This window comes from Panthera tigris, chromosome A1 (genome assembly GCF_018350195.1).
Source record: "Panthera tigris isolate Pti1 chromosome A1, P.tigris_Pti1_mat1.1, whole genome shotgun sequence".
Classification (NCBI taxonomy): domain Eukaryota; kingdom Metazoa; phylum Chordata; class Mammalia; order Carnivora; family Felidae; genus Panthera; species Panthera tigris.
In genome coordinates, this window is record NC_056660.1 from 39,614,681 (window position 1) to 39,686,769 (window position 72,089).

Here is a 72,089-nt window from a genome sequence, read left to right on the forward strand (position 1 = left end):
TCTCTCTCTCTCTCTCTCTCTCTCTCTCTCTCTCTCTCTGTCTTTCTCTCTGCCCCTCCCCACTTGTGAGCTTCCTCACTCTCTCTTGCCCTCTCTCTCTTACTTTAAATAAGTAAACATTAAATACATTCTAGTTCATGTTTATAGCCTACCAACTTGTTCAGACATTAACCAGATGATCATAAAACATACATAGAAAGAATTGGCCCTTTAAATCTCAATGAAACTTGAATCATCTTTGTTCCCCACTGGGAAATTTTGAGGGATAGAAAGAAGTTGGGGGAAAAAATGATTCCTTCCCCTCCATATCTAAAATCAAGAATTCATTAAAATATATGAAGTATTTATTTTATGGCTCTTTTTGCACAAAACATCACATTTTTACAAGATGCAAGGAATATAAAGATGAAACAAAGATAAGGCCCATGCCCTTCAGCTGAATCACTTAGCAAGCAGGATTAGAAGAAAGAATCTTCAATAGTGGGGTTTTTCTTACCGTAAAGGTGGCAATGACAGTAGGAGAGAATCCCAAGCAGCTGTTGAAGGATAAGGTGAAATAGAGAAGCCACAGGCATTTGGGCAGAAGGTACTCTTAGCACAACACAAAACAATTTCACATAGTCACGGATGTTTGGAAAGTGAAAGCAGCAGACAGACCACCCTGTGTGTGATCATCTGAGATGCATTGGCTCAATTTCAGCAAAACTGTCATGTAGCCTCAGGGACAGATCCATAAAAGAGAAAGCTGAAATTGGGTGGTAGCTTATAGCTTCTCAAATCCTGTTTGGGGAGAAAGGGAAAAAGGCTTGGAAAAAGGCCATAAATCAGCATGTATGAAAGGTCATCCAATATGTTTTCATCAAATTCCTAATAAAAATGATAGTGTCAACACCTGCTAAGAAAAGCAAAGACTAAATCAGTTCTCTACACAAACAGTGTCGAACATTGTCCTTTTCACTTTCCTCAGTTTGTCAAGCAGGTTGTGCTACTGACCACAGCCTGGTTTATGAATATTGAGGACTGAATTCACCACATTGGTCTAGAATGGTCATAAATCACCTCTTCAGTTTTCTTAAAACAAATCGTTCCCTTTCTTCCAACACAACCCGGAGAGAAAGAACAAAACACTTGTATTTCTACATTATGGGTATTTTTAAAAACTCTCTTTCCCAGGTCATTTTTACTAGGGTTTATTTAGTGATTGTCTTATGCTGTGTTCTGAATCCATAGTGCAATTTCTTATTTCAATATTTGACATTGAGACAGAGAATGACTAAAATCCGAAATTATGCATTTCATGAAATATGTATATATGTATATATACACACATAGATATAATTATTACTTGTCACACAAATAAAGGGAATTGACTTTCAAAATGTAAGTTTTGAACCCCACGAAATTTAAAATATCTTCTTTTGAAATCTTCTGTTTCCAGATGATAGATATTCTATTAAATCTTATTTAGAGAAAAAAATAGAAAATAAACAGAAAGAAGACAGAAGAAGGAGGGAGGTAAGGAAGGAGGAAAGAAAGAAAAAGAAAGAAAGAAGGAAAGAAAGAAAGAAAGAAAGAAAGAAAGAAAGAAAGAAAGAAAGAAAAGGGATGTAAAGTGACATATGTTATTAAATACATTATTAAAATATAGAAATACATTACAATTCCCTGAGATATAGTCCAAATTCCTAAAACTGCACTGGGAGCTGGAAAGCAATTCCATCTCAAGGCAGATGTGACCTGGTCCTCTTTGCAGTGCTGAATGACATCCTATTACAGGCCTCCTCTGATAATATCCTCTCTTCTCTTTCACTTCAGACTCGTTTTCTCTAATTCTCTGTGTGCATAGCTATATATGGGAACCCCACAATTCAAGCATTAAGAGAGAACCACAAATATGTCACAATCCCAGATACAATTTTAGATGACAGAGCTTCTCTTCGGCCCCATTTGGATCAGGTGTCTAACCCTCTTACCTACAGGTATGGCTAACGATAAAGGGTCATGGTTGTTGGGGGGGGGGGTCACATCTCAGGGTGGGAAAAGTTGTCAGTAAAATGCAAGTGGATTATGCTCCTAATAAACCATTTAAACTACCATTTAAAAATAAATAAATAGAAGTGAATTGCCATTTAAATGATTCTATTCTCACATATGAAATTAGTGAGATCTCACATGTCTATACAAATGGTGTACAATAGTGAGAAGTATTCTTTGAGAGCATTGTTCCAAATATAATAACCTAACATCGATTAAGCTATGACATTTTTGAATCCTTTATTGAATAATTCATATGTGATTAAACTACACATAGTTAAAAGTGAACAAAGTCATAAGTTTTGACATAGATTCACCCATGAAGACACATTAAAATCAAAGACAATGAACATATGTACTCCAACTCTTTCCTCATGCCTCTTTATAATTTTTCCAAACTGTTCTCTACCAAGCATTCCCCATCCCTAGGCAGCCACTGATACACTTTCTGTTGTTAAAAACAAAATTTTATTTGTAGAAATGTATATAAATGTAGAATAATAAGCATCTATTGTTTTGTCTCTCCTTTTACTCAGCATACTTTTTCTGAGATATATTCATATTGGTGCATATATTCAATAATTCTTTTTTAATGTTTATTTATTAGTTTCTGAGAGAGAGTGCGAGAGAGAGCACAAATGGGGGAGAGACAGAGATAGAGAGAGGGAGAGAGAAAATCTCAAGCAGGCTGCATACTCAGCAAGGAGCCTGACGCGTGCTTAATCTCATTACCATAAGATCATGACCGTTAGATCATGAGTACGTGAGATCATTTGTACCACTTTTTTTGCGTGGGCATATGTTCTTTTTTTAATGTTTACTTTTGAGAGAGAGAGAGAGAGAAAGAGAGAGAGAGAGTGCAGGGAAGGGGGAAAGAGAGGGAGACACAGAATCTGAAGCAGGTTCCAGGCTCTGAGCTTTCAGCACAGAGACTGACATTGGGCTTGAACCCACAAACCGAGAGATCATGACCAGAGCTGAAGTCAGACACTTTACCAACTGAGCCACCCAGGTGCCCCATGTGGGCATATGTTCTTATTTATCTTGAGTAAATACCTAGGCATGAAATGCCAGGATATATTTTCCAAACCAGTCTTATCAGTTTGTATCCTCACCAGCAGTGTATGAAAATGCTATTATTCCTCAGCTTTGCCTACAGTTGGTATGATCAGTCATTCTAAGTTTAGTCATTCAAATACTTGTGTAGTGGAATCTAATTGTGTTGGCTAATGATGTTGACACCTTCATAGGTGATTATTTGCAATCAGTATATTTTCCTTTGTAATTCAATATTTTGTCCATTTAAAAAAGTTGGTTGTTAGCTTTCTGTTCATTGAGTTATAATAATTCTCTATATATTCTACATACATTTTTTTGTTAACAAATATGTTTCATAAAAGGGGATACAGTCTGTCTCTTACCTTCTCATTTTTTGATGAAACCCAATATATTGATGTTTTTCTTTCATCATTCACATGTTTTAAATCACATTTTAAGATTATTTACCAAAACTAACATCATCACAACTTTCTCCTAATTTTTGCCTAGATACTTAATTTTTTATTCTCTCATTTATATCTATGACACATTTATATTTATTTTTTCCTGAATTAAGTTTCATTTATTTTAGGGCAAACTCAAAAGGAATTTTTTCTTTTTTGCCAAATCTTAGCATATTATTAATGAAAATATCTGTACACTTACCATGATACACTTGAAAGTGAGACAAATAAAATATAAACACAGATATGGATGTAACATGAAAAGCCCAAATTAAATTTTGAATATGGTGTAAGGTAAGTACCTAGATTTCTTTTTTCAATATTGCATAAGAATATCCAATTGTTCCAGTGCCATCTGTTGACCAATTAATCATTTTTAAATTGAATTGCCTTGGCATGTGTGTTAAAAATCAATTGGCCATATGTATGTGGGACTATTGTTTTCCACTGATTTATGCGTCTATTTTCAGTACAATATCACATAGACTTTATAACTGTAGCTATATAAGAAGTGTCGAAATCGGGTGCTTTAAGTTCTAAAACTGTATTAATCTTTTCAACATTGCCTTGGCCATTTTAAGTAGATGGTATTTCCACATACATTTTAGCTTTTCAACGTTTATAAATAAGCCTATTTGTATTTTGACTGGATTGACTTGAATCTATGGGTCAATTTTGAAAGAATTAATGTTTTAACTATTTTGAGTGTTCTGACCCATTACCCATTAACATAATATGCCGCTCCATTTACTTAGGTCTTCTTTCATTTGTCAGCCATATTTGTTTTATAGTAGTCAATGTAAAACTTAAGACTTTTGTCAAATATGTACCTATATATTAAATGTATCCCTAAGAATTTTATTTTTATACTATTGTAAATAGTAACTTTTATTTCAATTTTCAGCTTTTCTTTGTCTGATGCACTCCAATTTTCTTTTAATAAGAATATAGATACTCTATCTTGCTTTTGATAAGAGCATGATTCATCTTTTTCCATATTTTAAATTATAACCTATCCATGTCTTTACATTTAAATGTTTTGGGTTTTTTGTTTGTTTGTTTGTTTGTTTTTGTAAGCAATACATAATCTCCTGGCATTTTTATTTAATCAGATAGTTTCTGCCTTTTAGTTGGGGATTGAGACTAGTTATATTTAAGGTAATTATTCATATATTTAGACTTAAATCTAATGTCTTGTCATTTATTGTTTATTTGACCTATCTTTTTCCTTTTCTTCTTTACCAATTTTCTTTAGATTAGGTGAATATTGTTTTCATGATGTCATTTTCACTCATTTGTTCACTCACTAGTTTGCAGGAATTGTTTCGCCCTTTTAGTGATTACTTAAATTTTATGGTATATATCTTGAAATTAATGCATTCTAACTTCAATATATATTACACTACTTCACTAATAGTATTAAAAATTTAGAACAGAATATTTCCACCCTCTCTTGGCTTTTTTGCCATTTGCTCTCTAATACTTTATCTCTGTGTTTTTATTAGTCCCACAAAAATTATATGTATGTATGTATGTATGTATGTATTTTGCTGTAAGAAGTCACTTATTTTTTAAAAGATTTGAAAACATACTCTTTTGCATTTATCCACACAAGTTAGTTATTTCATGTGGAGAAATCTGTTCCCTGTTACTTCCTACTTTCCAAGATATGTCCAGGACTATCTTTTACTTTAGATTTTATGCTTTCTTCTTCATAGTTTCATAGTCTATACAAAGATAAATATTATTTATTATTCATATAAATAACAAGCAAAAAGATAAAAAGAGTCCAGATTTAATCATTCATGATTCTTTAACCCAAATATCATAGGATTTATAGATTCTGCAACAGTAAACATTTAAACTTAAGAATCATTCTGACTATAATTATGAATCTGAAATATTTTCTACTTCATATTTTCCAATTGAAAATTTTCAATTTCAAATTTTCTCTTGGGAAAGTAACAAATGTGTGATATTGAATTGCCACAAATCGATAGATGCTTATATAATACAGCAAACAAGATTCTGTGGGGATACATGTATCCATAGGATACATAGGATATGTATGTCAGCACATAGGAAAATAAATAAAGCTCAGATTTCTGAGATCAGGTTGTCTGTGAAGCACGTATACAAATAATTTAGTGAATGTTTATGTGTTTGTCTGGAGTTCATTGGAGGAGGTTATACATTTTTGGCAGTATTAATAAATAGCTAGCCAAGTTCTTGAGTATGATGAAACTGTCAAAGAGAGTTAAAAAGAGGATAAAGATTAAATTTGATGATGTGATCCTGGAAAACTCAAGTACACAGCCAGAAATTAAAAACAGGAAGCATGTAAGAGACAGAATGAGACAGAGATTCTAAAACTTTATTGAACTGTTGAATTAAATAAAGAGAATGTTCTTCTCTCTTTTTTCTTTAAATATTTATTTGTTTGTTTGTTTGTTTGTTTGTTTGAGACACAGGGAGCACAAGCAAGGGAGGGACAAAGAGAGTGGGGGAGAAAGAATCCCAAACAGGCTCTGCGCTGTCAGCATGGAGCCCAAAACAAGGTTCGAACCCACAAACCATGAGATCATGACCTGAGCCAAAATCGAGAGTCAGAGGCTTAACAAACTGAGCCACTTCCCTTAATAAGGTACCCCTCTCTTCCCTTAATAAGAAGACAGCCTGTAGTTTTAACTCTATAACTCAAAATACTTCATTTTTCATTTCTAGATTTTAATATGCAAGGCAATTTCATTTGTTTCAAAAATATTATATTAATCTACCCCTCTCTTTATTTTGAGGAAAAGAAAGTCATATTATTAAAATAGGCCTAAGAATGGAGAGGGTGCAGTTGGAGACATTTATGTGAGCCTGAAGTACATGGTTTAATTTAATCATTATTTACTAAATGCCTACCTATAATCAGTTACTGTTTTAGGAACCAAGATACATGAGTGAAAAAAGATAAACATCTCTGAACTGATGGACTCAGGATAGATTACGTAATTCGCAGGGTTCAGTGCCAAATGAAATTATACAGTCTCTTGTTTAAAAAAAAAAAAGATTTTCAAGGTGGTGAAAACAGAGAATTAGCTAAACACAAAGCATAAGTTTCTATAATTTCACAGGTCACTGATCCATAAAGCCAGTCCGGTGTGAAGTTAAATCCTGTGGGAAGAAATAAATCATGTATAGAGCTTTAAGGTATTCCCAATCGTGCCTTAAAATCTCTTCCCTTACACTCTAGATTAAAGAGAAGAATTAAAGAAAGAAAAGATATTTTCCCTTAATATTCCTTGAAAATCTACTCTTTTGGAACATTAATTTGAATATTTCAATAAAATTTGCCTAACACTAATGAAGAATAAATATTCCTATAAATATTTAAAATAAATTGTGAAAGGTCCCATATGGGGTACATAGTCAATAAAAATCCAGTTTAAAATTCTTCAGAGCAGCTGGGTGGCTTAGTCAGTTAAGCGTCCGACTTCAACTCAGGTCATGATCTCATGGTTCGTGAGTTTGAACCTCAAGTGGGCTCTGTGCTGATAGCTCAGCTCCTGGAGTCTGCTTTGGATTCTGTGTCTCACTCTTGCTCTTGTGCGCACGCTCTCTCTCTCTCTCAAAAATAAATAAATGAACTCTATAAAAAAATAAAATAATACGATAAAATTCTTGAACGGCTCACTACCACTTTTCTTATTATACTTGTCTTCCCAACATTTAGCTTTTTATTAGCTACTAGATATAATATATATGGATACACATTTTTAGAAGACATTATCTGACAACATACAATAAAATTTCAATTTCAACAGCTAATTCACCTGAATGTCCCAGCCTCAAACATAGTTAATAAATACCAACTTTCCACTTTAGGGTCTGCATCTTGTGAATTGGTTATCTAATGCCTAGGTCAGTGATCAATCTGAATATGCAGTGTCATTGCATAAAATATGTGCAAACATTCTAACTATAGATTCCGGAAACCTGTCATATTGTCCTTTTACTGTTTCTGTGCAATAATTGTATAATGGGTTGGAATTTATTTTAGTGAATTTTATTTCCTCTGATATCCTAAAGGATTCATCTTTGTTCAAATCCTTATTCAAATTCTTTATTACATGTGAAAGTTATGATCTGATATTCATGTTACCACTTATTCTTATAGGGTTACCATCAAATTGTGATTCCAATATTGATATTAATTTTTCTGCAACCATGACATCAGAATATGTATATATTTTAGATTATCTTCCCCATCCACATAGGAAGATATAGTCTCAATTTATTCTTATCATACAATTTGTTGTTATTTTATATGTTTTCCTATAAAAGATTCCAGAAGATTCCAGTTATATGCAGTAGAGATGTGTCATTTGAAGATTCAGAATGACATTTAATTACATTTTTAATTCAATTTTCCTCCTTTGAAATACTCAACTTCACAGATGTTATCTCAATTCATATACAACTTAAATTTAATATTATTCTAGTTGTTGCTGTCTGCGATGTAAATTGTTTTTACTAGACACATAACTCTGAAGATGATTTTCTTGATGAGGGCCTATATATAAAGCATACCAAATACTGATTTTTAATATATTTTACAACCATGTTATTTTATAATAAATTGGCTAAATTTTCTGAGGTTAATCCCTATTCCTAAAAATATGATGAAAAAAATCATATAGATGTAGTTATTTTCCATAAATAAATATTTAATCAAGGTATCCTGTATGCCTGGAGTTTTTCATTTCATCTCTAAACTTTATTTTAGCAGACAGAAAGAGGAAAATTTGGAGGAATTATTTAGAAGGTGATGTCAGCATACTACTAATAGACATTATAGTTAGTCCTTTTCCTTATGATAAATTTACAAATATCAAAAATTGACAAAACTTACATATTTCTACTGTATATAATTTGTGATCTTTTTAAATTCTTGGAGACATTCATATCTCTGATTCCCAAATTTGTGTGTGTTTTTGCCATATACTACTCTAAGGATTAATATCTCAATATTTTAGTGGCTACTTTAATTTTCAAATTCCAGCTACATTGTATAGATGTTCAGTGCCTGCATAGGGTTCTAACCTCTCTCATTTTCTCAGAGACAAGAAAAGTCTATAGAAATTTTGATTCAGAACTGAAAATACCAAGATCTAGTTGCTTGCAACTTCACAAAGTATAGGTGTTATAGCCAATATTCTCTGCCAGAGTTAGCCCAAAGCAATGGAGAAGCTTGAAGCATACTAGAACTCAAAGAGTTCTGAAGACATTCTAATGACATCCCAATTTCTGGATCTAGTGTTCTTGAGGTCATGCTGAATTTCTATCCTTGTGGAAACAAATAATTTATCATTCAATTGTTGGCACATCCTTTAATTCTATATGTGCGTGTCGCTACTGTACCACCTTGGATCTCAGCAAGAAAAAGCACACTTGAAAGAGAAAATTGAAAAAAAAAATTCAAAAAGAATATATACAAAGTTATGTGCAGGGTATAGAGAAATAGCTAGAGATGGCACGGTATGTGGGGAACTAGCAAGATTGGGACATTTTTATCTACGTCCAGATTTAAAAAAAAAAAAAAAAAAAGGCAAAGGCAGAGAGTGATTATCTGAGCCTGAAGAGAGTATTTGTGAGTTTTGCGCTTCCCACTGGAACTTTGTCCTTTGGTGGAGGGAGGCAACCAACTCAGGAAATACAGGACAGGGAAAGCGGGGAGCGTAAATAAATATTCAGTTCTCATTGTCTTAAAGGCTTTTTTGCCAGTGCTTTTGGCCAGGAGCCAAACTCAGCTAGAGACATAAAGAAATAATGTAATTATTAAGATAAAATGGAGGGACTAGGTTTTAAAGAGGATTTGAGCACCTCAGGTTGAAAACAAAGCTATCCAGAATTTGAAAGGTATTTTATTCAACCACTAGGAGTATGTTACGCCTCTAAAACACACACACACACACACACACACACACACACACACACACACAGTGTATGCCCTAGTGCAGAGTCTAAATCAAACATAATTACTAATATGTACTTTGTGAGAATGTGAAAGAAAAAAATTTCTTTCACAAAATGAAAGAAATTACAAAATTTCATATTCATCTTCAATTTTTATTTTTTTGTATACACACACACACGAATCATATATTCAGTATTGTATCACAGATAAACACACATACATGAAATACATCACTCATAACATTTCATTGTAAAAAAGAGGAATACATTTTATGAAATATTATTTTATTATTATAAAAATGCTTTTAAAAGTGGAATGAAAATTCAATTTTCTCAAGGAGTTGGAAGTTTTGGCTTATCTTTTAGAGCATATATCGCTGGGAAGTCTATTGCCCTGTTTGTCATTTCACTTTTCCCTACAGGCTCTGCCCTTACGTGAGATATATTGCTTGTCCAACATAAAGAGTTGGAATATTTAAAGTATGGATTGGTTTTGGTCATATAGTGTGAATCACCTAATATATGAGGGATTTTGCTACTTACATGTTTTTTATAATTTAATAGAGCTATCTTTTTTGATAACATCACAATCTCAAAGTTGCATAGCTTTTATGAACTATTATATTTATCAATAAATAGAAACTGATATCCAATATTTTTTGTTTATTTATTTATTTTGAGAGAGACAGAGACAGAGCTAGTGGGGAGGGGCAGAGAGAGAGGGAGACAGAGAATCTCAAGCCAGCTCCATACTGCCAGCACAGAGCCCAACCCAGGGTTCAAACTCATGAAACTGTGAGATCATGACCTGAGCTGAAATCAAGAGTCAGATGCTTACCTGACTGAACCACCAGGTGTCCCCGACCTCAAATATTTTTAAGTTATGAAAAATTAAAAGATCAAGAAGATGTCACAATATTATATAAAACACCTCTTCCTTAATTTTATGTGTTGAATGAGAGTATTGTGAGAGGATATGGTCATTAGCAATCAAAAATATCTATTTTTTTTTCAAGAGAGAGAGAGCGTGGAAGCGGTGGGGAAAGGGCAGAGGGCAAGGGAGAGAGAATCTTATGCAGGCTCTGTGCCAACCGTGGAGCACAATGCAGGGCTGGATCTCATGATTGGGAGATCATGAGCTGAGCTGAGATCAAGAGTGGGATGCTTAACCGACTGAGCCATCTAGGCCACCCAGCATCAACAAATATCTTAATGCTGTTATTCTAAGATGTCAAAAAGTAAACAAAAACTATAGAATAATAGGTATAAAAGTTTCTGTTCTTAAAATATTGGGGAAGAGATAGAACATTATATAGCAAATATATTTTATATCTTGAACTTATGATAATTAATGTTGATAGTTTTTTCAGAAAAAGATGAGATCTCTTTCAGCTGTGTAGATAAGGAATGTATTATACAAAAAGCAACACTGAGCTACATTTTGTAGAATAGGTAGGTATTTGACAGGCAAAGAAGATGGGCATGTCATTTATCACTCATGCATGACTCTGGAATGAAAAATCATAAAGCATGTTTAACATACACTGATTTATGCCTTCACCGAGGTATCTTGATTTGTATCAGTTTCCTTGGAATAGTTTCTGTAAGGAAACAAACCTGAAGAAACAAGACTGCAACTAGATTGTAAATGCTTTGAAAATCATGTTTCTTTCATTCTATTAAAAATGCCTTTGCTGAGGTCAAATATCAATAAATTCTATGCTCCTCAGTCCTTCAGACTTAGAGTCATGGCATCACTTGAAATGGTTGATTGGTCCACATTCTGTTTTGCCTTCTGTCTTAGTCTGATTGGGCAGCTATAACAGAATACAATAGACTGGATGGCTTATAAACAACAGAAATTTACTTTCTCAAATTCTAGAGGCTGGGAAATCCCAAATGAAGGTGCCAGCAGATTGGATGTCTGCAGAGGACCTACGTCCTGGTTTGCAAACGGCCATCTTCTCCTCTTACCTTCACATAGAAGAGAGTTGAAAGAACTTTAAGTCTCTTTTATGAGAGCATTAATCCCATTCATAAGGATTCCACCCTCATGACCTACTCACCTACCAAAGGCCCTACTTTCTAATATCATCACATTGAGAATTAGGATTTAAACATATGAATTATGGGTAAAAAGGCGGTGGGGGAGGAGGGAGACATAAACATTTAGTTTATGGAAGCTTCCAAGGCACTCCATCTCTTGTTTTGTTTTCTCCCCCAAATTTTATCTCTTCTCTCCTAGTTTCTTTTTAGGTTTACTTTTCTTTCTGAGCCTCAACTCAGAATATATATATTCTATATACTGTCTTATTATTTCTTTTTCTCCTTCTACAGAAATCTCTTAGATAACAACAATCTGTCCCAAAATTTTATTTTTTAATGTTAATCAGTAAAATGTTTTGTCAATATTACTTATAGTGAATAAATTTATAATTCAATGTGACTAAAACTCAATTAATACTATTGATACCAAATGTTATATCCTTGAGTTCTAACTCTGACTGCCTCTTCACCTGTTCGATTACTCAAGTCAAAGACACAAGTCATTATTGACATCTACCTCATGCCTCACAGCCATATCCAATGCATCATAATTATAGAATGAGATTCATACATTATTTTTAACTATTGATGATTTGATTGGCTGCTCCCTATTGGCTCTATTCTCCTCATGTTCTGACTGAACAAATTCGATAGTTGTTATTTTCTTAGAGATGAGGTTTCAAGCTTGTCTACATCTTTTTCATCAACTTCTTCAAACCCATATTTATTTTTAAGAACATTTTTCCCCTGTACTTAAAATCTTTTTAGTCTTGGGAAAGGGGACAGTATATAGGGATAGTTTCATGTATACAACATTCATTATTTATGGAGAAAATCTTTACTGAGTTTTCCCAATTAACTCTAGAGATTTATTTACAAGCCAAGAGTCTTGGAGAGACCTCCAAGTGAAGCTTCTTGTTGGAATGCATGTACTGGAATATAGTATATAAGCAATAAGCAGACATGCCTTGAAAGCTGTAATAACCCTATGGCCCATGGACTTTAATAGCATATTCAGAGTAGTGAAAATTTTTGAAATTTGTAACTATGCTGAACAAAATAGGTCATATGTGTAAGATAACTGTCATTGCCACACAAAGCTTCCTTTATGATATGTTTGCTGTGTAATGCCTTGTTCTGGGGAAAATATTTCACTTAGACCAGAATATCCTTTTTCCTCATCCCAACTTTGTAATTTAACCTCCAGATAATTAGCTATTTTCTTTTGATCATTTCCTTGACTACCTGGAGGTTTTTGTACCATTGCATTTATAAGATTTTTAACTTAGTATCTTACAATTTACCCTGAATATTAAAGTTAGCATTATCCTTTAATTCTTTGAGACTGGGCATTTCTTCTGCTATGAGGTAAATATGCAGAATGGACAGTGCTTTTCAAACAGACTTACTTCATATACCTAGAAAATATTTATTGGTACAGTCTCATTCATCAACAAGGTTTTATAAATCAGACATTTGTACACAATCTCTTCAATGTAAACTATGTTCCCACTTTGCCATTTTTATTATGGAGCATGACACAACTCTTGAATCTATCCAACTGTATAAGGCTTGTTTTTAATATCAACTTCTTTGCTGACTCATGACTCTTTTCCACAAACTCCATCATCAGCTGCTCAAGCAAGGTCATTACCTTCAGCTGGATCAACAAGTGAAGAAAGGGATGTCACTATCACTAGACTCTTCGTCCATTTTACTAGTTATTGCACAAGTTTTTCTATCACAAAATTAGGTGTTCCTTTTGTACAATGCATTTTACTATCAAATACTATCTACACAACTTCTTGTTCACTCTTTATGTTAGCATGCACTGTGGTAACTGGCATATGCAGCATGCATATTACTGTTTTGCAATGTGCTCCTTTATCAAAGACTATTATATTCTCATTTGCATTTATTCAACACATCTCAGTTTTTGAGTTCAAATACAGTTCAAGAGAGATTAAAAACAAAGGCTAAATAAAAAAAAGCATTGAACAAACACATTGAGAACAAATACAAAATGTCAGACAACTCTCACTGAGTGTGACCCTGAGTTGCCTCAGAGCTAACAATATCTCAGATGCTCTTGTTGAAACTCTGCATGTTTTTCAGAGAATAATAGATATGAAGTTCTGCAATTTTATTTTCAATGTTGTTCAAAGATATTTCTGTGTACATATTGCTGTTTTTATTTGGTTCAGGGAGTCTAAATTTTTTTTTTCATTTAGAAATATTAAGCTAAAATCATTGAATTAAAAGAATATATAATGAAATGCATTTATTCCATAAAAATGATACTAAGAAACAAGGAGAACTCTAACATTTTGAAGAAGATGGCAGGGTTGACAGGGTATGTCTATTGTTAAAATTTGTACCTTCTCGCTTGGACATGTCCAAAGGACAAAAACCCCAAATCATTTAAAATTGAATTTATTAATCTTATTGGTACAAGTGATAGTAAATTATTATAGGTATAGGGGCACCTGAATGGCTCAGTCAGTTAAGCGCCCAAGTTCAGCTCAGGTCATGATCTCACGGCTTGTGAGTTCAAGCCCTAAGTCGGGCTCTGTGCTGACAGCTCAGAGCCTGGAACCTATTTCAGATTCTGTGTCTCCCTCTCTCCCTCTCTGCCCCTCCCCTGCTTGTGCTCTGTCTCTCTCTCAAAAATAAACATTAAAAAAATAAATTATTATATGTATAAACATGATAAAGAAAATAAGTATACTCAAGTCATTAGGAATCAAGATTTTCAGTATTAAACAGTTCAAAATATAAAATCTACGAAGTTAATTAAAATCCAATAGTCTCTAATTTGAATTGTAATAGTATTATGAACATATGATTTATTTTTGCTTTTTAAAAGCTATGTAATTCTTAACTGTCCCCTGAGAAATCTTAAAAACTATAACAACCCAAAATAAGTGGGAATCTCTAGGGTCCCAAGTACTTGTAAGTACCACTTTCCACTAGAAAAAAAAAAAAGCTAATTCTAGGTTTGGAACATAAATTTGAAAGATGAGACATGAACAAGGATTCTATCAGTAGAATTTAGGAATTAGCCTAAAGTGGCTCAAATGGGGTAAAAGATGAGATATTTTGGACATTAAAACAATTAAGATGTAGTGGTTTGAAGTACATTAAGTACTTCAAAAATTGAAGTATCCATAATGAAAATCAGCTAAAACAAAATAATGCCTCATGGGCCATCATTGAGTTTACTAAAACACCAAATAATTATTCTGAAATTGTTAAATAAAGGTTAAGAAAATTCAATGAAAAATGAGGTTACTTTTCATTAGAATTTAAGTAGGAGGGGCGCCTGGGTGGCTCAACTGGTTAAGCATCCAACTTTAGCTCAGGTCATGATCTCATGCTTTATGGGTTGGAGCCCCACATTGGGCTCTGTGCTGACAGCTCAAAGCCTGGAGCCTGCTTCGGATTCTGTGTCTCCCTCTCTCTCTGCCCCTCCCCAGCTTGCACTCTGTCTCTTTCCCTCTCTCTCTCTCTCTCAAAAATAAATAAGCATTAAAAAAAGTTTTTTAAAAATAAAAACTAAAGTAGAATCAGGAAAATGAGAAAGAAATATTTATTCTCTTCTCAGTTTTCCAATGCCCACATACATATCATATCTTATGTATCACCTTTATGCTTTTTTTAAGGACAATATAAAGATTTCACATTTTCAAATTTATTAGCCATTCTCCACTCTTATCTCTATCTCTATAATTGTGGTAAGTAACATTTAAATTTAGGTGTAGTCTATCAAGCAGTATAACTCACTATTTTCTAAGTCCCTGTTTTCAAAGTAAAAGAATATTTTATGGAATAGGACCAATGTTATATAATTACATCATAAAGACATATCTTTAATATTTTTATTAAGAGATCCCAAAGTGAAATGCAGGAGGCCTCTTGGATCCCATGATTTTTGATTTTCTGAAATCCAAGATACTTTATGCAATTTTAACCAGAGTTTAGTCTTCATTTTATAAATGTGGGTTGCATCAAACTCTGTCTACCTACATGAAGGAAATGGTGTGCTTTCTCTGGTGTATAAGGTTTAGAATCTACATTTAGTTATTTAAAATAATTTAAAATTAATCCCTTTCTCTTGGCCTCATAGAATGAATGTTTCAGATCAAATGGTATTTATGGCAAAAGCTTTAGAATGGGACACTGGAAAAAGAAAAATAAGTAAAGTGGTATAGATCTTAGGTATTTGTAATTAACATAGAATCTAATAGGCTAGTCTGAATCAAGTGCCTAAATATAGCACAAAGTGGAATAAGATATATATTCTCTTCTCATATTAATAAGAGCAGAATGTATACAATATTGATTCAAAAAATAATGTTCAAATATTGTATTTGTCACTTGGACTACAGTAGTTCATGAGATATATATGTATGATCCTTGCCCTTGGAAGACCATCACACATATTTCAATGTGGAAAGTCCAAGGGCAACCACCACCATTTTACTCTGTTTCCATGAGTTAAAATTTTCATTTTCATTTTAGATTCCACTCATGAGTGAGATATACAATGGTGGCTACTATGGCAAGGGGATAGGGAAAATGTATAAATGCTGGTCAAAGGGTACAAACTTCCAGTTATAAGATGAATAAATTCTGGGAATCCAATGTACAGCTTGGTGACTATAGTGAATAATGCCGCATAGTATACTTGAAATTTGCTAAGTAAATGGACCTTAAGCATTCTTATCACACACACAAAAAGGTAACTATGTGAGATGATGGATGTGTTAATTAATTCAGTGGTAAAAATTATTTCACAGTGTATACGTTTATCAAATCATCATGCTGTACACTTTAAATATATATAATTTTATATTTCAACTATACCTCAAAAGCTGAGGAAAAATCATAAATTGAAAAAAGAGAAAGAGACAGAGAGGGACAGAGAGAAAGCCCAGGGGCATTATTGTGAAACATTATGCAGCAGTAGGACAAAAGTTATTATATCAACAATGTGAAATCACTGAGGATAATATCCCAAGAGGGATAGGTATCTGAAGGAAAAAGAAGGTCTCATAATTTGGTGAATAAAAACAGAACAGGAAAGGGTTCTCTTGCGTCTTAACGTGAATTTGTTTTACTAATCCAAGTATCCTCAAGGCTTGGAGAAACTTGGCTTTATCACTAAGCAGATCCTTAAAAAGTTCTCTTGACAGCACATAGGATGAAACACAAACCGTATCTCACTACACACTTCCATATTCATTATACCTTCTAATGATACTGTGGATATATCCTTAGCTCAGGCCACGGTCAGGAATAAAATAACCTCAGGAGCTAGTGTCCTTTATTCATAATAAAGTACTAAATGTTTACTTCAGCTGATTTGCTCCAAAATATGTGCTATCAGATACAAGAAAGATAAGAGGAGAATGTAGAGGTAGAACTGAAAAGCCAGCGTAGTAGAAGGTGAGTCAGTCCTTCATCATTAAATTTGAAGGACTGCACAGTATTTCTGATATGCTTACTTGATGTATTTACTTCAAGTCACCATACACTTGATCTTTACAAGCCGACTGACCATTTGTGCCTTCACTTTGAGAACTGAACTGAGCCATTACCACACAGGTGTGGCATCTGATGGACTCTAATGAATGTAATTACTCCAGTTTATTGGGTCAGTAATCTGTGAACAAAAAATTATCTACAAAGATTTTGACAATATAGATCCAGTGAATAATTTTCTTTTAAAAATATTTTTTTCTTTGGAAGATAAAGAATTGAAAACAGCTAAATTTTAAAAGTCTGGCCAACACTATAATCACTGGGTAAGCAGTATGAAATAAACAATTACTTTGCTGAATGCCAGTAGGTAATAATTGTCTGATGATACCCAAATTAATTTCAGATCTTGGAGCATACAAAACTGTTAATTTCCTAGATTTTAAGAAGGGAAAATAATATAACATGTCTGCCTACAAGTACATAAAAGAATGTTGTTCAAGGATTGAGGAAATACATATGAAATCAGTGCTTTTGTTAATTATAGAGTTTTACTTGGGCTTTGCCTTTTTACCAAAACAGAATACTTTATAACAATGTATTTTTCAAGGACTTCAAGAATATGTTTGGCAGTTTTCTTTTTCTCCAAAAGGTCATCAGTGTTGTTGATTTGATAGAAAGACAAAAGTCAATTAACTGCTGATCAATAAAAGGTCATTTTTCTGATCTAGATGAGATGTTTAATCAGAAGGTCTGAAATGTATTTTCACCTAATCATAAATATATCTGGCACTGAAGGTAATGTGATTAAGGTGTATTAAAAACACCAAATTATATACAATTTTTAAAATTATTGTTCCAATTTCAATTGAGAGGTATTTACATTTTAAAGAACAATTAATGAAATGGGTGGGCTTATGAGTAAAAACTAACAACGCAAATATTTTTACTTTAAGCCTAATGTTACTGTAAATATTGATACCATACTGGCTAAACAAACAAATTCTAATTGAATAACAATAGAAATCATCCTTCAAGGATATAAACAGCCTAAATGTTTTTTTCTGTGAATTATTCTAAACTCTTACTCCTGATTCAAAGTATTGATGCATAATTGACATGTCTGTTTAAGAAATTTAGCCTATAGACTGGTTTTATATTATATTAGACGCATCCTATCATAGGCTGATTGTAGAATGCACTATTTGTGGTCTTTTGCAGTCTATAATATTTTTCAATCATTATCTTTTTTAGTTTTCCAGACAATGCTGCCTTAGATAAATTTTCTTGCTCTATTTAAAGATTTGAGTACTGACTACATATGTGTAAGAGGTCATCCTGCCTTCATGTATGTACTGTCTTGAGGTAGATAGAAGGTAGAGTATGATGGCCCAGGAGTGCTGTGGTGAGTCAGAAGAGAGGATGGAAAGTGGTTAGTGGTGAGGGTTTGCATATAGACATACTTCTGGACACTTACAAATAGAAGGACGTGGGATTATACTCTGGAGCAGTGAGACAAAAGTGAAGGAGTGGGAAATCAGGGCATATTCTGTGGTGGGAGCATTAGAACCCAGTAGGGCAGTAGTGTGCAGACCAAGACTGCCCCACCTGGAGAACTGTACAGAAGGTGAACTTAGGTTGATGACTTACTATGAGCTCAGGGGTGAGGAGCAGATGTGCTTGGACAAGGCCTGGGCTCTCAGGGCAGCTCTCAAATTACAGGGAGCCCAGTATATACTGGTCATAAATATAAATACTACTCTTGAGACCTGGCATGTTTTGGGTGACATAGCTCCTTCTTTTTTCTACTAAGATACTGTGAATCTGAGTTCTTTTATGCAAAAACAAATTAAGCTCATGCTTATTTAACTTCAGGGGGGCTATAAAAATCTGAATTGACTTTCATGGACCATTTTGGATATTTGGAAATGAAAAAAAATTCGTAAAACTATTATATGTCACACAATTATAAAAAGGGCAAGAGGAAATGATGTTAGCTGGGCTTTTGGGAATTTTTCCTCAAACAAAAAAAACTGTCCCATAAGCGGACCAATTACACACAGTTAACAATCTTGAATATTAGAAACCCACCAGTGAGACGGGTAATTTCAAAACACATCATTAGACTTCCAATGCCAATTAACATGGCATAAGCTAATCACAGCCTATCTTTTCCATTGATTACAATTAAAATCCCTAAACAATAGAGGACTGAGCATTTTGAAAGGTAAATAGAGAATAAATAAGCAGATTCTAGATATGGACCTAGGAGTTCAACATCTTCTGGAACAGATTTGAAGCTAAAGTTAAATAAGGAAACTACTGGGTCATAGTGGAATACATTAGAAACTCAGTATATGTAAAGTCCCTCTTTTCTACTTTTCTTTTAAAAATGTTAATAATGTTAACCGGAAGGTCATAAATTCCAACTTCTAGTCTCGTAAGAAAAAAAAAAAAAAGGAAGTGACATAGTTTGCTAGAGATCCATCTGGTCAGGTGCCTGAGAAAGACTGAGTCACTTGAAGCGTCCACAATTGTTCGCCTGATTTTTGTTATTGTTGCTGATGGTGGCTGTAGGGTATGTATTTGTTTGCTTGTTTTGTTTTGTTTCTCGCTCTACAAAGAACCTAAGATATTCTTGCCAGAGTTCTAAAGAAGTTTTGATGGATAAAAAGGCCTATGGAAACCAGAAAAGACTTGGAAGGAGAAAGAAGCTTTATTTAAAATTTATTTTAAAAAGTTCCTGTCAAATTGGGCCAAGAGTGATAATTTCGTAAGATATATATATACATGTATATACGTATCTATCCATCCAACTCCACAGGGATTAGTAGTTACTAATTACAGATGAGAACAATTTGTGTGATAACATAGATAATGATTAATTGGAATAATTGATCAGCACCATAGGAAAGTTATCTGAGTTGGATCAAAGCAAGGACAACAAATATTGCACTTTACTGTCTTAAACTTAACTACACTTTTTAAAGTGTTGCTAAACATGAGGCAAGCTGAGCTACTAAAACTATTCTACCCTAGAAACAATAGAGATCGAATCTACTACCACTTATATTTAAATAAGTTTAATAAGTTAAACAGGTTAAATATTAATTTATTTATAAGTGCTTGAGTTTTATTGTATATAGTATGCCCATTTGATTCCCATATACATTTTTCAAAAAGCAAGGCTATCAATGTAATTCTGTTCTTGGAAAAGAAAGGCTTAAAGTATTTCAATTAGCAATCTCCTAGATAACTACCATTATAGTAAAATAAATACTAATTAACATGCTAATTTTGGCAATTAATTGATATCCAATCAACTCACTATAGTTATTTTGTTAAACACCAGTTAAATGTTCAAATTCTCTGCAAGTTTAATGTATGAATTTGGGCAATAAAGCACATTTAATGTTTTCCTTGTTGAGATAATTATATGGCAACTAAATTAACTTACTCTTACTCATTTAAGTTTATTACAATATCATGTATTTAGTGTACAATAAATGTGTAATCTAATTTAAATACTGAGAAAGTGCTAAGGTTTATGTAGTTCTAGACTATTTAAGGACAGTTCTATAAACCTTTCCTAGGAAGAATGATATAAACTGTTTTTGTGGCTCTTATTCATTCTTTGCTTATTTAAGTTGTACTTATGAATGCATGTATATCTATACAGATACAGATATTTACAATAAATAAATTTGATACCCTGGCCTTAGAAATTTCTTAGAACTGTCTTATTCATAAAGGTAAAAATGTTTATCCATCTAATATATGTCAGTAATTTTAGAAAACCATCATCTAATAAATAGGTATCTTCAAATTATTCATGACAGTCTTTTATTTACAGAAAATATTGAGAAGTAAATTTGAATAAGCAACATATCTTTCTGGGATTGTTAACCATTGCAAACTTAACGAAGTTAAAAATTACTTAGGAATCAAATGCAAATGCTAAATGCAAATACTAAAAGTATTTTTTCTTTTAATTTCTAAACTTTCACAAACTAAATTTAAAATAACTAATAAATCCCTTTGCTGTTATGTTTTTCCCTGATTAGTCATGTAGACATCTGCCTGTTATTCACACTATAAATACTCCAGGAAAAATCAGGATTTATTATACAAAGTATGTATATTGGCCATCTATTTTTTTCTGAACACAGTGAAACTGCACAGTAAAATTCACTTTGACGACACAAGCTATTCACTTCTATCCTGCCCAGCCTCTACTCCAATTTGACTTACCTAAAGTCCTTCTCTTCCAGAGTGTATTGGGTGAGTAGGGAGCAAATGCCTCAGGGAGATTGAATATATCTGCCTTACAAACATTTGTACTTTTTCATTTTTATTTTTGATCAGTTGTGTAAAGTCTGTTTCATAAACTGTGTGTGTGTGTGTGTGTGTGTGTGAATAAAACTGTCTTTTATTTATTTCATAATAATACAGACCTGTACTGATGCCCTTTCTGCTATAGCATATGTCCTGCTGGTATTCCACATGATGTTGTTTTGAGCTTTGTAATAAAAATAAACAATTGACTCTTCTTATTCAAATTTTTCTTAACAATCTCAGAGTTTTCTCTCTGGGCAGAGGCCATCATTCCTACAGTGTTGACGTATTCAACCAGAAACATTTGTTGTATGTCTCCACGTGCATGAACTAAGTCTGGCAGATGGGGAACACAAGGATGTAGTAGGTACCATTCAACCCTCTGGTCAGCTCCTGGGAATAAGTAGGGGCCCACAAACATAAATTAGTGGTGAGTTACGGTCCCTGTGTGTTACCAGGAAGTATCTAAAATGTCAGAAAAGAGCATAGGAAGCCCTCATTCCTGATATTCAAAGTTTAAGCAAAGTCAAAGCAAGGGATTATTTTTCCAAGTTTCATGGTGAACTCAGGAATAATTCTGATTTTGACAGGCAGACAATGAAAAATTCAGTGAAAGAGAATCATACTGCAACGTAGTGATTCTGATTCTTAAAATTACAACATAAGAGACTGGTTTTGCATAAATTGCAATGAATTTTATTTTACAATGCCATTGTAATCATGGAGGATAACTTGGCAATACATACCAAAAACCAACTGTTAAGAAATGTTCCTAAAATAAGGTAAAGTATTATAAACATTTGCCATTTGCAAAAATTTAACTGCAAGGAGGAAATATATGTATTTGGAGTGGAATATAAAAAATAAAATTATGGTAGGTCTATAAGCAGATTTTATAAAAGCAGGTTTTTTTTTAACTGCAAGGTGTATTAAGATTCTCTCGAAAAACAGAACCAGTAGGAGAGAGAGAGAGAGGGAGGGAAAGAAAGAGAGAGAAAAAGAGATTTATTGTGAGGAATTGGCTTACATGATTATGGAGGCTGAGAAATCCCACAATCTGCCATCTGGAGACCTAGGAAGCCAGTGTTGTAATTTCAGTCCAAGTCCAGAAGCCTGAGAATGAGGGTAGCCAATGGTATAAATCCCAGTCCAAGGGCAGGTGAGGACCTGTGTCTCAGCTCTAGCAGACAGGCAGGAAGTCAAAGGAATGAATTTCTCCTTCCATTGCCTATTTGTCCTATTTAGGTCCTAAACAGATTGGACGATCTCCACTTGTGTTGGGAAGGGCAATTTACTGAGTTCACCTATTCAAATGCTAATCTCATCTGGATACACCCTGACAGACACAGCCACAAATAATATTTAATCTGGGCACCCTTCAGCTCAGTCAAGTTAACACATAAAACAACCTTCACACAAGACTATTAGCGACTAATAAAATGCAAATTATAAATAGTACGTATTAGATGATCACAGCTTTACATTACATGTGTAAATGTGTTTATGTGACACCATACCTGTATTTATTTATGTCTTGACCACATATACCAATTCTTAATAGTTTTTGTCTATGCATATTGAGATTACAAATAATTAAAAATTGTTTTTCTTTCTATAATTTTTTCTTCAATAAACATACATTATTTTGTAATTATAAGTGTTCAATGTTGTTTACTGTGTTTATCTTTCTCTACTCAGAAGGAAAAATTAAGCACAAATGTACATTTTTAAATTACCTTCACAACTGAAAGAGAAAGATGTCTCTAGTTCAATCAAGAGTAAAAGAAATCCTGCAAATGGAAGAGAGTGGAGTGCTTTGTACACTGTGGATATTCAATACAAGTGTATTTGTTTGAAATAAGCTTTTTTATCACTCACCAAATTTCTTAGCCTCTTCTGGTATATTTATTTACAGACAAATTATTTACAGACAAATGGCTTCATACTTAGCAACACATTTGACAGTCCTCAATTCACATGTCCAAACACATTTCATACAACGATTTGTAAGTTATTATAGGATTACTAAAAACAATAATGAATAAATAATCAATAGATTGTCATATATATATATATATGTGTGTGTGTATATATACACACATATATATAATGAATTGCTAATTTCATCCATTGTTAAATTCTGTTACACATCATTTTGAAGAAATCTAATTATGTATTAGGGTAAAGGAGCACATTTTCCTTTCTTGATTAATCTCATTTTACATGGTTTATGTCAGGTGATGGCCACACTTTCCATGTAAGATTAAAATACTCCTGGGCTAAATAGTCATACCTCTAACCAGAGCCTCAAAAATTATACACACAGACACACACATATGTGCAGATACATACATATAGCTTCTAAAAGTATCCAGATATACTCAGTCGTTTCCTTCAGTCGGGCCTAAAATCCATCCCTTTTTCCATAGTTATTTGCACTTCTTTACTTCATAATTTTTCTAATTTTGCCTTATGAGGACTAAGAAACGTGGCTGAAGACTGCCTGCAAAGTGACACAGGCAAGTGTCAAGTCTAAGACAATAGAGGACTCCAGATTCTATTCTGTACAATGACAGAGGTCAGATTTTAAGTAACTTAAAAAATTTTTCTTGATCTATGCTAAAAAAAATACGGATCCTTTCTGAATAACTTCAACCTTTCATTTCATAATTTAAGCTATGGTTGGAGGTCTACAGAACTGTGCATTTATGTCATTCAGTTCTTACTATAAGATATACTGATACTTGAATAAAGGTATATCATATACAGTACACTAAAAAATGTAGAAGTGAAAATAACTTTTCCAATTACCTTGTGAATGCAGCTTTGGTGCAAAAGAGATCATTCATTGTATGCTTAATACTTGAAAGAGCAGAAAAACAAAAGTATGTCATTAACTAACCCTGGTTTCTACTGCCCAAACCCAAATCAATTAACATCATGTTATTTTTTTTATTCATTTTATTTTTGACAGAGAGAGAGAGAGAGAGAGAGAGAGAGAGAGACAGAGCATGAATGGGGGAGGGGCAAAGAGAGAGGGAGACACAGAATCCGAAGCGGGCCTCAGGCTCTGAGCTGTCAGCACAGAGCCTGACGCGGGGCTCGAACTCATGGACCTGGAAATCGTGACCTGAGACGAAGTCGGATGCTCAACCGACTGAGCCAGCCAGGCGCCCCAATCATGTTATTTTTTAAGTGTTATTTTATTTTATTTGAGAGACACAGAGCTGGTGCGAGTGGGGGAGGGGCAGTGAGAGTGGAGAGAGGGAGAGAGAGACTCCCAAGCATGCCCTGTACCATAAGCTCAGAGCCCGATGCAGGACTCAAACTCACGAAACCATGAGATCATGGAACCCGACTGGAAGCCAAGAGTTGGACACTCAACTGACTGAACCATCCAGGTGCCCCGACATTATGTTACTTTTAACTGGAGTCTTTAAGTATGCATTTAGATAAGAAAGTAATTACCACACTATAAAATAGAAATCCAATGAAATTGCTTTACACTGTAAAATCTGGGAAAACTTATAGTGGCCACATCCAAGACAACTTCCCCTCCAGTACACTGACTGGTGCTATTTTAAAGCTGCAGAATATTTGAAGATTTTTTAAAAATCCTACCATCAAAAAAGGAAAGGAAATGAAATTGAATTCTATGAAAATTACTCATTTTATCCTAAAGTCATAAATAGGTTGGCATTGGAATTGGAACTGAAACTCAGACTTCCTGACTCAATACATATTAGATAAATCTTTTATGTAGCACATAAATTCCTGAGCATAAATTTTCAGAATTGTGTGTCATTTTTAACATAGACTTCAAGATTACATATGTTGATACATTTAAAAACTATATCACATTTTCCCAAAACTTACAGCTATTTTTGACAGTGAGAAAAAATCTGGGCAGTTATGAAACTATAATAAAGCATGACCTCTGCCATGAGGTAAAAAATAAAGATGTTATATAAAACAATAAATTAAAGAAACCAACTGTTACTCGACACTGACTAGTTGTCTGACTAGTGATTTTTTCAGGTTAATATTTTTAAATGATTCTGAAAGAACTTATAAAACTCCAAAGGAGGGGTTGCATTAAGGAATGGGAAAGGCAATTACTAAACTGTCATTCTAGCAAATCTATGTGAACTCTGTAGTCAAAACAATTTTTAACTCTTATGTTGATAGACAACTTAAAATTATAAAGGTAATATAGTATACTTTTACTTACCATTTTCTATCCTGTTTGCAACATTGGCACATTTCAATAGTAAACTTCCCCTCCTTCCAAAAAAAGAAATGAAACTAATAAAAAGATAAGAAAGCATAAAGAGATGTATCTTCTGGTACATGGGGAAACAATCTAATTTTACTTCTCTTGTATTTCTCAACATAAGGCAAGTAAAAAGGATAGCAAACATCATTATATTCTGAAAATCACACCTGGAATACGAATATAAATCGTGTCAATGTAATGCCACAAATACTTGCGTTCAATTTTGTCTTCTAAGTATTATCCTTCTCCCAATACTTTAAATGACATGAAGAAAATCAGGTTATATTAACTTGCTTTTAATGGTTTCTGCTTGGAACCAGGATAAACAAATGAATACAGAGAAGGCAGGCAATGAGTTGAAAGATTACTAAAATTCCTGAAAGTAAACGTTGTGAGCATGATGCACACGTTCACTTGTTGACATCCACTCCATGTCAGGTAGTTCAAAAGATAGTGAAAATATAGTGTAAATAAAATCTAGCCCCTGACCATAAGAAGATACACACTGGTAGGCAAGGCAGGCAAATGAACAAGATATTATGTATTGACGATGACTTGAATCATAGAGATGTGTATCAGATGCTGTGTAAGGATGGAATGAGGACACTAATCACAGAAGAGGACAAAAGTAACAGTTACAGTAAGCCATTTCAAGAAAGGTGGTGATTTAGCTGAATTTTCAATAATAGTCACAGATGATAAGAGAGGCTACATCCTTCAAAAGAAGCAGCAAAAAAAGTAGCAGGAATATGCAAAGGCTAAAAGTGCTCTGGAACAATATTTTCAGTCACTTAGTGCTCAAAACTGAGGGTTCAATTTAAGTGTGTAAATAATGGGACAGAATCTGTCAGTGTAGAAAAGTGTATTGTCTATGCTTGTAAGCCTGAATTTTTATGTCTACTACATTTGCCTTCAAATGCCATTTCATCTAAATATTAGTTACTGACATAAGGAAGTAACCCTTTGCCTCAGTATTCTGAACTGCAAAATGGAGAGAACACTGTATATCTTGCATGTTGTTGGAAACATCCATGATAATATTATTTAAAGCCCCAACTCTCCAACTAACCAAACTTGCTCATTGCAACCATGACATATGTATTCACAACATACATATATGGCATTCATACTATCCTTGATCTCTCGGCAACATGTCTCAAATTTGGCCCTCCTTCTTTCTGAGGAATAACTTAGAAAAGTTCTATGGTTCCACTTTCTGTTCCTCATACTTTCTGGCACCTTACACTTAACCTGTCTTTGTTAATTATTACTTTTTGTTGGGTCTTTTTAATTTTGAAATTTGTCTCTCTCTGTGCTCCTCACTTATAATTCTACATTTTTAGTTTTCTGAATGTCTTTTATTCTCATGACTCAAAAGCCTTATACATATCTTACAAATATATATTTAAGAGCTCAGCTGCCTTACTTTAGCTCTAGGCCTATATATCTAAATGTTCACTGACTATCCCCACTTGGTATCTTGCTGACGTCTCAATCATGGTAAAAAGTATCCTGATATTGACTGCAAAAATATATTTATTTCCTTTGTCTTTCATCTTGGTAAAAAATGTTACTATTCAACCAGTTAATTTCTCAATTCTGAAACCAATATTGACAACTTCGTCTTCTTCCTTTCTATTCATTGTCAAATCATGCTCATCATGAACACGGTATATGAATTAGATTCCTCAGTTTGTTACCATCTCTGCATCCATAACCTTGTATTGTTTGGGTTACGTAAATGATCTTTGAACTAACCTCTTTCTCTACTTCTCCCCAGCTCTAGACACCATGCCAATCCATTCCTTACATATTCAGAATAACCTTTTAAAAATATACATCATCAAGTTTTTCAAATACTCAATATTCTTTAGTGACTTTTCTTCACCTGGAAATGTTTTCATCCTAAATGTTCGCAACCATGATTATAATACTTTCTAACTCTACCTGAAAATATGCCCCCTGCCCATTTTTCCTAGCTAATTCCTACAAATCCTATAGATTTCAGTTAATTATTATTTATACAAAGAGGCATTTAATAACCTAATCAGATTTGACCCATCCCTCTTGCTCTTCACAATGTCTATTGCAGTCTTCAATGTTACATGCATTTGTATATTTTGTTTTATGTTTATCTCTGCCACTGAGCTTCAAGATGTCACAGATTTCATAGGGGGCAAAAACACTACAGGACCTAGCACATAGTGAGTGCTCAAAAATAGTCATGAATAAACATAAAATGAATAAATTAGTTATTTCTTGTAGATATGAGACAACATGATCACAAGCATGAAATAGCTGGGGTGTATGAAAAGTTACTTTTATGTTTTTCCTTTTTTGTAGCAAGGCAAAAAAAATCGTAAAATAAATCCTATTCACAGAGAACACTTTTGGTTAGACTATGCCATATAACAGTACATTTTTTAATTTTTTAAAATGTTTATTCATTTTTGAAAGAGGTGGGGGGAGGGGCAGAGAGAAGGGGGAGATAGAGGATCTGAAGCGGGCTTTGTGCTGACGGCAGAGAGCCCGATGCAGGGCTGGAACCCCAGGTACTGTGAGATAATGATGAAGTTGGATGCTTGACCAACTGATCCACCCAGGCACTGCAACAGTATATTTCTTAAATGAGTTCCTTTTTTGTTCATAAGAGGAAAAAGACTACATCATCAATTTGAGCATTGTGTTTCTTTATAGACAAGAGTAATAGTGTAAGAAGTAATTTTTCCATGGTTCCCTCACCTTCAGCCACTACTATGTAAAGCTAAAAACAATGTCATTCTATCTTTCAATTTTAGTAATCTAAGAAATCAATGTTGCTGGGCAGTTTACGTTTCATCAGCAAGAGCTTGAGATACTGCTCCATATAATATCAAATTGAAAGTGACAAGTTGCTGTTCTTAAGTCTTTTGGTCTTTGCAGGTTACCTAATGTCAATGCAGGTTTATGGCATCAGATCAAAAGGAATCTGTGTTGTCAAAATAATAATAATGAAAAAGATGTTGGTGGAATTGGTTTATTAAGGTAGTTAATCAGAGTTTCTCTAGACAAACAAAATACCTCTATAAAACCTGTTTGGCTTATTTTTAACAGATAAAAAATAATGTAATATATGATAGTTAAATAACTTGTTATGGTAAAGTTTTTGATTTTTTTTCTCAGAAGATAAGAATAAATAGATATAAATTCTAATGTGACCTATGCCACATAAAACAGTCTCAAATTTACATTATCTGTCTTGCTGAGTACACAGTTTCTTAAATCTATGTTGAAGAACCAAAGATCCCTGAGAGATGGGAAGTTTTCTTGAACTTGCAGAAAAGCATTGCGGGGCAGGAGACCCCTGTGTCTGTGCATATCTGCATTTACACCTGCATCTATATTTAGATCTATATGTTTTCTCCCCTTCGGACACTCCTCAGACCTCAAAAATGGAGGGACTTTTGGGTGATGACAGCCATGAGAAAGTCTTAGTATTATGCATGAAGGGGTTTCTAGAGGAAAGTATGAGTTTTCTACAAAATGTGAATGGTGGCAACAAAAGACAGTGAACAAAGATCGGGTCTTCCCTAATCATAAGTGGAGTGAGTCCAAAGAGGTGCAGAAAATCAAGTAGGAGGGAAACAGACAAAATTTGTGTGTATAATTCTGTGTATAATCATTGGACTAACTTGTCCTTTTTTCTCCTGAGAAATTCAAAGAAGACAACAAAAACAATGAGGGATTTATTGGGCTGAAATTAGATATTTTAAAACTTATTCTTTTACTTTATTTCAGTTTTTCTGAATTCTTTTTATATATATTTTCAATCTCTCATTAGAGAGTAACACACACAATATTTGTTAAAAATGTTAAAATGGCTTATCAAAATGAAATATACAATTTAAAAGGATCACAATATACTATTTTCAAATAGATCTTAAAATATGTACTCTTATGAAAGAAGATAATTTACATTTAAGCATTATCGGTTTACTTCTCTTATCCTTTTCATCATTCGTGTGGGGTGTGTGTGTGTGTATGTGTGTGTTGTATCCCTACCATGTACCAAAACCCAATTCTGAGGTTACAAAATGTACAGAAGTGAACACTACATAATCACAATCATCAACTCAGTGTATTGGCATTGCCACACCCCAAAAAGTGTTCTGGAAAATGTTACTGGTGAATATGTATTAGCTAAATTCAATTGATTTTTAATTGTAATATTTAAATCTTTTCTGTCATTTGTGACTATCTCTCCTCCTTGAAATTCTCCATTCTGTCTTGTTCCTCTTCTACATGTATGGCAGCTGATTCTCAAATTTCTGCTAAAAGTTGAAGAGAAATGGAGAAATTTTATGTCAGAAGTGTAAGAGTGTGTGTGCCTGACATGGGCCGGAAAGCAGTTTTGAACAGCTGTATCACAAAGAGTAAGTGTTGGAGAATGGCCAAACACTAGGTCCAGATGCTAGCACAATGGCTAACACATATAGAAGTTCAATATATTATAGCCTCTTTTTTTTTCTCATACACAAATCCTTTTATTATGGTTCTTTACTTTGATTTTTTTGTGTGTCTTTTTATTGTCCAGAAAACAATGTTTCAAGACCCAAGTGTGTCGTGAAAAATCCTCCATTACCTCACTCATGAAGACTTTCCTGCTTTACTTCTCCCTTTACCGACCTCTTTCTGTTCTCTCCAACAGTGGTGCCCCAGAAAGCCCTATCCAAGAGGAAGTTGTCAGACGATGGAAATGCTCCACATCTGCATGATCCAATATGGTAGCTACTAGTATTTGTATTTATTGGTCCAGTAAGCACTTGTACCCAGTGCAACTGAGGAACCGAATCGTTAATTTAAGTTTAAATAGCTATATGTGACTAGTAGCTATTATATTGAACCACACAGATCTAGAATTTTATTTAGTAGTAGGTCAAGAATTGCAAATGCATTGGATAGTTGTGCTAAAAGAATTAGGCTTTTGTATAGTAAGTATTTCTCCTTAGATTTTATGTTTAATTAGTTCATGTCTCAGAAGACAGAGATGATTATAATTATAGGTAAATTAAAACCTACCTCCATGCTATTATTAAAGCTCCCCCAATTTATATTCCAGCTGTAACATACTGTCTGCAGTTCTCTGAATTCACTATGTCTGTTTCCCACCTCAAAGACTTGGCTATTGCATATCCTCTAGAATGTCATTCCACCCTTGGCTGCCTGGGAAACACATACTTATCTATCAAAACACAGCTCATTGTCACTTTTTAAACATAGGTTTTCCAGAAACACAGGAAACATTATCTAAACTATGTGAGATTCTCTCTAGAATCCCCTATACTGCCCTTTATCCCACTGTAACAAGCCTATATTTCTTTCTTATTTCCATTCCATAGTTTCCTATAATTCTGTCAAGCAGATTTTCTTGATGACTTAATGTTTTTAGGAAATATACATGACACTCAGATGTTACAAATGCTGCTCTCCCAATGACCACGTTGAATGCGTGCAATAGCTACCTCAATGAATGAAATAGCAAAAAATTAAGCATTATGCAACTTCCAGTAAAGTTTGGTTAAAGTAGTTTTTTTATTACATTATTTGCATTCAGTTTGTTTTACCTTTTTACGTGACAGTTCAGTCCTTTTTAAAACTTACTCAGAAAACTTGAAATGGCGGTAATGGTTTACATTTGAAAAAGTGTTCTATTACATACGTTTTATCGTAAAAAATATGAAGTTTATTTCATTCCATCCAATGTGTTTTTGGTTGTTTTATTTTGTAAGCATCTGTTGTCCTCTTTTCTTGTTTGAGAAGGGCTTGCATGAAAGGAGCACACTATATTACTTGAATTTATCTCTCTCCTTTTGCTAGCAAAACCTTTACTCCTTTATCTTCATCTTTTAAATCTGACAGTTTGAATTTAATTTTTATCAGTTTTGTCATTCCCATTCTTTTAGCTACATGGGAGCTTGAATATCTCTCTACGGTGTATTGATTTTTGCCCTTATTTAAATATTGTAAAAATTACTATCGATTGTCTCAAGATGATTCTGATGCGCTCCCGCCCCCCCAGCCCCAGCCTCCTTCATTACCAGTATCTTCATGCTAATGGTGTGAGGGTGACTTTGACTGGGAAAGAGCTAAATTAAACCGGGGTCCTGCTTACTGCTATGTCCTTGGAATACTTTTCTTTGGCAGCAGCACTTCCTCCCCCACCACCCCCCCCCACCCCCCGCCCTGCTCTTCCTGCAGTTTTGTACAACAACTTGTTCAGATATGCAAGTATAGTACTGAGTCCAGCTTTGGTATCCATGGCAGCAATTTCTGCCCTAGTTTTATCTGACTTTTCATTTAATTCTTCTGAAAGGGCATTCATCCCTTTGTGGAGGAAGCTAATGAGGCGCTGGTACCAGAGCCCTGGTTCCTATGTGCCAAAAACAGCATCTTGCAAAGCTGCAAGACACATGACCTTGGGGAGTAAGTCTCGTTGAGTAAATTTTGCATTTCAAATATCTTCAAACATTGTCCTACAACATTAAACTTTTTTAAGTATCAGAAATAGAAGTGGATGAATAGATTTTCACTGAAATTTTTTTTTCACTATTAGGGAAGAAAGAGCTCTTTTTCTCTTTCTCTACCCACATTTGTTGAGTTTTATCCAGGTTTGGAGAAATACAGCATATTCCACTTCCACTGGTTGTAGTGCCCAAGTGATAACTTGATAGCATGGTCAAGAAAACTTCTTGTGCTACTTTATAAATTATAATGGGATTTCATAGCCCATACTACATTTAATCTCTATTGATACTTAAAAAATCAACTCACAAAAAGCCAATATTTCAGAAAAGTATAGTACAAAATAGTAATCCACATAGTAAAGTTATTAAACTTTACCCAATAATGCATAAACCGAAGGGATTTAAAAAAGAATCAGCAGTTGGGGTGTCTGGGTGGCTCAGTCAGTTGAGCAACCGACTTCGGCTCAGGTCATGATCTCACAGTTTGTGAGTTCGAGCCCCGCATCGGGCTCTGTACTGACAGCTCACAGTCTGGAGACTGTTTCAGATTCTGTGTCTCCCTCTCTCTCTGTCCCTCCCCTGCTCATGCTCTGTCTCTCTCTGTCTCAGAAATAAACATTAAAAAAAATTAAAGAAAAAAAAAAGAATCAGCAGTGAGTAATGTCTTTGCCATTGTCCATCTCCTTTGCTAAACTAGTCAGCTCAGCTTTACATGTTTGTGGTAAAAGAAGTGGTAATAATTTAGCTTCAATTATACTTTTTAAATTTATATTTTACGCAAATTAGTAAGGCTAAGCTAAATAAAGTGTCTTTTTGTCTCTGGATCAGAAATTCTAGCACTATATTTTTAAGTCATGTTATTCTTATAAAGGAATACAGAAATGTGTCAATCACCAAAATTGCTTACAGAAAAGATTACAAATAATTTTATGCACTCAAGATAAGCATAAATGTCAATTTTTCGTTAAAAAAGTAAAAAATAACAGTGAGTGTGTACCTAAGACACAAGTTTTATTACCTTTGTTTTGTTTATGGTATTTTTCATTAGCATTTCTTACTATATTTCTGAAAATCCCATTATATTTAACATATACTGGTCTTACCATTCTAACGTTTAATTTTAAATAATATACAATGTCACAACCTCATACATATAAAAGCTATTCAATAAATATTTTCTTATTATCATTCACTATCTTGTATATTTAGAATTTTGAGAAATCCAGTATCATTGCCATAGCAATATAATTATATAGGGCCTTAATTTTCCTAAAACTTCTTCCTGAAAATTAAAAACATGTGTATAGAATATACTTATCTATTTTAAGAGCAATTTTAACTCAGAATGCATAATACTATGCATAATAATGTTTGTTCTTTATTTAAGCAATAAAAACAACATGAAAGCTAAGTACTGTTTTGTTGAATAGTAACCAAGGGTAATCTGAGATAAGAAAATGTCACTAAATTAATCTCTTGGAAAAAAAAACTTAGATTTTAATGATAATAAAACATTTTTTTTCATTTGAATGATATTTAAAGAATCATAATCTCACTTTTGTAGCAGAGACCACGGAGGAGGCAGGGCTTGCTTGCTTAATAATGAGATTTGTCTCCAATTTAATATGTGGGTAATATCTTAGGTAGAATAAATTTAAGGGATATTTTTAAATTAATTATTCATTGATGCAGTTATGCTAACTAGCAACTATAAAAGGAGAAAAAAAATAGTAATGAGAAGAGAGTACATTTTGACTGGCAAAGCATAAAGGATTAGGTTTCAAGAAAAGGCAACTGTCACAGAGAGAGTACCTTAGAATACTCTGGACGAGATAGGTAAAAATTACAGTTTTCAAGGTAAGTCTTAAAAACTGTAATTGTTATATAAGATAATTTCTTGGAGAATGGCTATGACGTGACAGAAATTGTCCTGCATGTTATGTGTCTCTGTTCATAATGTCAGACGGTAAGCCAGTGTAACTTTGTAAACATACTTGACTTAAGTTTTTACCCATTAAATTAATTTCCAACTGAAAATGCTTGCCTTTACCTTTCATTTTTCAATCATAGACAACTCATTAAATTTCACTTGTCGCAGGTTTATCAAAGCCTTTCCATAGAAGCATCACTCAACACCACTAATCCAGTTAACTGGAGACTGTTAACACATCCCTGAGGTGAAATGGAGCCTCCTTTTTACTTGCCCCACCATTCTGTTTCGTGTTGGCTCTGTTCCATCTTTACGTGTTTCATCTTCTACATGCCAATGTGTTCCATTCGTGTACAAATTAGACTTTTTAAATCTTCTTCTTTTTTTAATGTTTATTTATTTTTGAGACAAAGAGAGACAGAGCATAAACGGGGGAGGGTCAGAGAGAGGGAGACAAAGAATCTGAAGCAGGCTCCAGGCTCTGAGCTGTCAGCACAGAGCCTGACATGGGGCTCGAGCTCACAGACTGTGAGATCATGACCTGAGGCAAAGTCAGATGCTTAACTGACTGAGCCACCTAGGCACTCCTAGGCTTTTTAAATCTTCTTAAACAACACAATTAAATGGTATTGGGTATTCTGATCACAGCTATCCTTTTTTAAAATAACTGTAATTTTAAAATCAACAGACATTTAAAGCAGCATAGTCTATTCCCTCTGATTTTCTTCAGATGTTGAATACAGAACATGAAAAACATGGTTAGAAAAATAATACAATTTTTTAATATAATCACTCCTTAATACGTGCACACCTACCAAGTTTTTCCAGACTAGAGTCCCAATTTATATGCAATGCAGTTATATCCCTCTTCATTTTGTTAAAATAATTGATACCTCGCATTAACTTCCTAATCACTCCCTAATATTCTCTATGCCTAATTAGCCCTGAATATTCTCAATGCATGCTTATACAATTTCTAACATCTAGCTAATTTTAAATACTTCCATTAGACATCATTAGATAGCAACTTACTTTTCTCCCTAAAGTTATGTCTGCATTTTCACTGTTTATATCATCATATATGTGAAAATAATCTAGGCTGATATTTCTATGACTTGATAATGAATTGTCCTTGTTTTCCTAGCCCTGCCTTCCTTGCTCTTTTTCTCAGATCTCTTTGATAAAATGAAATCATGTGCATTTATAGACAAATCAAAAAATCCAAATAATACATAATAAGTGGAATTCTTAAAAGGATATTTCAAAATTAAAATTCCTACAGTGAGATTACTTAAACAACCTAAGTAGTAGTTAACAAAACACAAGATAAAGGATCAGAAAATTGATAGTTTACCTGAAGAACTACATACAAATATTTCTTGAAGCCCAGAGCAATGAATCTGTATTATGATGTACAATCTAGGATTTTGCTGATTTAAAACTGCTTCATTAATTCTATCTGTACTTTCTTTGTCTTAACTAAAACGAGTGTTTAGCAGCCATGTGTAATGATCAATGCATTTTTCTTAATAACTACTATTTTTTATTCATCATACTCTCTGTGTTCTCATCACTCTCATTTTGTTCTTTAAATTTTTCATAATATGATTCATTTTATGACTTATTTTCTCTTTGGGTGTTCTCTATATGTTTTCCAGACTGTCAGTATGTTCTTTATAGAGAACAAGAGAACTGTGCCCCAGCTGTGGTTTAATCCTGCTTTATGATTTAAGTTCATGCCTCTGGTTGTATATCCAACTGTTGAATTTTTTATCACTTTATGATAAAATTTGCCTTTTGTCCATAGTTCTTCTTTGGCAATTACTCTGACATTGTTTTAGATCCGAATGCTTCGTGCCTCTTTTTGGCACTGGTATATGCATGCATCTTAAATAACAATGTGCATAATTGCATAATTTAATTATATACATATTGAATGTTGTTCGGCAAGAACACATGATTGCAAATCTCTCTAACTCGAAAGAGAAGGCTGTTTAAAGTTCCAATTTAAAATGTTTGCTTCTCCCTTTACTAATGCATGTGCTAAAGCTGACTTAGTACCCCTTTGCCCATTCTTTTAATCTCTCCAGATTTTATTAAATCTTAAATCTTCAAGCACAGTATTTGCTTTTCCTCTCATTTTGAATCATCTGCTTCTCAGCACTCTTTCCAGATTGTTAATAAATATGTTAAATAGCTATGGGCCTGAAACTAATCCTAGAGGGTCTTACTAGATGCTATTTTTTTGAAAGCCCAATATGGTTCTATTAATAATAATACCTATGCATTTTAATATGGCTCTCTTTTTGATACCCACAATATTATGTTGTACTGGGATAATTTTTAATAGGATATATTTGATAATAGACTTCACAAATCCTCATTGAAGTCGTTATTAAGTTGAAATTGAAAGAATAGTATTCTTCATACCCATACCAAACATAACCCATGTATATAATTCTATTTAAGTCCATTTTAAGCAAGTATAATAAATGAAAATAAAAGCCAACGTGGCATCACCCAGGAGGAAACCTGTGGGCTATACACAGTCAATTACCTAATTTTCTGAACCTTCCTTGGGGTAACCCAGTAAGCACAACAAAGGCTGTGAGCATTTGAATTGATTATCTTGAGATTTTCTCTTTGGTAACCTGAAAGTGTTGAACTGATATCGAAAGTGACTTTCTTCTTTAAAACCCACAGGGATTAATAAAATCAGCGCCAGAAAGGACATTTTCAGTAAAGACAGTCCCCTTGAAACTAAACCTGCATGTAGCTGGAAATGTTGGCAGTCTTGGAGACCTTAATTGTCAGAAGCAATTCTGTACATTTAAGGACCTGGGGCTCACTGGAATTAAAGTCAACTGTAGCTGCAATAAGCTGTCTACAAAAATCTTATCTGGACCTTTACACAAATTACTCTTCCTTATAGGGTTGTTTCGTGTATATGTTTTTAACATAAGCATACATTATTTTTGTCTAATTAGCCTTTCCTTGTACTTTGATGTGAAGTCAAATGTCTGATTATTTCTTAATTATGTATTCTTTGGGGGAAGAAGCATAGATAAATAATCTGTGAGAACAGAAAACCCAAGACATTTATGTTGAACTTTAAAAGTGATTTCTTATTTGTGCTTGCAATTATGTTTACACTAAATGTTCAGGATTACATATACCTCAAGCCAAAATATGTGATCACAGCCAAGGTTAAACATAAGAACAGCTACAGGATTTCTTTATCTTTTTGTTGTGGTATTTAACTCTTTGCCATGGTCCACCATCCAAGTAGAGGGAACAAAATAACTCAATCACAACTCAAAAGTAAAATGAAATACCACATTCATAATTCATATTTACTTTTAGAGAGGGGCATGTTGAGGGTATTTCTACAAAAAATACCAGCACTTCTCCCCGCAAAAGGGAAGAAGTAACAACAGATAAACATGAAACTGGATAAATCAAGTTACAAAATTGAAACATACTAGATGAGATTATACATGTAAAACAACCTCAGAAATAAACTGTTTCCTGAGCTGGAAGACAGTAAAGCAAAGGCTGATTGCACCTGAAGGAAAACTGCCATAGAAACAAAATGTCTGTAAGATGGGGGATAGGAGCTGGGCGCTGTTGATCTGTTGCTAGGCAAGGAAAAGCATGGTTTATTCTGGTGGGTACGTTAGTCCTGTCACTAGAGAGAGGTTCCTTATTATACAGCAGAGACTCCATTAGTTCAGAATAAATACCGACTTTCAAAGACACCCACTTCCTCCCTTTGCTCCATGCAATGTTTTAAATGTAATTTTATCCTCCTTGATATTTCAATAGAAAGAGGGTGCACTATGTGGGAGACTAGATTAACATATTTTCTTTTCTTTCTTTTTAAAAAATGTTTATTTATTTTTGAGACAGAGAAAGAGAGAGACAGAGTACGAGTGGGGGAGGGACAGAGAGAGAGAGGGAGACACAGAATCAGAAACAGGCTCCAGGCCCTGGGCTGTCAGCACAGATCCTGATGTGGACCTCGAACTCACTAACTGTAAGATCATGACCTGAGCTGAAGTTGGATGCTTAACTGACTGAGCTACCCAGGAGCCCCAAAATATTTCACTTTCAAGGCAAATGAAATCCTTTAGTAGAAAGGCAAATGAATATCCGGTACACTAATGCCCAAAAATCCTGAAAAATTTTACTAGTTGGCAAACATTACAAGGAATTGGATGATCAGCTATGAATGTTAAGTAGTTTAAACAAATGCAAGCAGTACTTACTGTATGATCATACTTGTGTTAAGTGTTACAGGGCACACAAAAAGAACATATGGTTTATTTTATAAGCAAAAATGTTCAGGGATTTGTTAGAAAAGGATTGAAACACCCAGAAGATATATTATAGAAGATACGAAATTTACGTTGGACCTTGAACGATGTTACCATTTTTACATCACCAGTATAAGAAATGTTAGAAAGCTCTATCATGAGCTGAGCACAACCTAATATGGCGAGGTACGACTACTGTCATTCACCATTATAAATGACATTCTTTCATGTTTTCATTATGGTCTGTTGTTATATAGTAAATTAGGATTCAGAATGAGTACTGGGTCTAAATTACTAATGTTGTAATTAAATGAACTAACAGTCACCCAAGTAAATATTATTGCTCTCTGTTATGTTAATGTCTTAAAAGAAGATATTAACAACCTAAAACAACCACATATTTTGTGTGGGGGGGGGCGGTCAGGGAGAGGAAGGAAATAAACCAATTTTAGTACAAAAAGAAAATAAACTAGTGTTGAAATGCCTCTTTCCCAATAGTTACATGTGAACTATTTTGGGTAATCACACATATGAGTTTTATATATTAGCAATTTTTGTTTCCTCCTGGAATTGATTGTTCAGAGTTAAAAGCATTTATGACTAATCCATTTAAAATCTTTGAGAAAAGCTTACCAAGAACTACTGATTTTAAATAATTCATTTACACAGATATTTCATTCCTTCACCTTTCCAATATAATGTTTATACTTTAAAAAATGTTTGTGTGCATGACTTTGCTGAATAAAGATTAAATTTAGCATTTGAAAAAGATACTTAGCTCTACTCCTAACTACTTTATCCTAACTACTTTATTAAGGAAAAGTTCAGATTTTGCACATTCTCTAAATTTACACTAATAGTTTGTTGGATTTTACAACTGTTCATTTAATATTGGCATTAACTACTTTTAATATTCTATTAATATATTTTCAAAATATTAATTTTGTAAATCTTCTATGGAGATCATTTATCTTTATCTGTTTATTACTACTTTTCTCTTATTTCCCATGCCTATTTCAATTACATTTTAGCAACAGTACAATTTAATTATAAAACACATAGGCAAACTAAGTTTGGATTTCTGCTCTAACATTTCATTCTATAATTCCTACGAAGTTACTTATTTCTCTCTTTGTTCTTCATCTGTATCTTGGATACAAATTTCAACTATCTTGTAGGGATTTTATAAGGTTTAATAAGATAATTTATTAAATGAGGTTGGCAACTAATGAGTACTCAATGAATATTGCTACTATTATGCTCCTTCTACTTAGAAATTTTCCCTTCTCGCCACCAATGTTTGACTTTAAAACTATCATCACTTTGCTAACATTTTTCTAAATGTGGATTATAACCCATTAATTGGCTTTGAAACCAATTCATTGGGTCTAATTGCATTATTTCTTAAAAATGAAAATAAATTGAAATGGAAAAAATACCAGATTACATCAAACATAGTAAGATGAAGAAGTTTTATGAAACTTTTGTCTTAGTTATATGTGTGTGGGTATATCAATATTTTTTATACCCTAAGTCACATTAAAATTCTAAAAAACACTTTCGGTGTTCTTTCTCTGAGTGTTTATGGAGTATTTGAACTATGCCTTGAACTAAGAACCCTACTACTCCCAATTTCTATTTTTCTTAAGGCTGCCAAATTAACTCTCTGAAAGATGAATCCTTATGACATAGCAATCTGTTTATTTTTAAATAAAAACAAAATATAAAAATAGGCAAAATTTTGAGCTCCCAATTTAATATGACATGTAGGATTCCTTCCTAAATTAATTCCAACCTGTCTTTCCTAGGAAGTCTGTACTCTATTCACACTGATTTGCTAGTAACTTCCTAAATGCCATGCACTTTTACCAACCTGAAACACCTTCTTTTCCAATTGTTTGCTTCTATTCATCTTTCAAGTCACAGCTCAATTATCTTCTACTCAAAGAAGACTTGGCTGACTCAAAAGACAAGTGCAGCCCTCCTTGGTTGCTCTTTGGTGTTATCACTGATAGGGTTTTTGTCTACCTAAAACAAACAATAAATTAATAGCAATGAAATAAATTTTGGTAGTGTATTTTTTCCACTAAAATATTAAGTTTGCCTCAAATTCAATAATTGTCAGTAATGACTTTATTACTTTTGAGCTATAAAATGATGCTATATTTTATGGACAATTTGTTGTATTTTTCTCTCGCAAGTTAAATAATTTACATAAATAGGAGATCTGAATTACTAAAAACCATTATCATGTTGATCATCTAATTTACATAACAATACAGTATTACAGGAATATGGTCACCCTGACACATCTCTATCATTTGAGAATCAGTATCTTCAACAGTCTACTTAACTCATTTGCTTTGGCAATTTTTAAATTTGTATGTTTAACTGAGGAATATATATTTGTGTCTCTGTACTATTTTATATTTTTTACAGTTTTTTTTTCAGAATTAACATCATTTAAGAAGAAAACATGGTCTTACTTATATACAGGAGGCATGTCTTCATGTCTGTATATGGAAGTTTTGGGGTTTTTATTTTGCTTTTTGTTTCAGTAACTGTTAAAACATGTTTCATGTCACTCTTTTAGTAGTTAAGAGAAAAATGGGGGAAAAAGTAACAGATGTAGCAGTATAAAAGTAGACTGTCATTCATCCAGGAAAAAGTAAAGCTGAATTAAAATAATTCTGACCCTGAGGACAATACTAGAGTCACATTCAAGAGGAGGGAAGAAGGTAGATAGGACTTGAAAAAAAGGGGTGCCTTATTTTGCTTGACATAAAATATTTAACAGTACATATTTTTGTGAGAGGATCTGAGAAATACTTTCTTTACTATATCTGGAACCTTGGGGGTACCCAGATTATAAAAGTCAATAACTCAGAATCAAATAACCAAAAAGGCATGTTTTTTGCATTTATATGAACGACTACAACCTAAGGGAAAATATGCTTCTTAGCTTGAATAATACACACAGGAAAGAAAATTTACATTGCAAAAATTGAGGGGGGGGGTATTGTTAACGTAAGAGATGCAGTAGTCATTATTACTAACAAAAGTTATAGTCCAATATGCTGTCTTTATCATTTTATATATTTGTAAGACTTGTGAGTTCACTTCCAATCTCAGCATAGCAACTCTAGTGTTTCAGAAAGATTTTTAATCTCTCAATTTGGTTATATTATCGGGATTTTTCAGAAAAAATAATCCTTGCACAGACTGCAGAATGAGGGATAGGATAGGATAGACAAGATACAACACATAGTATTTATACTCACAGAACTCATACTCATGTTGAAAACAATAGCATTAATAAAGATGCAACAATTGGATAAAGGTAGGGACTAAACCAAATATATATATAATATATATATATATATAATATATATATAATATAATATAATATATATAATAATTATATATAATTATATATAATTATTATTATATAATATATATTATATATATTAAACCAAATATATATATATTATATATATATTACATATATTATATATATATATATAATGGATGGTCATTCAGAGAAGTAGAAAAAGACAAGTTTTTGATGGTCATTTTAAAGGTAATAAAGTTGGGAAATTTTCCAAAAATGATTAAGATTTGAATAAGTAGACATGAATGCTAAGTACATATGTAATGTAAATATTCAAATGGCACTAATAAATTCAATACTTCAACGTTTTTCACTATTAAAATGGAAAGCAACAGATTAGCAGATGGTGATTTATTAAAATGCCTTGAGATATTGAATGTAATAATTTAACAACATAGATACAATGTTATAAGAAAATAAATGATTAAGACCAAATGTGTTATTCATAAACTGTGTTCAGTTGAGAGAGGAATCATTTGGGTGGAACATGGTAAAAAGTGTATCTTCATAGTTGTATAGTTAATGAACTCAGTTATGACTTACATACATATAGTGTGATTTGAACTGTTCCATGCACAAAGAGTAACATACTCAAATAATGTTCATAATGATTTATTCACAGGCAGTGACCAGATTAGATTTTTTAATAAGGAATTTTTTTCAATCAATAATAAAAGATAAAATCAAGCATACTGGGTAGAGGCAAATTGTTGTGGAATACAAATGCCCATAAAACAAAGTCTTGTGATTCATGTTACTCTTTGGGTTTATTATCATTACTAGTCCTCATGGGTGTGCAACTTTGCAATGTCAAAAATATTTATCTCTACTATGCCAGTTAGTTGTCAAAATAATTCTTTGTGCAAACTAAGCCATAGAAAGTTTAAATTATTTACAAGTAAAGTTGTATATCTAATAAGTGGAGAAGCCAGGACCATAGTGCAAGTATTTTTTATAGCCAAGCCCATTGTTTTATTGGATACTTAGACTGCAAGTAATAGGAATCTGAATTTAAAATGCCTTAAACATTTACAAAATTTACAAACTTTATAAGAAAATGTTCAAAGTAAAGCAGCAAACAGTGTTATTTAATTAAACAGTACTGTCATTATTAAATTCAGGTATTTTTTCATACTTTGTCATCTATTATTGAATTCATCCTCAGAATATTGGCATTTCCGATCATTATATGAAAACATGATGATGTTCAGAAGATGAAAGAAGTATTTTCCTGTGATTTTTTAAGGGACTTGAAGGAAAATTTTACAGAAGCACACTTCCCTTAGCCCTTTTGGGAAACATGCATATTACTGATATAGTCACTAGAAGTGAAAAGAAATTGCTTACAGACCAGATAAAACCATCTCTGAAGTTGGTGGCAGGGAGTTGTCTTGTGTCATATATCTGCATGAAGGCAGGGTGGATAGCTAAAGAAGGAAGAAGGAGGTATATGTGCTGCATAGATAACTCAAAGTGACAGCCTCATTCTGTGTTTTTTTTTTCCTATAACTATAAATGTAATATGATTACTAAATGAACACATATCAAGTGAACCAAACTGATACAATGTGTGTGATCTTTACTGAATGGCATTTGATAATTGGGGAGTTCTTGTTTCCTATTGATTCTGCAAAAAACTACTGAAATATTAGCAGCTTAAAACATTATCATCTTAGAGTTTCATACCTTATTTTGTAATTTATAAATTGCATTAAATGCTTATTTAAAATGGTCTGAAACTTGATTTGCTACATTGGATGTTTGATGTGTTATTAAGAAAAATGTTGAGTAGCCATATAGTGCAAAAACATTTGCTTGATAATGGGGATACTTGGATTTTGATCCAAGTTATGCCAGGAAAAAGCTTTATAACATTTTGCAAGCCAATTAATTCCTGTAGGACTCAGTTATCTCACGTGGTGGCCAGACTATATTATAACTTAAGGACCCTTTCAGTTATACCACTTCTAAATATCAGTCCAATATTTCTGGAAAAAAACTCAAATCTATATAGCCATATTATGCTGATTGAACTATATGAATTGACATATTATTATTAGAAGAATGTGATTTCAGAACTGTATAGAATAATATACTCTTTGGGTTCCAATTTGAAATAAGTTATTTGTTGTGAAATCATTGACTTATCTTATGTTTGCTAATTCAACTAACTCTGTCTTGAGAATCCAGTTTCCAAAATATCTACTGTTGCTTAAGATCATAAAGGCTCTGTAGAAAACAACCTAGCAGGTACCATCACCGTATCTGCTTATTCTCTCTTGGACCAGATTTAAGTGTGAAGAAACAAGTTGGAAACAGGTAAGAAACATTTTTTTTCAGGCAAGAAAACTTAGGATCTATACTTACACACGGGAATGGAAGAAGATGGAGAAAGCATTTTGAGAATGTAAAGGAGACTGATTTACAAAAACAGTTTTTCATATAAATACACTCACACACAAACATACACTTTGCTTACATATACCTTTTTCTTTTTTCCCTGTCACGCTAGTCCAGCAATTTCAAAATCTTACTTATTGATTTGCCTTGCTAAATAGAATTTATTTAAGAAGCAGCATTGGTGTACCTGGGTGGCTCAATGGTTAAGCGTCTGACTCTTGATTTTGGTGCAGGTCATGATCTCACAGTTTTTGTGACATCGAGCCCCATGTCGGGCTCCATGCTGACAGTGTGATGCCTGCTTGGGATTCTCTCCCTCTCACTCTCCGCCCCTCTCCCACTCGTGCTCTCTCTAAACATAAATAAATATATTTTTTTAAAAAGATGAGGTATAAAAGTATATTTCATAGAAGGATCATATACCCATATGATGAGTAGATCTTCAGAATACCAAATTCTATCAGTACCCCCAATAACTCAGAATCACATAGGTGAAGGGACTGTTTTGCTTCTGGTCAAAATTGGTTGAAAGACTTTTGGTGGTGGATACGTTGAGATCTCTGCAATAAATTATAAAGATCAATACAGAATGAGGCTTAAATGAGTTGATTCCTGGGGTAGGGATACATAATTTAGATTTGACTGTATTAAAAAGTGTATCATATCAATAAGTCACCATTTATTTTCTTGCAGTGTATAAGGTATTAGCTTTTATTTTGAAGTAGCCAGTTCAAAACATAACACGAAAGCATAAAAAACAAAACATTTCTAAGGAGAGATGTACATATCTGTTTCAGACAATAACAAATATGCTTTTTCTGTTATTGTTCTAGTTTTAAATTATCTCCATGGAGTTTATTACTGAGTTGATTTTTACTTGGTGTTGATTATACAGTACTGTGAAAAGTTTAACTTCAAAATTGCCATGTATCAGGTAATCCAGGCTAGGTGATACCTTATCTTTGACAAGTTAGCATGTTTTTTTTTTTTTTTTTGAAAAAAGAATGCCATAATGGTCTTTTCTCAGAAATAATACTCTTTTAGATGAAATGCTTTGATCCTTTGTTATGGATTTTATTAGTTGAGCACATTTTTAATGGAGAAACAATCTCCCAAGAAAGGTAAACTTAAACAACTTTAATGGGCAAGTGCAAATGTATTATTTGTGATCAAGATTCGGCAGAAGACTTAGCATGCAATTTTCTATCTTCAGACTTTAGTTCTCAAAAGATTTTCCTTCACATTTCCTCTCATAGGAAAAATTCCTCCTGTCCTTTAAGCCTTCAGTCTAATTATAATAATGATTAGGATTATTTAAAAAATATGAAATAACTCTATGTGATGGGCTCTTCAATAAGTATATTATATTCACTTCAATTTTTTCTTTGATTTTTCAAATTTAAAAAAATTTTTTTCAAATTTTTATTTAAATTCTAGTTAGTTAACATATAATGATGTAATGTTGGTTTCAGGAGTAGAATTTAGTGATTCATCACTTACATATAACACCCAGTGCTCAACACAAGTGCCCTCCTTTATGCCTATCACCCATTTAACCCATCTTCCACCCACCTTCCATCCAGCAACCCTCAGTTTGTTCTCTATAGTTAAGAGTCTCATAATTTGGGGTGCCCGGGGGTTCAGTCAGTTAAGCATCTGACTTTGGGTCAGGTTATGATCTCATGGTCCGTGAGTTTAAACATCGCATCAAGCTCTGTGCTGACAGCTAGTAGCCTGGAGCCTGTTTCAGATTCTGTGTCTTCCTCTCTCTCTGCCCATCCCCAACTTGCACCCTGTTTCTCTCTCTCAAAAATAAACATTAAAAAAAGAGTCTCTCACAATTTGCTTTCCTCTATTTTTCCACCTTTCCCTATGTTCATCTGTTTTTTTTTATTAACTTCTACATATGAGTAAAATAATATGGCATTTGTTTTTCTCTTACTGACTTGTTTTGCTTAGTATAATACACTCTAGCTCCATCCACATCATTGCAAATGGAAAGATTTCATTCTTTTTGATGGCTGAATAATATTCCATTATATATATATGTGTGTGTGTGTGTGTGTGTGTGTGTGTGTGTGTTAATAATGGTGCTATAAACATTGGGGTGCATGTGCCCCTTCAAATCAGTATTTTTGTATCCTCTGGGTAAATAGTAGTACAATTGCTGTCTCATAGGGTAGTTTTATTTTTAACTTTTTGAGGAGGCTCCATACTTTTTCCAAAATGGTTGCACTGGTCTGCATTCCCAGCAGCAGTGCAAGATGGTTCCCCTTTTTGTACATCCTTGCCAACATCTGTAGTTTCCTGTTTTGTTAATTTCAGCTGTTCTGACATGTGTGAGGGGGTATCTCATCATGGTTTTGATTTGTATTTCCCTGTTGATGAATGATGGTGAGCATCTTTTCATGGGTCCATTGGCCATCTGGATATCTTCTTTGCAAAAATGTCTATTCATGTCTTCTGTGCATTTCTTAACTGGACTATATGTTTTTATGGGTATGGAGTTTGATAAGTCCTTTATGGATTTTTGATACTGACCCTTTATCAGATATGTCATTTGCAAATATCTTCTCCCATTCCACAAGCTGTTTTTAGTTTTGTTGACTGTTTCCTTCACTGTGCAGAAGCTTTTTGTCTTCATGAAGTCCCAATAGTTCATTCTTGCTTTTGTTTCCCTTGTGTCCAGCAATGTGTCTAGTAAGAACTTACTGTGGTCGAGGTCAAAGAGGTTGCTGCCTGTGTTCTTCTCTAGGATTTTGATGGTTTCTTGTATCACATTTAGGTCTTTCATCCATTTTGAACTTATTTTTGCATATGGTGTAAGAAAGTGGTCATAATTGGGCAACCTGGAAGAAATGAATAAATTTCTAGAAGTGTAAAAACTGCCAAAACTGAAATAGGAAGAGATAGAAAATTTGAACACACTCATATCCAGCAAAGAAATTGAATTAGTAATCAAAAATTGCCCAAACAAACAAGAATTCTGGGCTGGATGGCTTCCCAGAGGAATTTTACCAGATATTTAAAGAAGAGTTAATATCTATTCTTCCCACTTTGTTCCAAAAAATAGAAATGGAAGGAAAACTTCCAAATTCACTCTACAAGGCCAGAATTACCTTCATTGCAAAACCAGACAAAGATCCTACTAAAAAGGAGAATTATAGGCCAATATCCTTGATGAATCTGGATGCAAAAATTCTCAACAACATACTAACAAATTGAATCCAGTAGTACATTAAAAGAATTATTCACCATGATCAAGTGGGAGTTATTCCTGGGCTGCAGAGATGATGTGATATTTGCAAATCAACCAACATATAGAGTATTCCTCTCTTTCTGAAAAATCACAACTGTTAATGCTATCCACCCTGTATTTAATTATTAGATCATATATCATGGCAAAATCTTTAAAATCTAAATAAGTAAATTGTTTCTATTGCATAGAAGATGTGGGATATTAATTAAATCAAGTTATCATAATTAAAGCAAAAAAAAATTTTGACAGGTTGGGCACCAGTTAATACTGTAAGATTTTCATTACAATAGAGACACAATTTTTCTAGGACATTTTACTTGTTGCCCCAGACTTTGAACAGCCATTGGGGATACATACAAGTCATTCTGTATGTTTCTCTGTATGTCAACAATGTAACACCTTTTCTGGTATTGTTCTTGAGTTGTTTAAATGACCCTTTAAATTATTAGAAATTATCTGTATTAAGAGATGTGAAGAGTACTTGGTTTGCTTGTACCCTAGACTTAATATCCAGGTAGAAGACTTAGGAAGAAGCAATTTTCAATCGTCGTTTTTTTTTCACAAAAACTTGTCTGACATTTATAAAAATAGCAATTGACAGAGAGTGTGGCATAACTATTATGATCATTTTTGTATATTTTATGCTGCCTAAGAAATTGTGTCCGAAATTACTGTTCTGTCAGACATCATGCTTTAGGAGAAAATAGAGTTATCTGGATTTGGGGCTGCTTAAACATGGTTTCTAAATACATAACATTAGGAATAAAACTGAAACAATATATAGCAGAATAAATCAAGTCATTGCTTTATATCTAGGCTTTGAATAACTTTAACAAACATTTGTCAGAGGAAAATGTCAGAACTTAAGATTTTTTTATTGTGGTCAGCTGTGAGTATTCCTTGAAATGATTACAGCCTTTGTTCAATCTAGACTCACCACTGTAACAGAAAGACATTTTAATATCTTTTTTGAAAACTTTTATGTATGTTATGCAAAACTTGTGTAATGCTCCATTCTTTTAAATCTAATTCACTAAAAACCGAATCGTTGTTATATGGGAAGGTTTTAAAATCAATCAATTAATTCTTCTGCATTATAATGATAGGAGGTCAGTAAAGCACAGTGAATTGAACTATCTTGAACTATTATTTCCCTAAAAGCAAATCATTAAAATAAGCACCTACATATATAAACAGGAAATACTGAATAGTAGATCAATTATTTTCTATAACTCAAAAGGAATTGAATTTCTTTTGAAAATCATCAATTATTTTTAAAATATTTGATATTTATGTATTACTCTTATAAGAATGTAGAGAGACAGTAGCTTCACAGGTTTCACATAATTACTATAGTAGAGAGTAGAAAAGTTATGAGTTTCCAACTCATATTTAAAATGCCACGTGGACTTCTGGTTTAGTCACTTGATTAGAAAAATGGCATTGGAAAGAAGTCTAACTGAAAAGACACCATTATTTCAATTAATGTGACGAATAGACACAAATTTATACACAATTAAATCATAGTACTTTAACATTAAAAAAAATTAACTATAAACCCCTTTCCTATAAAACTCTCTAAATTAATTCCAATTTCTGTTTGTTTCATCCAGTGGCCAAAAATAGAATCTTATCATCATTTTTAAACTTTTTTTGCTTCTACTTTCCTATGCCCCTTTGTTGCTTATATCTCAGTAATGTTTAAGAAGGTTTTAAAACCAGTAATGTAAAGCGTAAGTAGGTCTGATGGAAAGATATCCTGTAAATATCCAGGAAGTGGATATTAAACACACTAGGAACACTGGGACGATATACTTGCAAGACATGAGAGGCACCCGGCCAGTCATACAGTATAAAATGTTCAGTCAGGGTGGTGCAGGATATATTTGACAGTCCAGATGGATTCCAGCAGGCAGCTTCAGAGCAGGGAGTACTGAGACCCAAACCAGAAGAGGATTTAGAGAGAGTAGGCATCAAAAGACATAAGGCAGCAGGTATCAGAGCCCAGATTTTGGGCACAGAAACGAGGGCAGGAGTCCAGAATCTAATGGGGCTGACAACATTTATCTCAGTACTGATGATGAGGTATCCGGTACTGATCATGGGGCTCTGAGCAAAGTCTGATATTTTACAGGATTACTCAAGTATCTATCTCAAGATCTTAGTTTGTCTCTAAGGATGAGATCTGAGTCATTCCTTCTTGCATTGAAGAGCCATTCAAAATCTTTAAAATTCTTCTTCTATGTCTTTTGTGGGGAGCTCTCGGATCTACTCCCATTGCAACTGCCTTAATAAAAATTCCGTTTATTCTATAACCTATGTTAGTAACTTCTTCAGTGACTACTCTATTATTCCCTTTTTTCTTTAATCCAAACCAGATAATGTTGCTTGATTAATTTGCCTGAATAAAGCTAAATTCAGTAACTTAATGGTTCTGATTTGTGTACCAAATTGGGTGCAAATTTCTCTTTATGATATTCAAGACTCTTTATAACAGAAACTCAATTTGTTATTTAAATCTGATATTTCATTACTTAAGTCCCATGCCTTATTCATCCTTTTTATGCAAGTTTGCTTCACCTATTCTGAAGAATAGTATTTACTGGGTTTTTAAACATAGATTTTCCAAATATTTTTTGTTTGTTCTTTCTGCTGAAAAGATAACCATAAGCCTCTCTTTAAATTTTCTTTCAATGAAAGTTTAATATTCTCATAAATGACACCTACCGAACCAAATTCTCTTTATGCCCTTTCTTTATCATCTTATTTCAATAAAATTTATTTTTTTGAACAGTGGAGGTGTGGGGTTAGGGGTTGTGAATTAGCTGCAGATCTTTTTCACATTTGCATGAGAAAAATATGAGCTTCCAGGGTCTGGGGAGAACAGAACGAATTCAATCTACATGGCTTCTCCTTAACACAGATTGCTGAAGTTACTTTAATGATGCAGGAATCCAGGTCAACCACTGTGACCACCAACAAAAATCTTTATTGATTGATTTTGCTATGAATGCTCTCATTTGAATATCTATCTATCTATCATCTATCTATCTATCTATCTATCTATCTATCTATCTACCTATCTATCTATCATCATCTATCATCTTCCACAGGTGTATACATACATTTAACGCATATATTCCTATAACCACATACACATTCCTACAGCTTTGGGCTGGATTTGTTTCTAGAATGACATCTGTAGTTAGATTTCTCAAGTTCAGCTGCTTGCCCAGAACTACTTGTTTATTTAATTTCAAATTTATACTCATACTGCTTTATACTTAGATTTCCATATGTTGTGCCATTCTGTCACTAACTACAGTATGTTGAGTACAAGGTGTCATATATTTATCTTATTTCCATAACTTTTCTTATACTTTATTAGTCTGGATGCCTACGATTTAGGATTCTGTGTAATTAAAGCCCTGCAATAATTTTGGTAAATTAAGAAACATAATTAATAACTATGGAAAAGTATGGGACACCTGAGTGGCTCAGTTGGGTAAGTGTCTGACTCTTGATTTCCGCTCAGGTCATGATCTCAGCTTATGACCTGATCTCAAGGTTTGTGGGTTGGAGCCCTGTGTCAGGCTCTGTGCTGACAGCATGGAGCCTGCTTGGGATTCCTGCTCTCCCTCTTTCTCTCCGCCCCTCCCCTGCTCACACTCTCTCATTCTTTCTCTCAGTCTCAAAATAAATAAATAAACTTAAAAAAACTATGAAAAAGTATTATCTACTTCTAATTTTTATGATAGATAAGTATCTCGAAAGAAAAATTTTCATAAAAATCAGTCCATGGTATCCCAATACGGCAGTTTTTATTAGTATTTTCAATTACCACTGGAAAAAAAATGAATCTTGAACATAAGTTTCTTTATGGAGGTCCAAGGCCTAAATTCTATGCATTAATATATAGATTTTAATCAGCATCAAATGAGTATGGGAAAAAAAAGAAAGTAAATATCAAAATGCTCAGTAAATAAAGTTAACTTCATTAATGCTGCCATTAATTTAACATTTTGGTTACATGATATTTTTTTTTTAAATTTTTTCATGTTTATATTTTGAGCGAGAGAGACAGAGTGTGAGCAGGGGAGGGGCAGAGAGGGAGGGAGACACAGAATCCAAAGCAGACTCCAGGCTCTGAGCTGTCAGCACAGAGCCCGACACGGGGCTCCAACCCACGAACCATGACATCATTACTTGAGCTGATGTCGGATGCCTAACCAACTGAGTCACCCAGGCACCTCTACATGATATTCTTTATTCCTACCACTGTGCCATGCTGTGTGCTCTGTGTATTTTAAATTTTAATACACATTAACACTGTTCTTGACCTCAGGTTTAAATTTTAATCTGGAGTTCTGTTGTGCAAATATCTCCAAGTACTTCCAAAACATTCCAAAACACAAATTTGGAAATAAATTCCTTTTCATCCTTAAGGTGAGCAAATGTTCTTAGGGAAAAATTTTTTTTTGATAATATAAATATGGTTATCCTTTTATAAAAATATAAAAAGTGTTTTATCACAAGCATACCAAAGTGTATTAAAACAAAGAAAGCTATCTAGAGGTGTCAACAAAGAAAGATATTAAAAACAAATGAATTAGCATTTATGTCGGTGAAATAAAATCTACCAGGAGATTTTTAACCAATGAAGAGATTTTAAAACTTTAAACATCCAGAAGAATGTTTATCAAATTAGGCATTTAAAATATATATTTATACTAGCATTTTTTAAATGGTTATTATTTCCCAACTGTAAATAAGAATGTCTTTTACAAGTCATTTGAATCTGGTTTGCTTATATTTCACAAGAAAGTCTCATCATTTTTTTCTCCTAGCAACTCACCAGAGGCAAGAGACTGATTTAAGATAACAAAAAAATTACTTTCACGATAAAAATACAATCAGGACCTGGATTTCTGAATCTGGGACTGCAAAATGATGTATGTATAATATGCAGATGAGACCTGGGACAGCTAAGGTTGCTAACAGAGATTCCTGACCTCACTGGAGAGATTTTTCATTTATAAAGTGATGCTCACATAATCCTCACTGTAGCAGATGTCAGGACAAGTATCCTTAATGGACAAAAGGGGCAGTTTATACCAACAGCTTGGTGCCCAAGATCAAGGAGTGATCAGGACATAAAATAAAAACAAATCCAAAATCTCTGGGTGGCTAGACTAATGTCATTTCCTTTGCATGTACCACTTCCATATGTAATAGAGGTAACTTCTTTCCAAATTCACTTCAGTGGCTTAGGGAATACAAAGAATTTCTAAGAACAAAATAAAGGACTGTGTAGAGGTTCCAACATCATTCCTTTGCATGTGGATACCCAGTATCCCAGTATCCCAGTATCATTTGTTGAAAAAGCTATTATTTCCTCCATTGAATTGTCTTGGCACTCCTCTCAAAAATCTATTGACCATAAATATGAGGGTTAATTTCTGGGCTCCCAATTCTATTCCATTGATCTATATGTTTATCCTTATGCCAGTACCACACTGTTTGGATTACTGTGAATTAGTTTTGAAATTAGGAAATGTGAGCCCTTCACCCTTCTTTCTTTTCAGGATTGATTTGGCTATTCTTGTGTCCGTATAGATTTCTATGTGAATTTTAGGATCAGCATCCCAGTTTCTGAAAAAAATTCCAGTGAGGATTTTTGTAGGAATTTTGTTGAATCTGTCCATCAATTTGGGGAGTATTGACATCCAGGAACTGAGATGTCCTTCTATTGATTTAGGCCTTTTTGAATTTTTTTCAGCGTTTTTTACTTTTCAGCAAATAAGCCTTGTTCTTATTTTATTTGGTTTATTCCTAAGATTTTTATTAATTTTGATGCTTTTATAAGTGAAATGATTTTCTTAAATCCATTTCTGCATGGTTAATTGCTAGTATGTGGAAATAAAACCAGTTGCTACTGGCTACAGTAAGACTTTTTATACTGATAAAAAATAAGTGTAATAATTAAGTGGGCTTTTTGTGTACAGCCCACTGGAAGTCGAATTCTGTTTAAAGAGATATAGAGAAAAAAAATCAATTTCTGATTTATCCAAGTTCTTCATGTCTCTTAAAGTAGGTGTCTTTTAAACACTATAGAAAATACATAGTTGTATGCACATATTAAATTGTTAAAAAAACAAAAATGGTACAGTAAAATTATTCCAAATAAATTCTTGGTTACTTATTACTTCTAGAAAAATCTGTTATGTGAATTACTTGATACATTATACTTCACCACGCCTTTTGCTTCTAAATATATCTGTTCAGCACTAAATGCAACTACTATAACAATATCATCAACAATCATTTGCTTTGTTTTCTGTATGTTTTATTTCCTAGGCCTAATGGAAATATTAGACTTTGTTCTCTGAAACTACTGAACTGGATATGCTGAGGTTAACTTATAGATGCTTGTAGTTGTGTGTGTGTGTGTGTGTGTGTGTGTGTGCCTGTACATGTGTGTATAATTTTTTTTGTTAATTTTTTTAATGTTTATTTTTGAGAGAGAGAGAGAGAGAGAGAGGCAGAGCATGAGCAGAGGAGGGACAGAGAGAGAGGGAGAGGGAGAAACAGAATCTGAAGCAGGCTCCAGGCTCTGAGCTGTCAGCACAGAGCCCGATGCAGGGCTCAAACTCATGAACCATGAGATCATGACGTGAGCCAAAGTTGGTTGCTTAACCGACTGAGCCACTCAAGTGCCCCTTAATTTCTCTCTCTATATATATATATTTCCTCATCTCATTTTTTCAAAGGGACATTGAATCCTTGTCCTCATTTGGTAGCTGTTTTTCCCCCTCCTTGGGATTTTACTTTAAATCTATGTATGCTTTTTAATTATAATTTTACCACTCAATGAACCTCACAATGGCAACATTTTAGCATCTACCCACCATGGCAGATGGCAAACTAATGAGGCCTGCTCTACTTGCATACTGATATCTTTTCTACATAACACTTCTCTGATCCACAGGGAGGTCAAAGAGCAAGTTTTATTTATCTTCTTTGTTTCATTTGATCCTTAAAAATCATAAGGCTGATTATTACAGAATGTACATTTTACACCTCTTAATTACACTCATTAATGTTTGTTTCATACATTTGACAAATATGATTGAAAAAATCACTGTCCGTGCCAGTAATTTGTTTTCATGATTTAAAATTTTAAATGCAGTGTTGAGTTAACCTCAATCACTTTCACCACATTAAGAAGTCCTTCTTCCTGAAGCAGAAAATAAATTATTTGCCAAATAAATGTGTGTGTGTATATAAAAAACATATACATACTTGTATACAAAAATTTTTAGAATACATAAGTATGTAAATTTTTGGCACTGGTGTATTTAAAATGAATCTTATTAATAAGTGACTAAGCTTTTCTCAGGCTTTTGCAAGCTTTCACATTTAAAGACCAATCCATTAGCAATCATTTTAGTCTGAAGATAGCCTAAAATTTATCTCCATAGTCAGTGAATATTCTCAGAAACAAAATCATCATTAACTGAAATGTCTTTCATGAGGAGGGGCCTTATCTAGCTTGTCCATCACTACCTTTTACAATTCTTGGCATAGCGTAGCTGTTCATTACAAAATGAAATAAAGTAATCTTCTTAATATTCACTTTATCTTGATACTTTTTCATCCTTTTCAAATGTTGGTCAAAGGAATAATTTTGTACAGGAAAGGTCATGAAATGAGTACAAAATTAGCTTGAAGTTTCTCAAAAGTACCAAATGAGCATACCTTAAATCAGAATTACATATTGCAGGTATTTCCAAATAATATGTAATAAAAATAATAAAATATGCTGATTCATTTGTTACTATTTTATGTCATTATTGTATTTCCCCCAGTTTATCATACATAAGTCAAACATAGAAAGTATTTATATTTATTAATTCATTAACAAAATCTTTTTCATCATTTCTTTTAGCATTTATTTGACATTCCTGTCTATTTATTGTCTTTTCTCTCCTCTTTACATTTGAGTTTAGTGAAGTGATTATGTCTATTTCCTCACCTTTTTTTTCCTTCTATGAGTCCAGGCACATATTACTTTGCAGAAACTATGCTCCCTAAAGTTATCAGGGGTCTTTGTTAGTTGCCACTAAGCAGTAGAGCACACTACACTTATGTTTTGTTTTGTTTTGTTTTGTTTTGTTTTTGTTTTTGTTTTTGATAGAGAATGTGTGAGTGTAGAGGGAGAGAGAAAATCTAAAGCAATTTAAGCAGGCTCCACACTGGGTGATTCCATTCTTACCACTGTGAAATCATAACCTGAGCCAAAATCAAGAGTCAGTAGCTTAACAGACTGAGCCACCCAAGTGCCCCAAACACTGCACTTATCCTAATTGGCCTCTGAGGTAGATGTTTTGACTGGCTTTCCAATACTGCTTCCAATTCTTCAGGTTTGTGTGGAGTATGGTTGCACATTTAGCTACTGAAAGGAAGTATGGTTATGCCAACCCAAACAAAGCTAATGTCACTCACTCATTACCCAGTGTACTGAGTACTGATGCCTGGCCAATTGTTGCATGGCAATCCACTTATAAAATGGAATTTTTTTCCCATAAAAATGGCCCAATATTAAAAATAAGGCATGGGAAGAGATCTGCTGAATGCTCCTGGGAGAAAAGTCACCTCACTCTTCAGACAGTCTGACTACACATTTCTTCTGGATGTGGTCATGTGGAGACAAGCATCTTGGAACTGCTACAGTCATGCAGGCAGCCATCACTAGGGGGGAAACTCCAGCAAAAGAAGAGGGTAAATCGAGAGAATGAGCAGAACAACAAACAGCAAGCCATAAGGAGAATAAGGTGCTATTACTTGGGTGAATTATCAGAGAGGGGTGTGTGTACATATTTCAGCTGACGAGTATTTAAAACAGAACTAAAAAATACACTATCCCTCGGCCTTATCAAAATGACATTCAATCCACTGTTAACTTGTCTTGATTCTCACTTAAAAACATAACTGATCTTTTACTCCTCTGAGACAATCCTTTGTCACATACAAGTCTATGTAATTGCACTTGCTATTGACCTAGTTTTTATATTTCTTTTTCCTATCAGAATCTGAACCTTTTAGAAGAGAGGCCATGGCTAATTTACGTGTGTACACTGTACCCAACTTGTGGAACTTAAGTGACATTCAGCCACATTTGCTGGTGGACCTAATGAATTAAACACACACACACACACACACACACACACACACAAATAAATGAGAAATTGGTGAATGCTTTCATTAAAATATGGTTCATCCCTGGGGTGCCTGGGTGGCTCAGTCAGTTAAGCATCTGACTTCAGCTCAGGTCATGATCTCACAGTCTGTGAGTTCGAGCCCTGCGTCGGGCTCTGTGCTGAAGGCTCAGCGCCTGGAGCCTGCTTCAGATTCTGTGTCTCCTTCTCTCTCTGCCTCTTCCCCGCTCAAACTCTGTCCCTCTCTTTCAAAAATAAACATTAAATTTTTTAAAAAAATAAATATTGTTCATTGCTTAGAAAGTGTACAGTTTAATTCAGAGTAAATACTCATCCATGTATTTTCCAACTTATTTGAAAACAAAATGTGACTTGAGTTCGTCTGTAAATATTATGGATGACTGATATGGTTTCCTTGTGACATGTTTTGAAAAACACCCTCAGATAAAATCATTAATTTGATGCCATAAAAAGTATATCGATGTTTCTCTTCTTAGTAATGGTTAGTTATTTTGCAATGTCAATTTTATCAAAAATAACTATGTGGTTTTTCTCTATCTTAAAGCAAACAGAAGAAAAGGATAATGCTGAAAAAAGTAAAGTGCATATTATAACTTCAATATAGTAATTTTCAGATTCTGAAGTCCCTGATCTTCTTACAAACTAAGAAAGTAACACTTTTTAGTATTTTTAAAAAGCCTAGTGGAACTTTTATTAAATAGCAATGAATCTGCCCAAATCTTTTGTTTTTTTTTCTTCTTTGATACAATTATATCAACTATGTACATTGATACCAGAGAGAGAAAGAGAGACAGAGAGATAATGATATGATTCATAAACAAATGAATAAATTATTAAGTATAGTAATAATAAATAAATCCAGTTTCAAGTGGATGAAGCAATATCAATAAAGCGGTTATTTGCTGGAAATTTTGGAATTGCTACAAATTCTTTAAAAGTTTCCAATAATGAAATCTCTATTACTTAATTTTTAGATTCAGAGCAATTATTTTTTTGGCTGATCAGCTTACAAAATTTTCAGTCATTGTAAAAACAATTAAAAGTAAGAATTGTTATCTGGCAACAGAGATAAAGCAAAAGTGGAAAACATGTATGACAGAAGAAACATATGTTGTCAGACATCTTTTGGAACTGAGTATTTATCATGTTCACTTCTGGTTCTGAAGGAGTTATTTCTGGGCATTCTCCACGTCAACAGCAAGAAAACTGACATAAGAATCTATTTCCTATTTCTCTCTGACTAGGTGATTGTGAAAGGAACTCAGGTGACCTAATGTAGTTCAAAGAGAGCTTACATTTGAAATGAAGGGGAGCTTCACAGAGAATCCTGGCTGGTCTCCCAGAATACTGCATTACCTTGTTCAGTTCAACACAGTCTAAAATTGGCCCTTAGTTTAAAGGCTAAGCAACCTGCTTTGCCAGCAATTGGCCCTGGAGTGTGAATCTGTCTGTGAGGGATGGATTCATGTTAGCAAAGCTCACAGAAGGGGGGATATCTCCTTCAGAGTGAGAAATGTAGCTGACATCAGGGCCAGAAGAATTTCTATGACTAAGGTCATCATCTTCCCTATAAAAATTCTATACAGAAGTCAAATTACACCTAATATGTGAGCACACATTCACGTGTAAAGCACTGTCTTAAATGCCTTACCTGTATTCTCTCATTTAACTTTCCCAGTAATCATGAAGAGACTATTATTGGTAACCTCATTTCACAGATGAGGAAACTAAAAGTCAGAGAGGTTAAGTGATTCCCGGTAAAATTGCTGGAAAATTGGAAGAGACAGAATTTGAATTCAAGTAATCAGGTTCAGGAATCAGTGTTTTAATATAATATGCCACACTACCTTTCTTGACAGGAAACACGATTTGACGGTTTTATTTTCCCCTGCCTAATCTAGCTTGATACTAATTTCTCCATGCTAGAGATATACTTGGAAACAGAATGGCCCAATATTTGGATCAGAACCCTTTTATCCTTAGACGGATATTCAGTAAGTACTACAAATATGTGTGATAGCGATTCCTCATTTTCTAAATTTCCACCACAGATAATGCTATTTTAAGATATTTAAATATACATATGTAAAAATATACTCTAATTTCAGTTATAAAGATTTAAGGGGCAATTTCTGGTGGTCTTGTGTATCTTTTATTTGATCCATTGCAACTGGTATTACAGTTTAAGTCTCAGAGAGTTCTACGAGTCGTAAATTATTAGGACAAAAAACTTTGTGGAATTCTCCTGGTAACTGCTAAGTCAAGATCGCTTTAACTGTCTGTATTTTGCAAAGAAAGATGGGTAAGTCATCTTTTACTCTTTATCTGCATTAGGGAGATAGAAAGAGGCACAGGAGAACATTTCTTTCTTGTCAGTTTTCCCCTTTCCATATTCTATAGTGATAGTTAAACCAAAATGATAAGCAACTAGAATTTCAGCCTTATTCATTATTATAACCCCTAAGGGATACTCTGCTTGAGGTCTTTTAATTTTGCAATTAACAAAGAAAAATTTGACCTTGTCTGATATTGTGTCTAATTGCCCAAAATTCTAATTTAAAAGACGATCTCTAAGGATTTGCACACCTGACCCCCCCACACACACAGACATGATCTCTTACTCCTACTGTGACCTCAGAATTTTATCATTTGTTGAGAGATTCGAGCTGAAATCATGGATCTATATTGACTCTCCCTTTCACAGACAGTATCTTACTATTCTTTTCTATAACCAGGAGATATTATTCTTTTTTTTTAAGTTTATTTATTTATTTTGAGAGAGAGAGAGAGAGAGTATGGCAGAGACAGAGGCAGAGAGAGGGAGAGAGAATCTCAAGCAGGCTCCACACTCAGTGTGAAGCCCTATGTGAGGCTCTGTCTCACAAACCATGAGATCATGACCTGAGCCAAAATCAAGAGTCCGACAACCAGCCATGCAAGAGCTCCACAAGGTATTATTCTTAAATTAAGTGCTGAACAATTAAAGAAGAGAAGAAAAAGATGACTTAAATAATAAATACACATTTTTCTGTCTTAAAAATATTAAGTATCTTTTAATCTAATATTTAATTTGGCCTTCTAACCAGACATTAGAGATTTAAATAGGCCAGATATTATATTCAACTTACAAGTGTGAAATCTCAGTGTCAGATATGTTGTGATTGACTCAAAGCCATCAATTTCAAAAGTGAGGAATCAGGAATTTAAAATAGTGTCTTCCTGATTCCCCTCTCCCATGATTTTCCTCTTCCATTACCTCAAGATCACACACCTGTTTGATGGGTTGACAGCAATAGACTCGTCAGAAAGCAACAACAACAACAACAACAGCAACAACAACAAAACCCTGAAATTTCCAACTTGGATCCCTAAATTATCTCTTCATTCAATTTTCTCACAAGTGTCATTTATGTTGTGATTATGAAAGTTTCTTAAGCTCATTTTATATATATTGCAGAAATATTCCAAAGCTGCAAAATACAAATCTTTCATGATATCATATTCAATTGTAAGAGTAAAATTGCATAAAAATTTGCATGTGTTCCTGGGAGTTAAAGGAGCATACCTTCCTATTCACATGATCTACATATCTAGAAAAGCATCTACAAACAAGGAAGGTAAAATCCACCTCTGGAAAGCAAAGTGACTATGGTGCAAAGGCTTAACAGGATTTGTTTAAAATGCTGGGTTAGGGGCGCCTGGGTGGCTCAGTCAGTTAAGCGGCCGACTTCGGCTCAGGTCATGATCTTGCGGTCCATGAGTTCGAGCCTCACATCGGGGTCTGTGCTGACAGCTCAGAACCTGGAGCCTGTTTCAGAATCTGTGTCTCCCTCTCTCTGACCCTCCCCCGTTCATGCTCTGTCTCTCTCTGTCTCAAAAATAAATAAACGTTAAAAAAAATTTAAAAAAATACATAAAATGCTGGGTTAAAGTTCTAGCACACTTACAGTACATTTTTGACATAAAAAAAAGTTAGGAATTTATTCTGGACTTAAAAATATGTGCACTCGGGGGGGGGGGGACCTGGGTGCTCAGTTGGTTAAGCATCTGACTCTTGGTTTTGGCTCAGGTCATGATCTCACAGTTTCATGGGTTCGAGACCCACATCAGGCTCCATGCTGACAGTGAGGAGCCTGCTTGGGATTCTCTCTCCCTTTCTCTCTGCCCCTCCCCCACTTGCACTGTCTCTGTCTCTCTCAAAATAAATAAATAAACTTTAAAAGAAAATGTGCATTTTGGTCTGTTTACACTAAAATGTCCAGGTTAAAAAGAAGAGCATGTTGGAGGTGAAGAAAACTTGGTGGAGTGTCAAACCGAAGCATACATCTTACCTCAGCCAATTGTGGAGATTTTTAAAAGTTGCTTCTTTACTCGTGATTTTAGTTTTTAAATTAATCACAGGTGTTAAGTAATGTGCGATGCTCTCAACAGTCTCTTCTTTATCTGAGGTTTTTTTTTCCTCTCTGTTTTTATCAACTATCGTGCAGTCAAATGAATCATATCCACTAATCTGATCCCTAGTTTTCTGTACCCAAATAAATAAGACACCTGTTATGCTTCATTTCCCACAGCAGTAGTTCAAATTATACTAATAGTTTTCCAATACCAGACATTATGCTAAATAGTTTAAATAGATTTCTCATACAGTCATTAAAAGCAAAGCTGATTTAGGTACAATTGCTATTCCCATTTTACATATGAGTTAAGTATATTTTAGGAAGCTTTAGCAACTTTCCTAAATTTATTTTGCTGATGGTGAGAATGGGCTTTGGTTTGATAGTATTACTCCCTATTTGTGTGAAGAATTCCTTCGAGTTGGCTTATTTTTATATTTTTAATAGGAATCCAATCATACCTCAGTAGAGACAGAACCAAAAATAGAAAGAGAGCTTGCTTCTAACCCAGGCACACCTGGGTTTGAATCACGTCTGTTATTTCAATAACTTAATTTTTATATTTATGAAATAGAAACATACTCTACCTTGTAGATTCCTTTGGTGGGCAGTGAGGGGAGCTGATATAATATATAAAACTTCCGAGACAATAACTGAGGCAAAATTCACACACTACAAACTTGTGGCAAAAGGGAGTCAGTTCATGCTGTCACCTATGTCCTTAGAAAGTACCTCATTGGTACCTTAACAATTTCATGGAACACAGGGTCCTTCTAAAAAACGATGAAATTAAAATGTCAAAATTAAGTAGCATTTTGCTTGGACCACTGTAATCTATTGCACTATAAATTTTACTTTAAAATAATAATAAAGGGGCATCTGGGTGACTCAGTTAAGTGTCTGACTTTGGCTCAGGTCATGAAAGGACTGCTTATGAGTTCAAGCCCGTATCAAGCTTTGTGCTGACTGCTCAGAGCCTGGAGCCTGCTTCAGATTTTGTGTCTCCCTCTCTATCTGCCCCTCCCCAACTCTGACTCTGTGCCTCTTTCTCTCTCAAAAATAAATAAACATTAAAAAAATTTAAATAATAATATTCATTTTGTCAGTTAGCTGTTCTAGTGAGAAAATAGGCCCAATCCCCAAACCAATAGAACAATAGTTATATTTTTGATTCATTGTAGATCAGGATGTTTATATAATAGGGAAATTAGACTAAACTCCTTAAACTGATTGCAGCTTTTTCATCATTTGTCACAAACTGAGAAACAGAAGTGCTATTTACATTCATGAACCTGGAATATACTTCTGGTTCTATACAGAAAAAAAATATATACATCTATATCTATATATCACATATATAAATTTGAGCTTAAGGGAAGAGATTCTTCATGCCAATTTTGACTGTTTTATATTTTTATGTTTATATGCATGGTATTTAGGAGATTTCTTTTTAATATATCTACTCAACATAAGAGGTTTTTATGAATATGATTAAATACACAGTAATCTACTCATTATCTTAATTATTTGCATGGAATGCAAATTATAGTCTGAAGCTGTTCAATCAATGTATTTTTGGAAAAGTCATGCAGAGAATCAACATTAAACAAGTATTTGCTTTCAATTAGGAATGTGTGACTTTCTCAGAGCCAATCATTTGGAAATATAATTTGCACACTAATTGTAATTTGCAAAGTCATCTTCCAGTTACATTGCTTCTTGGTCCCTATATTTTTATGTTAATTTTAACTTTCATCTCTAGATGGTGCTCTAAGTACCTGCATTGCAGCCAAGCATGTTAACAACACTATAAAAGGTAAAAGAAACAAAAGTTTCAAAATAAAAAGTGATCAAAAACCAAATAAATTGACTTAGAAAATTATTGGAACTTTTGCTTTAGGCCAGAATAGCATATGCTGTGAGGTGATTAAGCCCATGACAAAGATGTTTGAGTGGTGTCCTTATTAGAATTAGGAAAACAGTGACTGTAGAGAAGTATTTTAAATCTAGTTAGCAAATTCAGAATTGATATTTCCCCAATTAACTTATATTTCTTTTCTGACATCTATGAATTGTAGTGTTAAGTGTTTGGTGGAAGAAACAACTACACCCAAACACATTAACTACAAATTAACTTATTCAAGTCCTTTAAGATATCTTGGGACTAAAGCCATAGCTAAATGAATAGATGAAAACAGTTAATTAAGGTTTTATTTAACTATCAGTGATTGGCAAACTATGGCTTCAAAGCCAAATCTGGCCTGTTGCCTGTTTCTGTGAGTTTCATGAGCTAAAAATAGCTTTTTCATGCTTAATATTGTTTTTAAGTCAAAAAAGTATAATGTTTCAAGACACATAGAAATTATAACAAGTGTGAGTTTCAGGCTATAAAGTTTTATCGGAAAACTGCCATGCTCATTTAAGTGTTGCCTACAGCTTCTTTGGTACTATACCCGCAGAGTCCAGTACTGGGATAGACACTGTATGGACTACTAAGCCTACAATATTTAATATCTGGCTTTTGCAGAAAAGGCTCACTCAATTCTGTACTAAATGAAAGTTGCAGACTGTCGCATGATTTAGTTAGCTGATAACACTGTTATTGGGATGACAGCCAAAATAAACAGATATACTGAGCTCTAACCTTTCACCTTAAGTTAACAGGACACAATCAAGTCAATAGGAAATTTTTCATAATTTTAAAATTTGGTATTTTAGAGGATTTCTCACTAAAGGAAATTCTGATTCTTATATCTTCCCAGGAAGAAAGTAATGTATTCAAAGATCAAAACTTAGCTAAAGTTATCATTTTAGTATCATGCAGCTAAGACAATTCCAATGCAAACTACATAGAATTTTAGTGAATTTAAATAGGTTATGAATCTGTTATCCGGACTGTATATTATTCTATAATTGTCCCCAATGTGACACTTGCATATTAATGAGAATTTTGATCCTCCTAAATATGTTAATTTTTATCAATTGTTCCAACAAAGTATTTCTTTGGAAAGAATTACAGAAATACTGTTTCTGCTGCTACACTTCAGAGCCTTATATTCCCCTCTTTTATAACCCCTGTGGTCTCCATTTTTATAATTGCGTTATCATTACTCTGTGTTTCAAGTGAGAGAAACACAACTCAGAAGTACTTTAAGAGAGAAAAAAAGAATTTGTTGGAAGGACACTCAGTTACTTTATGTAATAGAAATGGAAATGAGTGGAAAGATCAGCATTATTCCCCCAATACCATGGTCTCTAGTTGGCATTTCTGTACTCTCTTTTTGCACTAATGAACAAAATTTAGGAGTGGTTAAAACATTAAAAACACTGAGAAGAAAAAGTAATTTTAAAAGAAAAGATACTTTATCCTCAACCAATCCTTTGTAAAATGAGGTCTGTGTAGAATAATGAATGGCAAAGCATTTATAGGAATAACTGAGACATTATATTTGCTGTTGTCTCAATTCTCCACTCCATTTTGTTAAGACAAATCATTATACTGGGGCTAGAATTGTCTAAATTACAGAAGCACAAACTGGAAATAATCACACCAGACATTAAATTACAGAGGATCCTTTAAATTGTTCATTTCTTTAACATGGAGCACTATCTTTAACATGGAGCACAGATTATGGAAGATGGATCTAGTTCATTTGATTTGTAGTGAGATTCTACTAGGGGTAGAAATTCTACACCTATTACTAGGGAGTTTTATATTAGAAAAATACATGGATATTTATTGCAATAAATAGAAATTATTGACTCAGCCCGTTTCTAGATAAAGTAAATACACAGAACACAAGTCTTCTGTTCAAGATATTTCCTTTGGCTAAATGGCCAATTCAGGTTGCCACACAGTCAATGTGATCGACTGGGTAGTAATTAATTGGCAATTAACATGGCCCTAACACAAACACCCATGAACTAATTTGATGAGTAAGTACAGATTTGACCACAAATCTGAACAACATGTTATTGAGTAGAACTGTATGATTACCCTTTTGGAAGCATTCTATTAATCTATACTAAAAAAATGTATTCTGTAATATGTCAACACAATTTTTTCATGTAATGTTTACTAAGGCATTTTGATTCAACCCATTGACATTATGAAAAAAAGAGGCCAATTCTTTTCCCTTAAGACAACATTTCTAGTAGTTGAACCAATGATATTACATTTTCCTTATTTTTCTCTTTCTGAGCGTAAAAACTTCAATTTCTAGGTCAATTCCTATTATAACATGATTTCTTTTGCCATGCTCATTATCTGCTATATAAATTCTAGTTTGTCTATGTCTCTTTTAATATGTAGTGCCTAGTAATTAAAATATAGATGGGTTATCAACATCTCATTTTAGGTTCTATAATGCTATTAATACTGTACTTTTGTCAGCTACATTACACTTTGTCCACACAATAACACAGTAACAACTGAATTCCCAAAATCTGTTTCACACTTGCTTCAATTAAATTCTGACTTCCCCATCCTCATTTCTGCATTATTTTCACTATAAAAGCAATTATGTTAAGAAAGGAAAGTAACCTCTCATAGAATACATTGCAGACATTTTACGTACTCTTTGAACATGCTTCTATTTGCTTTGATTGTGAAATGCACTGGGCAAAAACCCTCCTGAAAGCATTGTGTACTTGAACTGTAAGAACCCCAAGCCATATTGCAACCATTGTGTTCATTTGAGATGCAAAACATTGTTAAAAATTCACATACAGAGAGTGAAACTAGACCTTTATCTACACCATACATAAAAATCAACTCAAATGGGACACCTGGGTGGCTCAGTAGGTCAGGCATCCGACTTCAGCTCAGGTCATGATCTTGCAGTTTGTGAGTTCAAGCCCTGCGTTAGGCTCTGTGCTGACAGCTTGGAGCCTGGAGCCTGCTTCAGATTCTGTGTCTCCTCCTCTCTCTGCCCCTCCCCTGCTCATGCTCTGTCTCTCTCTGTCTCTCAATAATAAGTAAATGTTAAAAATCAACTCAAATGGATGAAAGGCATAAATGTAACACCTAAAACTACTATATTTTCCCTAGAAGAAAATATAGGGAGAAAGCTTCATAACATTGGTTTTGTCAATGATTTCTTGGATATGATACCAAAAGCACAGGCAACAAAACCAAAAATAGGTGGGATTCATTAAACAAAAACTATTGTGTGGCAAAGGAAACAATCAACAAAGTGAAAAGGCAAACTACAGAATAGGAGAAAATATTTTCAAACCTTCTATCTGATAAGAGGATAATAGCCAAAATACATACAGGCTCACCTTGGAGACACTCTGAGTTTGGTTCCAGACCACCACAATAAAGCAAAATCACAATAAAGCAAGTCAAATGCATTTTTTTGGTATCCTAGTGCAAAAAGGATATGTTATGTTTTCACTATATTGCCATTTATTAAGTGTACAATAGCATTATGTCTGAAAAAACAATGTACATAAATTAAAAATACATTTTTGCCAGAAAAAAAAGGAAACCGTCATCTGAGCTCTCAGTGTGTGTCTCAGGGAATAGGGAAGCTGGAGGAGAGGAAGAGAGACAGAGCAAGGACCTGTCAGTGAAGCAGTCAGACACACACAACATGTATTCAGTTCACCATCTTACATGGGTACAGTTAGTGGTGCCCCAAAACAGTTATAATAGTGACACCAAAGACCACCGATTACAGATCTCCATAACAAACATCATACTAATAAAAAAGCTTGAAATATTGGGATAATTACCAAAATGTGACACAAACCCAAAGTGAGCAAATGCTGTTGGAAAATGGTGCCCATAGACTTCCTCGATGCAGGGTTGGTGCAAACCTTCAATTTGTAAAAAACATACAATATCCGCGAAGCATGATAAAATGAAGTATGCCCAGAAGGAACTCCTGCAACTCAACAGCAAAACAAACAAACAAACAAACAAACAAAAAACAAATAGCCTGATTTAAAAATCTGCAAAACACTTGAAAAGACATTTCTCCAAAGGAAACTTACAAAGATGCTGAATGTCACTAATCACTGGGGAAATGCAAATCAAAACATAGTAAGATACCAACTCCCACCTGTCAGGATGACCTTTATACAAACAAACAAAAACAAAAACAGAAAGTAACAAGTGTTGGTCAAGAATGTGAAGAAATTGGAACCCTTGTTCCCTGTTGGTGAGAATGTAAAATGGTGCTGCTGCCACTGAAGACAGTATGGAGGTTCCTCAAAAATTAAAAGTAGAATTGATGCCATCCCACTTCTGAGTGTGTATCCAAAAGAATTTTTAAGAAGCTCTAACTCCCATGTCCATTGCAGCATTGTTCACAATAGCCAAGAGGTTCAAACAACCTAACTGGCTGTGAAAAAAGTAGATAGAGAAAATAAGGTATATGCATACACTAGAATATTATTCAGTCTTTATAAAGAAGGATATCTTGGGGCGCCTGGGTGGCTCAGTCAGTTAAGCATCTGACTCTTGATTTCCACTCAGGTCATGATCTCACGGTTCGTGAGTTCAAGCCCCACATCAGGCTGTGATGACAGTGTGGAGCCTGCATGGGATTCTCTGTCTCCCTCTTTCTCTGCCCCTCCCCTGCTTCCCTCTCTCTCTCTCTCTCTCAAAAAATAAATAAACTGTATTTTAAAAAAAATAAAGAAGGAAATTTTGTCTTATACTACAAGATGGATGAATCTTGAGGACATCAGGCTAAGTGAAATAAGCTCATCATGAAAAGACAAATCATGCAGTGCTGAGTCTATTGAGATATCTAAAATAGTCAAAATCTTAGAAACAGTGAGTAGAATGGTAGTTGCCAGGGACTGAGGAGAGAGGGGGATAGGGGACTGATGTGTTATAGGTATAAAGTTTCAAAGAAGCAATAGGAAAATTTTCTAGAGATCTGCTGTGCCACAATGTGCATATAGTTAACAATACTGTACCATGCATGCAGTTAAACATTTGAGTAGATTTCATGTTATTCTTTTGTTTTGTTTTGTTTCTGTAAACAAATAAATACCAAACAAACAACGACAAAACTCCACTGGAGAAACTAAAGAAAAAAGAAATTTTACTTAGAAATTTTTGAAAAATAATCTTAGTTAAAAAAATTAGTGAAACCATGCCAAATAAATTTCCCTACAATTTTACACAAATGATTTGATGCTATCTTTCAATAGAGCATCTCAGAGTATGAAATGGTTCCAACAGGGTAGATGATATATTAGGAAAGAAGCTCCAGACTTAACTGGTCAACTTATTATCTAAGAAACTAATGGATGAATTCTTTAACCTGTGTCACATTAATGAGAATACCATTACTTGCCTTGTCTCAGATAGCAATGTCCTTCCATACTCCCTAAAATTTCTCACACTGCTGCTTCTACCTGAAAGGCCCTTATTCCCAACTCTGCATAAAACATTTCATCTTACCCTTCAGGTGCCCCTGCTTCCTTTGTAATTTTCCCATGTGCCCTTTGTGACATACACAGAGGTAATACTTCCACATACTGTTTTCAAAGACAAGTAAGATTGCGAAAGTAAATACGATTTACACCGACTTGAGCCAAAGTCGGATGCTTAACTACTGAGCCACCCAGTCTCAGTTTACAATCTTATGCTTGTAAATTGAAAATTAAACTTCTGTGTCTCTGATGGGTATAATAAGTTATTTAATGTAAAAGTTGAGGTTAAATGAAGTTTCTTTAATGTGTATAACACCTAATAGTATTAAACACTTTTGCCTGAATATAATTCCATTGGATCTGTACAGTTACACTGAGGGGTGTGGAGAGAGGTGGAAAGGAGCCAAGGAGCTGAGGTTGACTGAGAAATGCATGCTGGTTCAACGCCTGACTCTTTAGCAACATGTGTGATTTGAGTGCTCTTTGCCCCCAGAGAAAACCACAGCTGTGAGAGTCAAAAGACTTGCCCACAGGCACAAATCTAATAATTGGAAGTGTTTGTTTTGATTAAAGTTAGGTATTCAGATCCCACATTCTGTGTTTCTTCCCCTAAAAAAAATTTGGATCTCATATGCACGTGTAATTCTAATTCCATTCCTGTAGCTCAAATAATTGCAAATTACTTTTGAAACAAGGAGGGAAAAATGCACTCTTTATCAATAACTGATGTACCAAGATCTAATTTTAAACAGTTTAGGGGCGCCTGGGTGGCTCAGTCGGTTAGGCGTCCGACTTCGGCTCAGGTCACGATCTCGCGGTCGGTGAGTTCTAGCCCCGCGTCGGGCTCTGGGCTGATGGCTCAGAGCCTGGAGCCTGCTTCCGATTCTGTGTCTCCCTCTCTCTCTGTCCCTCCCCTGTTCATGCTCTGTCTCTCTCTGTCCCAAAAATAAATAAACGTTAAAAAAATTAAAAAAAAAAGTTTAAAATATAGAAATAAACAGCAAAAATTGACTTCAATTTAAAATATTGAAAAGCTGTTTTAAATGAGATGATAGTGACACATCAAATGTAACACAATTACTTAATATAGTTCTTAAAATGTAATTCCTGATGCATTTCAGAACAGAGCCTCAATTCATTTGTGGAAAACACCAGTTCTACCAACTGTTATTCTAAGGAGAAATATAAATGTATCACTGAGGCTCATGACCAAAAATGTGAAATACTGTCAGGGGCCATCATTTTTACCCCAAATAGGAGCAGTTTCTCCAGTGATTTTGATTGGCATTTTGAAATGTGCTTGTGAATAAAACAGAAAGAAAGTGGCATACCTCACATTCAAATGCCCACACAGAGATAATAATGGAAGCAATGTTTTATGGGTCATTGGGGAAGGCAATCCCACCTGAATGTTTGTTTCTGAGGATGATAAGAGCAGAGTGAATATTCTTCTGCATCATGTAACCTGGACTAGAGGAAGAACTGATGGATGATGATTGATTTAATACAAAAAAGCTGAGCAGTAGAGGGTGGAAGACATGGGGGGGAGGAAAAAACAAACAAACAAACAAACAAACAAACAAACAAACAAACACACTGAACAGGAGTTATTCCAGATACTTTGATATTGTGATAAACTCAAAGCCCAGAATCCAGCACTCAGCCTTGAGAGTATGTCTGTAACTTTGCCCCCATCCGCGCCCTTAGGTGTAAAAGGGTAATGGAATTATAGAGTCAAGGCAGACAAAATGTTAAGACAAACAAGTTTGCTTATTTGTTTGTTCCCATGACTAGAATAAGCTCTTCCTCCCAAACTTTCTAAAACAGATGGTTGTCTGTTCTAGGATAAAAGATTAGTAGAAAAGGAAATTCCTCAGCCCTGCTCAGAAGCACACAGTCTGTGCTGGCAGGCAGTAATCAGAAACAAAACGCCCCTTTTGAAGCAATGTTTTCAAGAAAGATTGAATTTGAGAGGTAGAGTGGTAAGTAGACTTATTCCCTTTCTTACTGTTCTCTCTCCCGCCCCCCTGAAAACTGCCCCCCAGCCCCTTCCTTTATCAGTAATACACTGAATTCACTTATAAATCTTTCCATGTCTTAGCGATCACCTGGAAAAAGAAGTTTCTTTCAGTTTTCATGCACAGAGTGAAAAACAAGATAAGCTAATATATATGCATAATAGTTATATATAAAAGTCATCTGATTGTTAACTATTTTTTTCTTCTAAGAAGTGGGGAAGGAATTATGCATAATCTAATAGTCTGAAGTACATACACTGCTAGGAGGAAAAGTTGTAAATATTTAGCACAATAATTCTTTAGAACATAGGAAGGCATTTGCTAGATGACACTTTTTCCATCAATAAACACACTTGTAAACACATGAACACACGTACACAATTTTATATGATTTTATGGATAGTTTGATGGGATTTTAAAGTTTGACGGTGTGTTCATCCCACTTTTGAGTTAAGGCCCCCTGATTGTATTACACTTCTTACTTAACCTTTATATAAGTGACTTCTTTAAGAACAATGGATGTGTTAATTACCAGTCACTTTTGAGTATATATTTAATGAATTTTGATAATCAAGTGTTTGCAAGTCAACTTTATGCCTGGGAGCAGAACTTCTGTGAATGGAGAGAAGGTCAAAAAAATAAAAAATAATGTGAGTGATACATGGGCTTAAAAAAGGAGTTCTGCTAGATTTCTGCTAGAAATCTGCTAGATTTCTCTATGGTATAGAGAAAAATGGACTAATACATAAGCAAACCAAAAAGATTTCCTAATATTCTTATGTTTTGTGTCCAACAAAGATGTTGTGTCGGGGCACCTGGGTGGCTCAGTTGGTTAAGTGGCCAACTTTGGCTCAAGTCATGATCTCACAGTTCGTGAGTTCAAGCTCCGCGTCCAGCTCTGTGATGAGAGCTCAGAGCCTGGAGCCTGCTTCGGATTCTGTGTCTCCCTCTCTCTCTCTGCCCTTCCTCCACTCACGCTCTGTTCTCTCTCTCTTTCAAAAATAAAATAAACATTAAAAAAATTTTTAAAAAAAGATGTTGTGTCAACATAATAAGATGAATTTGGTGTAGGTTCATGATGCATGGAAACTTAGAATGGGCTGCCTGGAAATGGAAAAATAGGATTTCTGAAAAGGCAGCATCAAAGCCAGGATTGTATCTTTCTCATGGTTAGAGAAGTGCTTCTCACTGTCACACCAGGGGTGAGGCTGAATATCAGTTTTGCTAATATTGTGTCATCTGTGCCATTCTGCTTTATCTCTCTTGTTTTTTTTTTTCCTTTTCCTGTGTTCAGATAATTAGACTAATCACTCGAAGAGAATCAGCAATATGACAGTAATATCAATGTGACCTGTCTAAACATTTCACTGTGGTTTTGAAATGCTATTATTTCACTTTCTTTCTTATTATGTAGCATTAACATATATTCAGTTAAGTTGAAGTAAATAAACTGGTAGGAAGTTTATAAGTGTTTTTTTTAAATACTGAGTGATATTTTTATAATTTTCACCCTGGCCTTCTCTACCCTAGATAAAATAATTGGAAACTATGCTATTCTTTGACAGATATTATATTTCTGGTTTATAATTTATTTCTAGTACTTATA